We start from the raw sequence: 72,089 nt of genomic DNA on the forward strand, positions 1-72,089 counted from the left end.
GTCAATCACGTGAGTTCCAGAATATGAGATCCACTAAATGTAATTAAACCTGTCAGGTTCCAAAATAAAAATCCATATTTAACCCAATGAAATTATATGTAAGTAAGCCACTGTTTTAATACTTTATTATAAACCTAAATGTCCAACCATAATAGCCAACTTATGTAAATATGGTAACATCATTAGCTGAACTCTTAGGCAGACTTTTATTATTAAGTTATGAAAACTACTTAACATAAGAAAATATCTGTATGTTAAATAAAAAAAACACAAGTTACAATTACATATTTTGTGATTACAGCTATATGGTTAAAAAAAGACTAGTAGGGAATATGCCAAAATGGTAATAATCATTGAGTTCAGACGATAGAATTATGGATTCTATCCATAAATTTTCTTCTAGATTTTACAGTTTTTAAAAATTATGATGAAAATCATGGGGATGTAATGTACATAGTAATATTGTAATAACTATGTATAATGTCGGATTGGTACTAGGTTCATGAGTGATCGCTTCATAAATTATATAAATGTTTAATAACTATGTTGTACACCTGAAACTAATACAACGTATTTTGACTGCATTGAAAAAATAAAAAATTATTTTAAAAAAATTATGATGCTCTTTATAATGGAAAATATGTAATTAAAACAAACTATATTATTTGGCTGGCATGCTAATATTCACAACCATACAGTATTGGCCTAAAACAAACTTTTCAGAAGACATTAAAATATTGTATCTAATCATTCTCAGACTTAGATATTTCCAATTCTATTCTTATGCATTTTTTAAAAGCTTCAACAGAGAGTAGACAATTTAAAAGAGGTGACTGAGAATACTTCAAGAAACTGTGTCATCAAATTTTTAGGTCCTTATGTCACTAAATAACAGAAATTGAATAAGATCACAAAAAAACATTTGCACAAACAAGTATCATCACTCCAAAGCCCTGAGAGGCACTGTCCTCGCTCTCCTTGAAATTCTCCTGGGAAGATGATGGCTCAGCCTTCTCCAATAATTCTTGAGAAAATTCTCAAAACTTCTTTCATGAAGAAGAAAACTTCTCTTTACAAAAGTGTAAGTTGTAGTTGAAAAGGGCTTTGGACTCTCATATACCTCAGTTCAAATTCAAACAAGTTCCTCATCTATAAAATGAAGATAATATCACCTACACTATTAGATCATGATCAGAATTGTTTGGGGTAAAGCCTTTGAAATAATAGACAAAGAATATTATTTCCTTAGTTCTACCTTACCTCTTCTCTTAGTGTTTCTCAATAGTGTAGCATACCACCAGTGCATCAAAAACACTGGGCATTTGTCACAAAGGGTGATTCCACGATTCCCAGGAGGCACAGCTCCTAATTCTGCATTGTTATAAAATGTTTCAAGTGATCCTTACTCTAAAGTGTAAAGACCATTAAAATTAAGCTATCTTCATATATTTAACTACTTGGTACTCTTCAGACTGATAATTTTAAAATCTTCATTCCTCATAGATATATATTTTATAAACTTAAAGGTGGCCCTCAAGGCTAGAAAAGATCTTAGACTCTGTTTTAAGTTAAAAAAAAAAAAAAAGAAATTATTCGACCCATTCTTCTAAGAGTACATTTTTCTATGCATTAAGCATCTGTCTTCAGTTCTAAAGTCTCCCCAGTTTCTTCACATGTCCATTTAGGAATAACTAAAACCAGACTGTAATCACAAAGGCTGAAAAAGAAAAAAGTACTTACTAAATGGCTCCAAATTAACTTAAACTCATGTAAAATTAAAAGACAGTCAAGTAAAATTTATTTTAAGATAGCCAGTAGGAATAGCAGCTTTTTATGTCCAAGAATGAGAGAAATGTGTGCACCTTATGCCCGAGTCAAGAAATACCTATCATAGATTTCAATATCTAACTTTAATTTCTAATTAAATTTTAATTTCTAATTTTGGTATGCAATTCAAAATAAAAACCAAAAAACAAATACTTAAAACAGATGGAAATAATTTCCACATCTTTATAATAAACAATAACATTCTTTACATAAAAGTCAATTCTCAAAACTTTCAAACTTCAGAACACAAAAATAAATTTCCATTTACAGATTTCACCCTTCCGGTTTCAAAAGTGGTTATTTTAGAATAAGTATTCATCATGTAAAATTTAGTTCAAATAAATAACAATCATCCAATGCAAATACCAATTGAACACGGACACTTTATACATACGGCTTTTGTATCTCCCTTTTGCTCCTTTTCTAGATAAAAGCAGGACATTTTACATATTCTCACTAGAATTCTGACCAAGGACACTGGTCTTTTCAAGTAATTTTTAAAAATTAGATCAAGAGAAACTCCTGAGACACGGCAGGCTTCAGTGTGTTACAGGAGCCACCAACTATAAGCCTTGTTAGTTCACCCACTGAAGATGCACTAACTGCGCTGTTCATGCAAATGTAGTCAATTTCCTTTTCCAGATGAGCTACAAATACTCCAATGCCAGCCAAACTAGTCCCTTCCATTTAGGTCAGAACATTTTTCACACTTTCTAGCACAGTAATATCCTTTCCCAGGAGAAGCTAGTTCAAACACACTCATTAGCTTCTTTGGTTACAATGGCAATACAGTGTACAGAAGCTGTTAATAATGGTTCTCCCATGGTCAAGTCAAGATTGGAGAACATCCTATAGGTAACTATAATGTAATCTGTATTTTCTAAACTCCTTACTAATTACTACACAAAGTCCAGCTCTTTTTGAAGTGTTCTGCATAACAACGTAGTTATCTTCCCATAGAGCCACCCATAAACTTTCTGTAATGCAAGTGATACAGAAGGTCACTGAAAGTGATTCCTCCAGTCCCCTCCAGGGTAGGCTAGGTCTCTAAGGGGCACACAAAGGACAAGAACATGTCTAGTTGGTTCTTCACAATAACTTCATCTGGATGTAGCTTGTGGGGTAGATAATGGGCCAGGGTCATCTCCCAGGCATCAACGAGATATACTCCAATCCCTGAGAACATCTTCCGAAGGATGGTGTCCAGCTGAAAGTTGTACCAGTCACTGTTGAAAAGGCTCACCTCAGGCCCCAGTTCTTGGGCATTAGCTGTCCGGATGACTATCACAGTCTTAGGGCTTCGATCCAAGAGCTGGACCACTGCTCGGCGGATGTTCCTGAGCCGCCGGATATACACTTCCAAGGGGAAGGTGCTGAAATGAGACCACACTGCTATGGCAACCACTGTGTTCCTCCCTCCCACGATGCCATTCAGCTGATTCGCCACATAATGGAGCTCACTGCTAAAGACAGTCGTGAAGCGGATCGGTGGACCGTGGCAGCGGTATTTCAGCAGAATATTGTGCTTCTGGTCCACCGCAAGGAAGGGACCCACATTTTTGGGACTGCCCAAGTTAAATTCCACTAAATCTGGAACAAGGAAAATTCAAATTCATAAAAGTGTTTAAACCAAGCACACATATTTTCTTTACTCTTAGTGGCTTCAAAGAACAGATTTTAAAATAAAAGTACAAAAACAAAAAGGTACAATACAAATATAAAAGGAATACCTAGTTCTCACTGCACCTTGGTGCCCCCTTCTCCTCAATGGACTTTCATTCTAACATAATTATCATTTCAATCACTCCATAAACATCACAAGTAATAACACCAGCGACAGATTCTAAATCTATGTCTATACCTCAGAAGCAAAATAACCTGTTTTCCACAACTTATTAGGTTTAGAAATCTTTCTGTTTGCACTGATTGTTGAATATCTAAAAATTAACTTGGCATTTACGCATTATTCTTCTAACAGATAAATATTCTTTCTTTATGAACACATAATAGTAACCAAATACCTCTTTTTGCTATTGTGTAACCAAATACCTTTTTGCTATAAAGGAAAGAAAAGAGCAACTATTTCTTCTGACTTTCGATTTCACCCTATGCATGGAAAATCATGTTAATATCTTAAAGAACTTCTATCTCTGTCATAAGAATAACAAAGACAGCAGCAGAAGTTAGAATTCTGCAACCCCCCCCCCCCCCTTTATCTAAGTTGTGTTTCAAAGACCAGCTCCTCCGGGATCATCTGAAGATTCCAGGAATCACTGATTCCATTACTCCTAAAAACCTTTGTACAATTCATCAAGTAACATATGCTCCATGAGAAAAGAGGGCCTGTCTTTCCTAAATATTCCTATAAGTGCCTTACAGAAAACGAACTAAGTAACTTTTGGCAACCTAATTCAATTAACATTCCCTAAGACCTATTCAGGGCCAACTACTACAGTGCTGTAAGTCAGCAATGCTCAGATGGATAATTTGGTCCTTCTGAAGAAGTAGCACTAAAATATAACTGTCCTATGTTACTCCTGAGGGTTAAAGTAAAAGTCTCACTTTTTTTTCTGTGCAGTCCCAGGTTCATCTTCTAGATTTTCCTGCTTAATTCATTACTACTTAGCATTTATCCCCACTTAAATGGAATAAAAGCTCAATCTACCACTTTCTTTTGATTAACATCAAGCACTGACACAAAGTTTTATCAGGTGAAAATCTCTGCAAACGCTATGGTGGAAAATGATCAAGACACTGTAATCATTGCTATAAAAGGAAATAACCAAGCTACGTCATAAGAACTTAAGACTCAAGCAACCCTTGAAGGGACCTGCCTGGTCAGCATCAAATCATGCCTAGCATAGTGCCATACAAATTACTTCCTTTCTCTTGATGTTTAATTTATGCTTTATCAACCAGATCTCAGCTGTCTGAGTTCAACAAAAAAACAAGCAAAACAAAAATTGGAATTAACGTTTCACTTTTCGGGGTCATATCTATTTCCTCTTTTCCTTCTAAAAATTAAATGTAAAACTAAGTTGACGTAATAAATAAGAGAGAAAAAAGAAAAACATCACAAACAACTCATAATAAACTGAGAACGGTTTTATGAAAGTCTCTTCCCATATATAGCCATAAAAAACAGTTCCCACATAACTATTTATTAACTCTCTAAATTGTAAGCAAGGTCTTCAGAATCCATCCTTCCTCACCCCATCCACACCCCTGCCAGCAAGAGGAAAAAGCCCATTGTGAATAAAGTATGGAACTCCATTAAGTAGGGTTTATTCCAAATCTGGAGAGTAGCCCCAGAGTCCAGCAGTGAAACCAGGAAGCTAATACCACTGGAACTTACCCGGACAGGCTCCCTCAGTAAGAGCAGCTTCATCTCAGAGTCACCCAATAAAACGCCAATGAATAACACAAGGATGGCTTTGCTGCATGGATTTTTTAAAAAGGGCTCCAGTCTGTTTGGCTGCTTCTTTCCAGTTAAATCTCTTATATCAACTTGGAGTTGGATCAAAAAGAACTAAAAGAGAAGCAACTGGAAATGTCTACCTCTAGAATATTAGAAGTGAGAGACACCCATGAGGTGATATTGTCAAGCTGCCTCAATTCGCATGGAAAAATGAAGCCCTTTTGAAAAGCAAATGACTTGCCCAAGGTCACACAGCTGATCAATATATCACAACCTCACCACTGATCAGAAACTATCTCATGTCTCCCCAGGTTAGGATACCTCTTTAGCCCCACAGAGAAATAACTGCTTTTCATTTGATGCCTTTCTTCAGGCACCCAAGTGAGTCTGCTTATTTCAAAACTGATTTCGTGCATATGGGAAAGAGTTATAAGACAAAAAGCAAAGTACCAACCTGGAACAAATGTAGTTAGGTATTCAAACCATTGCCTGATTGTTGAGTCACCAAATAAATACACCACTTTTCTTTGTAAACAATCAGTAATATTGTCAGGGTCGTTAAACTGGCGCATCTTAAACTTTCTAGGCCTCCACTGATCTTTGTAATAATACCCAGAAGGAAAAGTTCCAGAGCCTTGAGATAGTTCTAGGTTGCTTATTTCTGAAAAGAAAAATGAAATTAAAACAAAAAGAAAGAGAGAAAGAAAAATTCTGAAATTCTCCTCCAACAAACTACACATGAAAAATGTTCCAAGAAACACAATTATGTCCCTATATTTGTTAGCCTGATGGCATATGGGAAACATTTCCTGCCATCACATCTCAAAGAAATCCCAGACTTTTCCCCTTTTACAGAAGGTTCTCCTTTGGACAAAAATGGGAAGATCTGAAATGGGCGTGAGGGTGTGGGTGGACAGAGGGGAGAAAGAGGACGCTGAGCATTCCCTCTGATTATGCATGTTTTTATCAAAGCCAAAAATAAAGGCAGACAAAAACCAAGGAAATGTGTAGAAATTAGCATTGTCCAGCATTATCTCAGAATAGGAGAAGAGTTTCTCATTCAAATGCCTGCCAGACAAGTAACAACTTAAACTCAGGTTTTACATATGCACAGAAATAGTCCACTGTTCCTCAGCCCATTATAAAGAAAGTTTTAAGCCATAGGTCCCAATCAAACATTTGAATTGAAAACCACTGCTTAATACAGAGAACCAATGACATACAGTCTAAAGAATCATTCCCCATGATACAGAAGGTTCAGAAAGTCTTTATGCACAATAAACAATATTAAAAATACATTAGCCCTGTGTAGTCACGGTTGTAGCCTAGCTTACACATGGTAACACAATAACAGGACCCTTTCAGAGGAAGAGTCAACATCCTTCTCCCTAACACCTCCCTTGGAAAATGTCACTGTAGAAACAACACACGTTACATGCTTCAAGACAAAGAGACAAAGATGGTTAATATTTCTTGCAAGTTTACTTCACACCAGACACTGTTTTGAGCATGTAAATGTATTATCTCACATGATATTCACAGTAACCCTTTAATATAGTCCTATTATTATCTCTACCTTTCAGACCAGTTAAGCAACATAACCTAAGCCCCAGAGCTGGTAAGTAGTGAAGCCAGGACCTGATCCAAGTAGGTGAGCCCCTAACCCATACTCTTAACCACTGTGCTTACCCTGCCTTTCAAAAAAAAGGTGTTTGTAGAGATCAGCCATTTCTTTTTGGCTTTCTCCCCAATAGCACACACTTATTCATTTCTAACACTTATTCAAATCCACAATCTTTAGAAAACCACCATTTTATATCATTTCCTTTACACCCCAAGGTTCGAACATTGATCATAACCCAGTAAATCTATAGTCTCACCTGTTAAACCACAATGCTTCAATAATTCAAAATCCAAATGCTTTTATAACTCAGAGATTTAAATTTGAGTCCCTATTTGTGACTATTTTCATCTAATTTGATTTTGTGATATTATCCATATTAATTCAAAATTATTTTGGTTTATTCTCAAGAAATATGACCTATTTGATAGATAATGCCTATTTAACCTTTTTTCTTAGGCATCTGCTAATTTGTTGCAGGTTCGGGGCCTAAATTGAAAAGTAATCAGCATTTCTAAAAGTTTTGTTTGGCAAATGTGATTATCAAAGAGAAAATGAAAGATAACGTAAAAGTTTTTGTTGCTACCAGAATTGAGGGCATCAAAATCGCCAATGTGCTGGAGAGGTCTGTGAATCATGTGCTGTGGACGTTTATGTATCAGAGTTGAATTCTCATTCAGAACAATCCATTTCAACACAGATGTTGGTAGAAGGGGTGGCTAAGAGACAATAACCACACATGCTTTGGACTGAATGCCACCCAGATATCTATAATTTCCTCACCCATATGTTGCCCTAAAATTCTTCAAACTATGGGATTCTAGATAAAAGATAAAATATGTCAAATATGTTAACAAAATATGTTAAGCACCTTGGTAGGTACTTAAATGTTTATTGAATGGATGAAAGGATGAATGAGTGAATGAGGAAAATGTAGGGATAAAGATAAATTAGACTTCTAGCTAAAGATTAACACCCCTTTACTGTCTTCATTCAAATATTTATTTGCCTTATTCAAAAACAATTTTTCAATATGTACCAAGTGTGGCTTTACCATGTTACCACAACTTGTCCAAAGTTCCCTCGGTTATATCAGCATGTCATGGCTGCACAGGCCAGACCGTTCCAGAGCAGACACCTGGGGCCCAAAGAGAACATTTACTAAAATGAGAATTAAAAGTGATTTTGAAGTTACAATTTTTACCAGGGTTAATTCAGTAGACTCAACTATTCTGTGTCGAATGCATCCTATAAAGTGCATGTCGCCCAGGAAACAATTGCCATTTTTATTCAAATGTTAATTATATAGACTACCAGAATTAAGCAATTCGATTACCAAACCTGACATTAATTCTTTAAACATACAGCACTAGAGAATATAACATATTTTTGAAGTAAAATACATGTACCTACATTGCCCTCTTATGGTCAAGTTGGGACAAAAACATTTCCTGACTAATATGACTTTAAGCAGTCTGAAGTTGTTTAGAAAGTCAGCATTTCTTAAAACACAAAATGTATTTCCACGTAAGATAACCGAGATATGAAAGCCTCTTCAATCAATAATATAATCCCTAATATATTATACGTGTGGACTAAAAATAATTAAAAAACAGTTCTACTCAATTTCATGGTTATCCTGAATATAGATGGTGAAGGAAGACATTTACATAAAGGTGTCTGTAAAGGCAAATATAAAGATCTTTATGCAAAATCAGAAGGGATCGTTGTGATTATTTGCAGGTCCATTGCTTCCCTAAACTGTCTTGGCGTCTCTTAAAGCCCACAGCTTACATTTTCCTCCAAAGGGCGTCATCCTATGTCATTCATTAGCCATTATGAGAGCCATTTGGGCCACAAATGGGACAAAGAGAAGCAGAGAGAGAAATTTCCCTAAGCTATCTAGAAAGAGCAGGAGAGGGATATAGTGTGAATTAAGGGTGGAGTATATGTGTGTGTGTGTACACGTGTGCATACGGCCTTCATTCTATGGCTTGGAATTACTCACAGAAGAACAGTAAAAGATAGCCAAAGAGGAGTGCATGGTTCATGAAGGGGAAGAGACACGAGACAGGAAAGAAGTGGAGTCAAGCAACACCCCAACCATGGAGCACAACAAGCACAGGAACGCCTGGGTGCCATCTCAAGGACATAAGGAAGGAGGGCAGTGTGTGTCAGTTTGTGCAGGCATGCCCAGTCAAGTGCTGGGCCAACGAGAAGGTTCTAGCTACATGGAATTTAATGGTTTGAATTTGAGGTTACCCTTGCATTCCTTCTTCAAAACCTTGGGAATTTGGGGGATTTTTTTCTTCATATTTTTGTCCCTTGAAAGCTAAGCATTTTATAGAGGAAAGCTTAAAAAATATATAGGTTAAAATACCTGTTAGATACAGAGAATGTTGAAAGGGAACTCAGAGAATAGCTAATCAACATATCTTTTACAGGTGAAAAACGCAAGTCACAGAGGCACTTAACAAAGTTTCTCAGAGTTATAGGGACAGGTAGTGGTAGAGGTGGTACGACTTACAAAAATATACATTCTGTTACTGATAGAGTTGTGGGAGTGGGCTTCCTTCCTCCAAATGGTGTAAGTTAGTTGGATTTTATATGTAGGATACAAGCCCTTTGATTTTCTAAGTTAATTGAACTTGCACCTTGGTTTCATTATCTATAAAGTAGGTTAGTTTCTAATTTAATGTAGAGGGTTACTGAAAATCCAATATTGTAATAGTGTGAAAGTATGTTTTTAATAATAAAGGGCTACACTGGAATGCTAGAAATATTCTCTGTGTTCTAAACATTCTACATCTTGATCTGGGTGATAATGTATTAGTTTTCTATTGTGTAATACATTGCCACAAAATAAGTGGTTTAAAAACAAGGGTCATTTATTACCCCACAGTTCCGTAGGTGTAGAATCTGGGGTGTGGCACAGCAGGGTTTTCTGCTCAGGTCTCATGGGCTGAAATCAGGATGTCTGGAGGCTGTGTTCCTTTCTGAAGTTTCCGTGTAAAATCTGCTCCCAAGTTCATTCGCGTTGGCCACATTCAGTTACTTGCAGTCATAAGGAACTTTCTTCTTTCCTTTATTTTCCTTGTGACTGAGTTTCTCATCTCCTTACTGGTTGTCAGCCAGGGACTGCCCTTCAGCTCCTAGAAGCTGCTTACATTACTTTTCACATGGTCTCCTTCATCTTTAAAGCTAGGAACCAAAAATCTCTCTCACCTGGAATCCTTCTTATACTCAAGCACCTTTCTTTCTTCAAGAAGAACCTGGCTCCTGATAAGGGCTTATCTGGTTAGGTCAGATCCACCCAGGATAATCTTTTTTTTTTTTTAAGTCAACTTTGTCATATAATTGAAGGGTAAGGATTAATAAGGGCATGGATCACTGGGAATCAACTCAGAATTTGGCCTACCACAGTTACAAAGAGATGTACAAATGTAAAACTCCATATGCTTCTGATCTGTGTACTCCATTACATATATTCTGATAATGAAAAACAGTAAAGAGTTATAGATGTAATATTTATTCTGCTGCTATTAGATCTAGTTCTATCCTAAACCCTCAGTAAACTCCCAGAAAGGTATGAGCTCCAGTTTAGCGGCTGATAAAGTCAGAAGCCATCAAGGTTCCTGAGCCATGAGGCTATGATAATCTGGGAACCACAGTACAGATGCTTAGGAAAATTCAACAGTAATGGTGACACTGGGAAAGCCTGTAAGAAACCAGATGCTTGCCCTTGATAAGGTAGTCTAATCAAATTAAAAGCTGTGTTGCTTTCAGGGATGACAGCTTAGGGAATATAGTCAATAATATTATTTATGTATGGTGCTAGGTTAAGTACTAGGCTTATCACTTTGTAAATTATATAAATGTCTAACCACTATGCTATACACATCAAATTAATATTGAATGTCAACTATAACTGAAAAAACTTGAAAACATAAAAATAAAATAATTTTTTAAAAAACTATGTTGCTTTGCGTTTGACTAGAATTATACTCATGCTTGGAGGTAGCTCTGGCAATCAAGCGATCCATCAGACTCTAAATATGCATCTTAGAATAAATTTGTCTTGTAGGAAAATCATTTAATACATAAATAACAAAATTTCATAGGGGGAAAAACCTCCCACAATATAAGATTCATAAGTGAAATAATAAAGGTGGAAAGACTATGAACTCTTCCGAGGCCAAGGCAAATAAAATACAAGATGGGCCTGAAGCAGTCAGGGGGATCATTTTATAAACTATATAAATGTCTAACCGGTGCACTGTATACTTGAAATTAATAAAATCAAAAAAATAAAAAGACGGGCCTGAAATATCTGTGGTGCCAGAAAGGAAGTACTCGAAAAACAAAAACGAAAACAAAAGCACGAGAGCACGTCAAAAGGGCAAAGAAGCCAAACTGGAAAAGTTCTCAATTGCCAAAACTGGAATGATTTGAACAAATTGAATTGGATTATAACCCAAAGAATGAAATTATTAATCATGAATCCATACTGATAAATAAATTAGGGAAAGAAGGAGCAACTCTTCTTTACAGAAAAATTCCAATTAACAAATGTCTTAAGAATGAGACATACAGTAAGTCACCATTAGACCACAGAAATAACTGCTATAGGCAAGCTCTACTGATGAACACTAAAATTAGTAGGTGAAAGTTTAAACAGAAATAGAAAGTTTATGTAGTCTCTGTATTAGTTTCCTGTGGCTGCTATAACAAATTACCATAAATTTAGTGGCTTAAAACAGCAAAAACTTATTCCCTTACAGTTCTGGAGGCCAGAAGTTCAAAATCAGTATCAGTGGGCCAAAACCAAGGTGTCAGCAGAGCCATGCTCTCTCTGGAGGATCTAGGGAAGAATTTGTTTCCTTGCCCTTTTCTAGAGCTGTATTCTTTAGCTCATGGCCCCTTTCTCCTTTTCTCCCCTTTTCAAGCCAGCAATATGACATCTTCAAATCTCTCTCCACTAACATCTTCACATCATCTTCTGTCTTCTACATGGAATCTCCTGCCTGCCTCTTAAAAGGACACTGTGATTGCATTTAAGGCCCACTCAAATAATCTGTAATATCTCTCATCTCGAAACCCTTAACTTAATCATATATGCAAAGTTTATTTTGCCATATAAGGCAACACTCCAAATTTGAGGGATTCAGATCTGGATATCTTGGGGAGGAGGATACATTATTCAGCCTACCACAGTCTCAAAGTATCTCCCCAGAATACTGATTAAATACAAAGAGAGAGATGATAAGTTCATGGAGGAGAACCCTGGCAGACACCACGTTAACCAAGGGATCAAGGTTAACATCATTAGCATATTGACATTATGTGCCCCCTTTAAAGGACACACATCATTTCTGTGCTATTCTTTCCAAAAACACATAATCTCATTCTAATCTTAAGAAAACATTGGACAAACCCAAATTTAAAGATATTCTTAAAGAACCATTTAACTAATACTCTTCATAAGTGTCAAGGTCATGGAAGATAATGAAAGATTGAGGAACAGTCACAGAGGGAAGACTAAGGAAAATATGGTGACTAAATGCAATGTGGGATCCTGCACTGGATTCTGGAACAGAAATAGAGCATTAGTGAAAAAACTGTTGAAATCCAAATAAACTAAATAGTTTAGTTAATAATATTGTACTGATGATAAATGTTCTGTACTTTAGGTGTTAGCATAAGGGGAAGTTGGATGAAGCCTATATGAGAACCTTGTATTACTTCTGCAACTCTTACTTAATTCTAAAATTATCTGAAAACAAACAAAAAAAAATTCGGAGAAGGAAGGAAGGAAAGGAGGGAGGAAGGGGAGGATATGAATCCTTCATTTAGAATCTTTGAGTGCTCCCTGCTGGTCACTACAGTGAACTTCAGTGAAGTTCAGCCAAGCAGGACTTCTTTGATGTTATAAAAGCAATTGCCCTTTTCTTTCCAATTATGTACAGAACCTGCTCAGAGCCAGTTTTCTCACAGCCAGGCTATTCTGCACCTACTGACTTATGGTTGCTTTCTTCCTCTAAAAATCCATCAAAAGCCTCACAAGTCAGTGAATCTGCCTTTCCTCTAAACACAAGAGTATATCACAAACCTGCAATCACTTCCTAGATGAAACTCAAGACTTGTTAGGTACAAGTAAACCATCTAAAGCTCCTCTCACGAATCATCCCCCTGTACTCCCAAAGACATTCACAAGGGGGGCAAGCCAGACAACTGGGGCTGTGGAAGAGGAGAACAGATGCGGTACTGGGACAGAGCTTCTTGAGGTATCGGACGTGAGAAAGTGTGAGGAATGCAGCACTACTGGGGGATATCATGTCTACTAACATCTTGGCCATGGGGTTGAGGCCTAGGCTGATAAAAGATAAGTTATTTCCATTAATTATGTTTCACATACATCCACTAAAATTAGTAACTCACTGAGTTCAAGTAAACCAAATACAGCTCTTCATTAGGAAAAGATTGGGATTTCTTGTGGCACATGATAATGAAGACCAGAGATACAGTCTGGCAGAGTTCTGCCTACATCCGGACAATGGACGAATTTTATTTAGCCCAGATAATACTTTAAAAATTTTGAATTGGATGTCATTGTTTTCAAATCTGGAAATATCACTTTAAAAATTAAGATTTCTGGGGTATTTTTTCATGGGAAAAAAAATCTATAATCTTGCTGAACTAGGTCTACATCTCTGCATGGCAACAATGCGGCACAGACTGGGGAAAGGCTGCCCCCTTTAGATGGACCTTGCTCTTCGATTCCTTCACCACTCACATAAGACATACATGTGGCTAGTGCCCACCCTGCGGAAGTCATGTGCATTATATACACAGTCCCTGTGGCTTTAGTGTTTACAATACCTTTCAATATTTTCAACTGTACCCAGAAGTAACCATGGCAAAAAGGGTTCTGTAACATCAGTGAAACTGCAAAGCTTCAACCCACTTAGCAAGAAAAAACAAATCATTGAGCTCACTCCTTTTTACCTTTTGTTCTCCTGGGAATCACGGTCACCCAATCAGGTCCACTGGAGTTGATTGGCATTTTGATATTGACATCACTTTAAGAGGAATAAAAAGAATACAAGTTTAGATTCAGGAACATTTATTTTCCAATATTTTCTTTATTTGCAAATAAAAATGGATGATTTCACAGAGCCTTATTAAGATGAAATATTCTTAAAGATGTTAATCAGTACAATTAATATTTAATTAACTAGATCACTTGAAATAAACAGGTTATATGAATATATAAACTGAGTAAGAATTAAATAGCTTCTTAATTTTTCACTGCTTAGCCTTTAAACCAAATTGTAAAATGACAAATTCTGATTTGAATCACTCTGCTGGACTCAGAGAATAGCTCACACTGATGAGAATGTCTATTTTATCACTACATAGCTTTCAGGCTACAAGTTTATTCACCATTAAGTCACATGTCAGATTCCTTAGGCCTTGTTCAGAACTGAGATGAGTCCTACTGGAGACACTTGTCCCCAGACATGTGCTTATGCAGTAATTTGTTCATTACTATAGCTCTTTAGTATTTGTTCCCATTATTAAAACATATACTCCTCAAAGACAAGGATTGTGTCTCATTCACCTTTTGTCTTCGGTACTTAGCACAGACCCTGGACTAGAGTCCATGCCTAGAAAATATCTGGTGGAAGGCTGCATAAAAAAAATGGGAAAGAGTTCAGGAGAAGAGTACTGAAAATTCGGTGTAACTATTCCAGAAACTGGGTCACAATAATTAGGCCTCTTACATTTAGACCAAAAACAAACAAACAAAAATAAAATGCTAACTTTTCAAACTCTTAATAGGGGAACTTGCAGTCGTTATTTTTTGTTTCACCAAAATTCAATTGACAAGAGATTGTTTCTTAAATAATTCTTAAACTTCTCTGTGTGCCAGGCATTCCTAGATGTCAAGGATATAACAGTAAATAAAATGCACGAGATCCCCTTCTTTATGAAAATGACAAAATGGGGGAGAAAGACAAAAGAACAAGTAAGAAAGCATAGGGGGCTATATTAGAGAATAACAGAATTTCATAGCTTAAAAAAAGTGACATTTAAGAGAGGACAGGACTTTTAAAAGAACACATAAAAACTGTTTTCATGAACTTAGAGCCTTAAGGTAAGGAAACAAAGAAAACTTCACCTCTGTAATTTTCCTGTAAAAATGTTTAACCTCAATCTAGTCATGTAGAAAGAATAAAGTGGCAAATCCAAATTAATGGGCATTCTACAAGAGTGACATCAAAATTCTCAAAAAGTTCTCAAAATTCATAAAAACAAAAGAAACTACAGACCTCTTCTGAATTAAAGAAGATCAAAGAGATGACTAAACACATTGTGTATGATCATAGATTAAATCAGTTAAAATAAAAAAGGAAGCTAGAGGAGGCATCTAAAAATGGCATAGATGATAGAGGCTTTGTTCATCCCTCCTGCAACCACATCAAAGTTGGGACAGAAACACAGAACAAACAGCAAACAAAGTCACCTGGGATCTAGATGAACAGAGCCCCAGGGAGAGAAATAATTAATCAACTTGCAACTGTAGAAGGTAGGAGGGGGCTAAGATGCAAGGCTGCTCAAGGGGCCATGTCCAACAGGACTTTTGCAGTGACAGACTTGTTCACTCTGAGCACCAGCGCCAGTAGGCTGCTTGGGGGACACCAGGGACCTACAGAGGGACATTGAGTTGTTAGAGCAAGGGCTGGAGGCAAGGCTCTCTTCCGGGCAGAAGTGCCGAAAGTATCCATTGTTCCTCGGTTGGGCCCTCCCCGCTCCCAGTATGAGGACTCCGCGTCGCCATAGCTGAGACATCATCAAACTGGATAATAGAGGTTGCTCTGCCCAGAGGATTCCCTGAAATTCAGCCTCCCCCGACTTGCAGCCCCATCCAAGCCACATTCAATTGTGTCCTCCATGAGTCCCGGTGCTCCTTTTGAGCCAACCCCCAAGACTCAGACTGGTGGCAGCAAGCCTCGGTTTCTGGCGTGGTCTCTTGGGGCAACTTTAAACACAGCTGGCCCCAGAAGGTGGCCCCAGAGGGACACCAGCTGAGGCTAAATTTGGCCTGCAGCTAAACCCCTCTCAGGACTGTGCCACTGGACACCTACTACACAAAGCCATGCTAATAAAACCGGGAGACTTAGGAACTTTGCTTAGTACATAGAAAGACACAGAAAGGCAGCCAAAATGAGAAGACAAAGCAGCAGAAACCATATGAGAGAACAAAACAGAGATCCAAAAATAATGGAGTTAAGCACTCTAGTAGATGCAGAGTTCAAAACACTGGTTATAAAGATGCTCAATGAACTTAGGGGAAGTGTAGATGAACTCAACGAGAACTTAAAGAGATAAAAAAAAAAAAAAACATAAAAATGGAAATGGAAATTATAAAAGGGAACCAGTCAAAAATGAAGAACACATTATATTATTATTAGAAGAAATCAACAGATTGGATAAAGAGGAGGCTCAAACCACCAATACAGAGGATGAGGAAGCCAAGGACACTCAATCAGGACGGCAAGAAAAAAGAAGTCAAGACTATAATTATTTAAGGAGCTTATGGGACACTATTAAAGGTTAAAACATCTGGGTCATAGGGGTACCAAAAGGGGAACAAGACATGAAGAGCTATTAGAAAAAATAATGATAGAAAACTTCCCTAACCTGGTGAAGGAAATAGACACACAATCCCGGGAAGCCTAGAGAGTCCCAAAAAACATGAACCCAAAGAGGCCCACGACAAGACATTATAATCAAAATGCCAAAGGTTAAATACTAAGAGAGAATCTTAAAAGCAGCAAGAGTAAAGCAGATAGTTACCTACAAGGGAGCACCCATAAGACTGGTAACTGATTTCTCAATAGAAATTTTGCAGGACAGAAGGGCTTAGCACAAAATATTCAAAGTGATGAAAACCTAGGATCTACAAACAAGAATTCTTTACCCCCAGCAAAGCTATCATTTAGAGTCACAGAACAGATAAAGAGCTTCTCAGACAAAAATAAGCTAAAGGATTTTATTAGCACCAAGCCAGTATGACAGGAATTGATGGAAGGACTTCTTTAAGAAGAAAAAACAAGATAGGATGGTTGAATGGATAAGAAAACAAGACCCCTACATATGTTGCCTATAAGACATTCACTTCAGATTAAAAGACACATACACACTAAAAGGAAGGGGATGGAAAAAGATATTGCCTTGATGGACCTAGAGGGTACTGTGCTGAATGAATTTAGACAGATAAAGACAAATATTACATGATTTCAGGTACATGTGGAATCTAAAGAACAAAACAACTAATAACAAAAAATAACAGAAACAAACTCATAGATACAAAGACTATTTTGAGGGCTACTAAATGAGTGGAAGGTTAGGGGGATGGTAAAAAGGACAAAGAGATTAAGAAGTACAAATGGATAGTTACAAATTAGACATGGAGATATAAAGTGTAGCATAAGGAAAATAGTTAATAATGTTGTAATAAATATGTAGGGGGAATAGGGGTACGAGATTTACTGGGGTAATCACTTTGTGAGTCATATAGGTCTCTAATCACTATGCTGTACAACTGAAACTAATACATTATTGTATGCCAACTACAATTGAAAAAAACTCATTGAATTTTATAGTGTAAATATGAGCAACTAATTGTCTATTATATTTCAATAAGGCCGGGAACAAAAAAAAAAAGGAAGCTACACAGGACATTATTGGGACAACTGGAGAAACTTGAATATGGACTGCATATTAAATAATAGTATTGTATCAAACATAAATGTTCCAAGTATGATAATTGTGTTATGGTTACATTTAGAGAAAGTCCATATTCCAAGAAGATGCATACTCATGGGGTTCAATGCCATGATGTCTACAATTTACTCTCAAATGGTCTGGGGGTGGGGGGAATTATAAACAGACACACATACAAACCCACATACAGACAGAATCACATTAACAATGGTAAATCCGAGTTAAAGATATATGGATGCTCATTGCTATTATTCTTGCAGTGTTACTAGAGATTTGAAGTTTTTTTAAAAAGTGTAAATCATGCTAAAGGAAAGTTTATGTGATAAGCTCATTCTCTCAAAAAAGTCTCTTCCCTTGTATTAAAAGAATCTTATAAGCAAAGTACTGTTTTTTTTCCCAAAACCAACACTTTTTTTGCCCTTAATAGTAAAAAACAAAAATCAAATCACTTTCTTTATCTGTCACTTAGGGACCCAAAGACCAAGGCTTCTTAATCCTTTCTGAATTAAGCATGAGCCACCAAGAAAAGAGGTAAAAATGGGTATCAGCTTAACATATTCAGACCATAGGCTCAAACCAGTATACTCAAAGATCCTTCAGATGATCAATTTCAATCTTTCTCTTCTTCTTTTCAGTTAGCCTGGTGCAAATTTTCAGAATTTTAATAGGATAAACAATGCAAAAATAAAATCAGTATTAGGAGTCTGTTAAATGTTTGGTTCCCAAAAACTAATGCCACCGCAAACACTGTTTTCCTAGCAAACTTCCAGATAAAGAGAATTTCTTAATGATTCCATTACAGAATGCCATCATCCAGGATATGCAAATAAGAGCAGGGACACACATCATTTTATCCTTCGAGATTCACAAGTGTTTTTTTTTCATTTTTGGTGATAGAATTTGGTGTTAGATATATTTTTAAATTTTACACTAATTTAACTCTGTCACCTTAATCTCGTTTTTTTCCTACTTGGAATCTGCAGAAATTACAAGCTTTGCTTCCTCCTCTGCTAGGCCACTAAATGAACTGACGACACAATCTGAAAGGGGGTAAACTAAACTAAGTCTTCATATACAGGCAAAAAGTGCAAGAAATGAAATAATCTGCTTATAGTCATCAATAAATAGAATGTCTGAGATTTAATCCAGGATTAAAAAAAAATAATAACTAATGCTAAAGCCCTTCTGTACTAAGCCCTACAAAAAACTAGGCAGTCTGAGCAAAAAAAGTGCAGTAAACATGTTGAGTAGTGCTCCCTCTGCTGGCCTTCTGAAAGCATGGCATGAGTCCCTCAAATGTGTACTTAAAACTGTTATGACCAGCAGGTGACTCCAAAAGTGGAAACCAGAGGGTTTTATTTTTATAGCTCATATGGCCCACATACCTTATGGTAGGAACTTCTCCCTGAACAAGTAATGAGTGGACATAAAACAAAATTCCTCAGAGTGCCCAGATGTACACAACAAAAATATCTCTCTACCAGGGAATGCTATAAAAGTATATATTTCATTTAAAAATAAGAGATATTTTTTTTATATTCTTTCAAATATTTGTACTTTACCATGTAACTTTTTAAAGTTTTTATTTCTTGGAAATGTTATTTTACTTCAGAACTATATGGACTGATTAAAAAACTAGAGATTTTAATTCATAATGATCCCATGATTCCATTCATGCATGGAATCACTGCATGAATGGAATGCAGTACATTTGTACCATGCTTTAGTACATATATTGATCGTTTTGATGAAAAAATTTTATACTTACATTCGAAAATACAAAACTGTTAACTTAATTTGCTGTGGTATTCCTGGCTTCCCATGCTTATCATTCAATCAACCCAGCAATGTTGCCATATTCACAGTCTTTTTTCTATCAATAAATGTTTATATGATTTTAACAATAATCTCATTTGAAATTTTTTTTTTTTTTAGTTTATTATGTAAAGCTAAAACACTGCCCTGACTACAAGACGTCTAGCAGCCCGGTTCTTGGACAACTTTTTATCTCTTCTGTGAATAAGTGATCTTGCTTATACAGCTATAAATGTGCTATGCAGTTCTGAAGTAAAACAAAGATATGTAGGTTAAAACAAAAAATTCAAGGGTAAAGGGTCTTTAATTTGAACTGGAATGAGCACTAAGCTTCACTTTTAAAACACAAGTCACAAAATAAATCTGTATTTTCTTATTCACCACCTCTCCTGAATTGGGCCAAATTCAGAGAGAAATAAGCAGCACATAACCAAAACAAGAAAGTCTCCAAAAGGGGACAATATCTCCTAAATGGGACAAAGACAGCGGACAGGGACTCTTAAATTACCCTCTAGAGCAAGGAGCACGTACCTCTGGAAGAAAGCACTCTCTGCAGCAGTCAGGAGTCCTTTCAGGTACCCGCCTTTAAAATGATTGATTCTGCTGCTGCACGGGAGCTTCTTTGGTTTGAAGCAGAACCAGGGTTCCCCGGTGTAGAGGTCTGTAAAGTTACACAGGGGCATACTCCTAGGAAGACACACATTGCACTCAGTAGTTTCAGAAATTTTTCCTGAACGAAAGAGACTCTTGAAATAGACTCTGTCTGGTTTCTCTTTCTGTAGGTGCTGAAGAACTCTGATCCCCTCACTGGGGTGGACCAGAGTTATGGACACTTTGACTTTGCCTGGCCAGAGCAAAGTGAAAAAGACCTTGTAAAACCCATTCTGGTAGTCCACCACTCTGCCCACGGCTCCTGCCCGCAGCTTTGGGGAGTAGATTCTGGCCTGCAGGTAGTCTCCACCATACTTCTTGGGCTTTCTTTGAAAATCCTGTATATGAACCAGCACCTCTAGCTGGCTTCCCACTTTGAAGAAGGCTGCAGAGTTCAAGATGACAAAGTAGCTGGAAGAAGGGTCACTGCTCTTCAAAAAGGGAACTGGGCCCACATCAGGCACCTGCCACTGTGAGGCAGCCAGTAAGGAGTCCTCCTCCATGCGTTCCCGGCTGGACAGTCTCTGGTGCTCATAGCCACAGTAAGGATTTCGGCTAATTCCTGTCACCTGGGAGGAAACAAACTGTCCACTACTGTCAACGAACGTGGCTGAAACAGTTTCATGGTCCAGGTACTGAAAGGAAAAACACAAAAACAGAAACCACAGCTAAAAGAAATCTCCTTATATTCAACCAAATAAATTTCTGCTTCAGTTTAAATTTCAATAAAACTGTTTGGGATAACATTGTTTCAAAAACTAGAGCTCACTAGTTTTACAGGGCTATCTTACTGTAGCAGTGAAATCAAGACAAGGAATAGTCATAGCGGATCACACTTGGGAGTTTTACCTCCAGGAGCTCAATCAGGTTCCCACAGTAAATACTAGACAAAGGAAATCATTCTGAAATGTATCAGAGAACTGTGTTCTTCTTAACAAGGTCTGACCTCAAGAGAAACTATTTTATCAGAGGCTAACCTATTAGAGTTTTATCAGAGCCTAACCAAACTGGAGTAAGAGACATATGTTATTAACCATCCTATCCTAACCACTGTGTCCAACTTAAGGGGCTGAGAGAGGACTAAGAAGCACTTTGAAGTTCACAGTCCAGGAACACCAGCTCACTAACGGACTGAGACAGTCATTGGACTATAAAATGCTTTGCCACCCCCACATCTCACCACACCACTAAAAGCCTATTTATCAGAGTTTCTTTTACCCAGTCAGTTCATCATGTCCATCCAGCTTTCAACAAAAAATTACAAGACACACTCAAAGGCAAAAAACACAATTTGAAAACACACATCAAGCATCAGAACCAGCTTCAGATATAGCAAGGATGCTGGAATAATCAGATCAGGAAATTTAAAACTGTGATTAATGTGCTAAAGCACATTATGGAAAAAGCAGATAAAACACAAAAACAGATGGGCAATGTAAGGAAATAGAAATTCCAAGAAAAAAATCAAAAAGAAATGCCAAACAGAGCAAAGAGGAGTTTTAGGGTAGGGAAAATACTCTGCATGATATTAAAATGATGGATAGATGTCAATATCATTTGTCCAAACCCAAAGAATGTACAACACTAAGAGTGAACTGTAAGGTAAATTATGGACCTTGGGTGATTATGATGTACGAATGTAGGTTCATCCTTGGTTAAAAAAAAAAAAAAAAAAAGTGCCTTTCTGGTAAATGATCATGATAATTGGGGAGGCCACAAACCTGGGGGGAAAGGGAGTCTTTGGAAATCTCTGTAATCCTTCTGTAGTGTAAACCCTGAAAGTTGGTTTTCCTTTTTTTTGTAATGCAAGTGCCTGATTTCAACTTTGATTGCCCACATCAAAGATGGCTCGCTGAAAAGAGCACATTGCCAGCTACACAACTAGATTAAGAGCCAGGCTGTACCCTTCCTCCCCAGGCTCCTTTGTTTCAGGGATCTTTGATTTAGATAACTGACCATTTGGGCCCCTTGCTTTTCTCTTCCTCTGCTTTAAATATCTAGTCTTATATTTTAAATTCGCTAATAAAGAGCGAACCCATGAAACCCAAACCTCCATCCTTGACTCCAATAAAAGCAGAACGCCAGGCCCACAGCTACCCCTCTTTTTCTATCTGTGACCTCACTGTGTGGCCCCAGGTATGTAGTGTACCCTTTAGGACCTATGAGGCCCTTGTTCTTTTTTCATAGTTTCCTGATGGTTACTGCTGAGTGCATCTTGCAAGTATAAGAACCACAAGGGCCAGTCCAGACACAACACTGGATATCAACAGACTGAAACTGAGACTGGCACAAAACACTTCTTCCCAATTTTGTTGCATATATAAAACTTCTCTTAAAATAATTAAGTCTTTAAAATAAAATTAAAAGACATTCCAGACATCAGAGACTGTAAAAAATAAAAAGAAAGAAAGAATGCCTTTGAAGGGCTCATTAGTAGACTGGACACAGCTGAGGAATCTCTACACTTGAGGATATATCAATAGAAATTTCCAAACTAAAAAGCAAAGAGAAAAAAGAATGGAAAAACAGGTATAGAATATTTAAGAGCTGTGGCACAAATCCCAAACACACATGGAAATTGGGTACATAATCTTTTCAGTACCTAACCCAGGAGACTGTATCTTATATTATGCCATGATATATGCAAGGGGGGAAAAAAACAATAACAACAAAGCAAAACCAAAAAGTACTCTCCTCAGTAGCTAATATTACCTGTTACAATCCACTTAAAGAAGGCCCCAGACTCTCCATCTATGCCAAACCCCTTATATTTTTATCCTATACGAGATAAAAAATAATCCCATATAATGTAAAAATGATCCCAAAACACAAAGATTTTTAGTGATCCTTTTAGAATCCGATGAAATTCAAATTATAATAGTAATTTCAATAAAGCTGTAAAAAAAAATTACACTAGTAATATCTTGAATACCATTTTTTTTTTGTTTGTAATACAGGTCTAATAACGAGAAGAATGGAATTCTTTGGAAGGGAATAACATCACAGTCGGTGTTCCCTTTCTATTGCTAATGCTCATCTTTATAAACCACTCTTGGTTCTTGGGCTGTACCTAAACAGGTGTTGGGTCAGATTTTACACTAACATGCAGACATTGTCAGCTGAAAAAATTTCATTAAGAGCCTTCCTTTTAAAGGAGTACATGGTATTATTTTTCCATTAAAAAGGGTAAGAGAAGAATAACAAAAAATCACTTTGAAAATTTTTAACAGAGTTGATGTCAGCATCATGATATTAGCATCACGACACTCCTTTATGTCCCCCTTTGTAAAAACTAATTAAGCAACCATCCAAACCAAAGTGCCTCTGAGGGAGTTGTGGGATCCAGCACCATATCCCAAGAGACCTTGGAGGAGTCTTGCCCACATGTGCATCTGGTAATAGGCAGATACACCTCAGTAAGCTGCAGAGCCACTGGAGCCAGTAAACTTGCCCCAACCCCTCTGAGCTGAAGCTGGGGAAAACCTAGATAGTGCTGACCTGAGCAGACACCTTCAGAAAGAAGAGAAATTGTAGAATTCCCGCCTTCCTAAAAGGAGACAATAGCATGCAATGAAGAGGGGAAAATGAGTCTGGGTGCAATGAAGAAATTAAGAGGAACTTTTGCCAGCACCGCCCCTCCCCACAACATGGCACAGCATGGGCTGAACTATCCTGCAGCATCTTATCCCAAGAGGGAAAAGAGGAGCGGTGAGTTAGTGCCCATTTACCCTCACTGGGGCAGATGCTGCTGGAGAAACCCATTTCTCTCCAGCAGCACCCAGAGTACTAAGGTGGGATCTCTATGATTGCTGGGAGGGGGGAGGCTGTGGGAGAAAGGCAGATAAGAACATCAAAAAGCATGAAAGGGATACAGTTCTTGCTAAGCTCAGGATTTTGGAAGTACATCCAAGCCTATGGGAGAACCTCGCTGACAACCTTTCCACCCAGTCCACAGAAACCCCCAACACTCTGAGTGGCAAACCCATACCTAGCCCCACTCTGTGACCAGCTTCTTGTGTGTGCTGCCAAGTGAGGTGACACGTGCGAGTCTGGTAAATTGAGAGCTACCAGAAAAACAGACCAGTATCTGTGGGCAAGGGAGAAACCACAAGCTTGAACTATAGTGCCATCTTCTAGAAAACAAAAGAAGTTAACAGCAACTAACCTGGTGGGTTATAAGAATCAGAGAAGGCCTAAAAGCTTAAGAATTGTGTCACAAGAAGAAGCAAGAAGTGTGGAGCAGGTTTATTTATACAGGGGCAGAGAAAACCCCAGATACATCAGGATCAACGATCAGTTTACCCCACCTGAAGGCAATTACCAAGATCTGAGGAGCTGCCTGCTTCTTCAAGCATAAAAGAAGCAATGCAAATCTACAGAGAATGTGAACAAAAAAAAATGTCGTCACCAAAAGATAGCAATAGTCCTCCAATAACCAGGCTCAAAGGCACATAATTTATCAATCTAGCTGATAAAAAATTCAAAATATCTATCTGAGGAAACTCAAGCATATATAAGAAATCACAGACAATTCAACAAAATACATGAACAAAATGAGAAATTTACAGAGGAAGAAATCATGAAAAAGAAGCAAACAAATTCTGAAGCTGAAGAAGTCAATGAATAAAATGAAAGATGCAATAAAGAACACCTATATCAGAGTAGATCAAATGGAAGACAGAATAAGTGAACTAGAGACAGAAACTTTGAAATAACCCAACCAAAGGAGAACAGAATGAAAAAGAATATAGAAAGTCTCTTATCTATGGAATGCTAGCGAATGTATAAAGATTAGAACAATTGAAGTTTGAGAAGAAGGAGACAGGGAGAAGTGAGGAGAAAGTTTACTTCTTTAATAATTTTAAGAAATTTAATGATTTCTTTAATAAGGTGTTGAAAGAAAAAAATTGCCAGCCAAGAATACTCTATCCAGTAATGATACCTTTCAGATATAAAGGAGAAATAAGAACTTTCCCAAACAAAAGCTGTGGGAATTCATCACCACTAGCCCTGCCTTGCAAGAAATGCTAAAAGGAGTTCTTCATATTGAAATGAAAAGATGCTAATAATATGACATAAAAACATATGAAAGTATACAACACACTAGTAAAAAGACACAGTCAGATTTAGAAAACCCTAATTCTATAATAGGATGGCTTGTTAACCACTTAACTACAGCATAAAAGTTAAAGGAAAAAAGTTTTCAAAATAACTAAATCTACTATAATTTGATAACTACACAATATAAAAAGAGGTAACTCATGATATCAAAAATATAAAAGGGAAAGAGTAAAAGGGTGGAGCTTTGTATGTGATTGAAGTTACCAGCTTAAAATGGACTGCTTCATCTATGATATGTAGGCCTCATGGTAACCACAAAGCAAAAGCACACACTCATAAAAGAGGAAGAAAGAAAAACAGCATACCACATGGGAAATTACCAATTAACAAAGGAAGGGAGAAACAGAGGGAAAAAGAAATAATGAAAATACAAAACAACCAGTAAGCAATTAATAAGATGACATTATTATTAAGTCCCACATGTCAATAAATACTCTAAATTTAAGTGGACTGAATTTACCAATAAAAAGGCACAGATTGGCTAGATGGATAAAAAAAAAAAAATCAAGACCCAAACACTGCACCCTACAACAGACTCAATTCAGATTTACAGACACACACAGGCTCTACTAAAGGTATGGAAAGATATTTCTGTTGGAAACCAACAGAAAGCAGGTGTAGCTATACAGGTATCAGACAAAATAGACTTTAGGCCAAAAACAGTAACAAGAGACAAAGAAGCTCATTATATCTGTTTATCAGGAACACATAACAATTATAAATCTATACCTACCCAACATTGGAACACCTAAATATATTAAGTAAATACTAAAAGAACTGAAGAGAGAAATAGACAATACAATAATAGGGGACTTCACTACCCCACCTTCAGCAATGAACAGATCATCCAAACAAAAAAAATCAAAAAGGAAACACCGGACTTGAACCATACATTAGATCAAATGACCTAACAGATGTTTAAGGGATATAAATTCATTCCAATCACAACAGCAAAATACATATTCCTCTCAAGTGCACACAGAACATTTTCCACATCAGATCATATGATGGGCCATAAAACAAGTCTTAGATTTAAGAAGACTGAAATTATACCACATATCTTTTCCAACCACAATGGTGAAAAACTAGACATTAACACAAGAGGAAAGCTGGGAAATCTACAAATATATGGAATTAACACATTCCTGAACAATCAATGGGTCAAAGAAAAATCCAAAAATTATCTCAAAACAAATGAACATGGAACCACAATATACTAAAACCTATGGGGAAACCTACTGCTAAAGCAGTTCTAAAAGGGAAATTCATAGCAATAAATACACATATTATATAAATAGAAAGATCTCAAACAACTCACTTTACACCTCAAAGAACCAGAAAAAGATGAACAAACTACGACCAAAGTTCACAGAAGGAAAGAAATAGCAAAGATCACAATGGAAATAATAAGAGCCCATGAAAACAATGGAAAGGATCAATGAAACAGAGCTGGTTTTTGAACAAAACTGGCAGACCTATAGCTAATCTAAGAAAAAAGAAGATTCAAATAAAATCAGAAATGAAAGAGGAACATTACAACTGAACTACAGATATACACAGGATAATAAAAGATAGTATAAACAATTATATTCCAACAAATTGAATAACCTAAAATAAATGAATAAATTCCTAGAAACATATACCCTACCAAGACTGAACCAGGATGAAACAGAAAAGCTGAAAATTCAAATGAGTAAGGAGATTAAATCAGTAATCAAAAAACCTCCCAACATAAAAATACCCAGGACCAAATGGCTTCACTGGAGAATTCTGGAAAACAGTTAAAGAAAAATTACCACCAAACCTTCTCAAACTCTTCCAAATTATTGAAGAGGAGTGAACCCTCCCCAACTCATTTTATGAGGCCAGTATTACCTTGATAATGAAAGCTAGACAAGGACAGTACAAGAAAACTAAACTGTAGGCCAATATCCCTGATGAATATAGATGCAAAAGTTTCCAACAAGATATCAGCAAACAGAATTCGACAATATGTTAAAAGCATTTTACAATATGACCAAGTGGGATTTATCCCTGGGATGCAAGAATGGTTTGACATACACAAAATAATAAATGTGATATACCACATTAACAGAATGAGAGATAATAAAAACATGATCATCTCAATAGATGCAGAAAAAATTGACAAAATATAATATCCTTCCATGATAAAACCCCTCGACAAATTAGGTTTAGAAGGAACATACCTCAACATAATAAAGGCCATATACAACAAACCCACAGCTAATATACTTAATGATAAAAGATTGAAAGCTTTTATTCTATAATCAGGAACAAGACAAGGGTGCCTACTTTCACCACTCTTATTCATCACTGTACTACTGGAAGTATAAGCCAGAGCATTTAGGAAAGACAAAGAAATAAAAGGCATCCAACTCAGAAAGGAAGAAGTAAAATTGTCATTATTTGCAGATGATATTATCTTACATATAGAAAATCCTGAAGACTCAAAAAACTGTTGGAATTAATCAACAAATTCAGTAAAAATATAGAATATAAAATTAATATACAGAAATCAGTTGCATTTCTATTCACTAACAATGAAACACCTGAAAAGAAATAAAGAAAACTATCCCATTCACAACACTATCAAAAAACAATAAAATAATTTAGAATAAATTTAACTGAGGAACTGAAAAATCTGTACAATGAAAACTACAAGACTTTGATGAAATTAATTGAAAAACAAATGAAAAGATATCCCATGTTCATGAACTGGAAGAATTAATATTGTTAAAATGTCTATATTACCCAAAGCCATATATAGATTCAAAGCAATTCCTATCGAAATTCCAACAGCATTTTTGGAAGACTCAAATAAAACCAGAAATGAAAATAAAACATTACAATTGCAGAAATATACAGGATAAAAAAAGAGTCCTAAAATTTGTATGGAACCATAAAAAATCCCGAACGGCAAAAGCAATCCCTGAGAAAGAAGAACAAAGCTGAAGGCATCATACAGCTTGATTTCGAACTACACTACAAAGCTGTAATAATCAAAACAGTATGATACTGGCATAAACAAACACATAAGCCAGTGGAATAGAATTGAGAGCCCAGAAATAAACCCTCACATATACAGTTAACTAATATTTGACATAGGAACCATGAATACTCAGTGGAGAAAGCACAGTCTCTTCAAAAATAGTGTTGGGAAAACTGGATAACCACATGCAGACAAATAAAATTGGACCCCTATTTACACCACTCACAAAAATGAACTCTAAATGGATTAAAGACAAACACAAGATCTGCTATCTCAAAATCCTAGAAGCAGCACCTTCACATTGGTCTTGGCAATGATTTTGTTAATATGACACCAAAAGCACAAGTAACAGAAGCACAATCGATACTTAGGACTGCATCAAACTAAAAAGCTTCCACAATGTCAAAGAAACTTTTAACAAAATGAAAAGGAAACCTACTGAATGGGAGAAAATATTTGCAAACCATGTATCAGATAAGGAGTTAATATCCAAAATATATAAAGAATTCATACAACTCAATAACTATATCATTCAACCATGAGAAAGAAGAAAAGCCTGCTGTATGTGACAACATGGATAGACCTTGAGGACATTATGCTCAGTGAGAAGAATTAGACAGAAAGACAAATTGTATGATGTCACTTACATGAGGAATCTGAAGAAGATAACTTTGTAAAAACAGGCTAGGAGATGGGGGAATTGGGGAAATGTTGTTTAAGGGTACACACTTGCGACTACTAGATAAGTCCTGGAGGTTTGATGCACAGCATAGTGATCACACTCAAGAATACTCCATTATAAACTTCAAAGTTTTTGATAAAAGATCTTAATTGTGATAATCGTGTGATATAACAGAGGTGTTACCTAACTATGGTGGTGATCATACTATTATATATAAATGTACCAAAACAACACACTGTGCACCCTAAACTCACACATTATATGTCCATTACATCTTGATTCAAAAAAGTGAATTTTCTCTTACCTTTTAGGAAATATTCCAGCATCCCTCTCCTTTTTAGCTATTATGAGGATATGACAAACCATTAAGGACCAAACCATATGCAATGTACTCACAACATACCCTCTTCCTTCCTTCCTTGTTACTCCCTTCCTCTCCCATTCTCATGCTTGCTCCTTGGAGAGCCACACCAACTATTCGAGACCAACTGATTGGCTCATGCAGCCCAATCCAAGAATCACTGGACACTTGGTGCTAAGCCACCTGAATTTTACTCACAAATGGAAAATAATGCAAAAAGCTCAATTTGCTCAATTTTTCTAAATAACAACCCTATTCCAGGTCAGTGATAAGGGCGACCTCATGACCTGTCATCTTTTTATATTTGGAGCCAAGAGGAAACACCAACGGCCACTCCCGGAGTCACTGTAAGATGTGGACTAGAGTATGCATTATGGTTGCCTATCCTGCATCTGTTTCACTCCTTGTCTGCTGAAAAACAGCACTGCTGTTTGCTGCACTGTCAGCTCAAGGATGGGCCTGACCAATCAAGAGATAATCCCAAATGACTGATTCAAGAATGGGCATGTGACCCAATTCTGACTATGAAAAACTAAAAGAGGTTGCTGAGGTTTCTTATAGACGCATGCAGCTAAATCCAGAGACCACTAGTACTCTCCTAACAGCTATCTGAATTTTACTTGCAAATGAAAAGATGCAAGTAATCTTTTGAGAAGGGCTTTAAGGGAACAAACTGTCTCTTAAGCTGAATACGTACAAGGAAGCAACCACCTCTTGTTATAGTAGCATCTTGCAATTCAACCATAAAAGGGATAAAAGCCGTAGATAAAAGCTAACACACAAAGGGACACAGCTGAGAGACTTAACAGAGCCTGAGCTGTGCCCAACCTACCTCCTGACTGCTATTCAAATGAATAATATTCCTTAATATTAAAACCAGCTTGAATCAGGTTTCTTTACTTGTAGCCAAAAGCCTTAATACACTGGTACTGTTTTCATAATTAGAAATATAGGTATATATTTAAAATATCAATGAATAAGAGGGAAAAGAAAAACAAATACGTACGAGCCATGCTCAATGAGAGCTTATCAGAGAGATACCAGACAACAATTCTCCCTACAACCTTTTGCTGGATATTGGTACATACACCTCCTTCTCATATTATGTGACTTTTTAATTAAAATTGAGTCTGCTTTTTAGAAAATGCTCAGATACTCTAATCACAAGAACAGTATAGTCAGAATTAGAAGCATAGAATGGAAAGGGGATTAACGGAGGGGAGACCACCAAGTTTCAGAGCCTTTTCTACTCTTCTCCACCAAGCTTTTTAATCAATCATCATCATAGTAATAAACTGAACAGTTTAAAAGTCATGGCAACAGTCTCATCTTGAACAAGATGACCTCTTTAAACAAGGGAAATGTTTTACCACTATCCACTAAAAAAGCTATTTATTATTTTCAGTATCAGAATTGTCTTAATCATTTATTACGGCCATCTCCCTTCTCCATTACTGTTCAGTTTGTGTTTGTGCAGATAATTAGAACTGTTAGCTGACATTTAGCCCAGAAGTTTCCCAGAACTAAAGTAGGACTGTTAGGGAATTTGCTAATATTCCTTCCTGACTATAACATTAATGATGTGGGATGATGTCCTACCTCTCAGATCTTTCCTTCTGCCTTTTCCTACCTCCTCACCTATCCTAGACCTACACAACTATCTTGTTTCTCTACTCTTACACTCACGCTGTTGCATGCAGTAAAAGAAAAATACACACTCACAAAAACCAATGAATGTGAGTACCATGTACACTTATGGTCTTGAAATTTATTGCTCCTGTCATCTTGCAGGGTCAGCTCCAACTCCGCACCCCATTCTTTCAAGCCCCTACACATAAATCTCCTGGATCCATCCTCCTTCCACCTCTACCTCCAGGCAAGAACTCCTCAGTGTTCTACCCTCCAGCACCAAATGTATCTACGCTGCCAACCATCATGACATCTTTCTTCTTAGGTCAGAGGAGGGCGCATGACTCCTCCTACACAATTAATATTAAAATGATAACAAACACTCACGATGCTCCCTTTGTGCTCTAGACCCCATCTTCTCCTTCTCTCTTTGGTCCATTAATCCTTCTCCTCCCCGGCTTCTCCATTATCTCCTTCCCCTCAAAATCAAGTCTCAAACTTTCACTTCCAGCCGATAGAGAAACAATGAGATTTACCCTTCTACTTGAAATAACTTAAAAAAAAAAAAAAAGCCAAAATATATACACGTTTTCCAGACATTGGACATCAGACAACAAAAGACATGATGGCTGAAAGACACGCAATAAAGGAAGTAGTTCTGTAATTGTCCTTTGCTCATATCCTTGAGATCATATCCAAGCTGCAGCATGGGGAGTGGAACCCAGGTGGAGCCTGGTGGAGCTGAGAGTCTTAAAAGACCAAGCTGATGAGAATCCACAGGAAAGAGGAACAGGAGGAGAGGGCTGCAGAGAACTCAGGAGATCTACAGAGGGTCCCATTTGAGTATTCAGCAGAGTACTTAAGAGCACACGTGTGTAATGAAACTACTAGTGGCTGGGGAAAGAATTACCTGAAAGCATGAAAGAGAACAGCAACCTGAGCTCCCACAGGGCTGGTATGTTTGGGGGACACATATGTTCACTCCACAGCAAAACCGAATAAGCAAAGGAATACCATAATTAAGTTGGACCTGTAACCTGAGAAGTACCACAAGCCAACAGAACTAAAAAGACAGTATCTTTTTATATAGAAACTCTTCCATCTGTGTTGGTGATATGAGTTCATGCAGAGAGTGGCAGAGGTGGGGGAAGCGGAATATTAAGTACCTTCACACTACCAGGCACCAGTGAGCACTCAGTTAGACACGATCTCTGCCCTTGAGTGCCATACCATAGTCTTCAAAATAGACTCATCAGTCAACTTCCTCCCTAAAATACTCCAGCTTTTTGCCAAGAATCAGCTAAAAGGTCCCCTCCTTGAAAAGGCTTTCTTTCATCACTCTAAAGCTACTCCAGAGTGACCCACTTTCCTTTCTTTATGGTACTTTTCACAATTTCTAATTATCATCTGTTATTATTATATGATTGTGGTTACTTATTACTATTATTTTCTCCCATGCACATTTAGAATATGAGCTCTGTACATGAAGAAATAATACCTGTGTCTTCACCACTGTACCATTGATGACTAGCACAGTACATAACCATTGTAAGCACTCAAATGCTTATTGAATTAATGAAAACAAGGTCTATGACCGTAAGTTTCCTGATGATATAAACTAGTTAGCCCCCAATCCCTTAGCTATGAAGGAGTAAACTAAGTACTCACCTCTACCTGAGTAACATTGATGACCAGCACCACCACCATCAACAGTGCAAGCAGACAGCAGAAAAGTCGTAGTCTGAAGAAAGTGATCCACATTATCTGGCTGTGTCTTGATCACCCATGGCTGACACCATGCTACCTTTACTCCTCAAAACTCCATGTCTTTATTTTTCTGACCTGCAGATGAGCTTTCAGTTTAATCTGCTTCTTTTCTGCTCATATCCTTAAGAGTTTTTCATATAAAGGAGAGCCTGAGGTTGAGTTGTGAGGCACATGTTTCCTCAAAGGACTCCTTCGCAGAGGGGAGATGAGAAAACAGATTACCAATTGTAACAGTCTAGGATGGGGTAACAGGAAAGACACCACGTTTTCTCTTTGTAACCTTATTGAAAGCCCAAAGTCATGGGGAGAAAGCAAAGAGCCAGAGCACAGTAACATCTATTCTACACCCAAGCAATTTACTCAAACCCAACCTTAGGCTTGTGTAAATAGTGATATTGGTCCTACTATCTATTTAGGTTTTAACTCTTAAGAGAGCAGTGAAGAATGTCTTCAAACTATTAGAAATTGCAAAGTCAAAGTAACTTTAATTTCTACAAAGGTCTAAGTAAATAAAATCACTTCCCTTCCTTGAAGTTCAAATTATATAACATTATTAGAGTAATTATATTTAAAGAGCATTAAGAGGAAACCTTGTGATTTTATGAGGAGTTCTGGCATACTGTGCAAACCAAGCTGACATCCTCTGAAAAACAGAGTGCCATCCTTCTGAATGGCAGAAGACAGGAAATACCCATTAGGTCTCTAGCTCACCCACCACATATGTGGTCTTGATGCTCCCTCACCTGAGTAACAAGACACAGGAGGAGAGACACCTGTCCTGAAGATTTGGGAGAGGAAAGTTAAGCTTGAGGAGCTACAGGACGCCCAAATCCTCATCACATCTGCTAGAGGCAGAGGACTTCACAGTCTGTCACTCCAAGCTGTTCTCTCACATAATGAATTAAAAATGTTCTCCCCAGTTGCTTTTTTAATAAAAGTAAACAGAGAAAGTGCTAGTATTTTATTCCCAGCAAGGCTTTCCACGGAGGGCAAGATGAAATGAAGGTGACAAGGGTGTACAGTCATGGTGCAAAGGATCTCAGAATAATTCAACTGCACTAACACTCCCTGCAACTTTGGGTTGGACCTGACAAGCCCCCTATTCTCTTGCTCATCTACTCCCCATTTAACCTATCCCCACACCATGACAACCCTTCCTCACCTTCATAAAGGAGACAAGGCTCCACTATTGCAACATACTCTCCCATCCTCAAAATTCCCACAGCATTTACTATTGTCACTACTCAGCTGATCTCTGTATTTGTCTGCCCAATTATAAAAATTATATTTTTTAAAAAAAAGAAAACATATCAGAGATGATAACTTAATGATAACAATGAATCACACTTTTTTGATTCCCTCACAGTACTTAATTCTGTAGATGATATACGTTGATTCCACGCAACAAATAATTATGGAGGCCTAACTCTGTACCGAACACTGTACTAAATGCCAGAAATTCCCCTAGAAAAGCTCACACTCTTGTTAGGCAAGCAGTAGTTCCCCTCCTAAATTAAAGGGAAATAAGTCTCCCATTCCTGTCTACCTTCACAGGGATGCCGGGTACCGTGAAAAACAGCACTTAACCATTTCATGGCTGCCCAACACTGCCCCTCTCCAACACCCAAGCACTCATCCACCCTCGAGTGCCTGTAAATTATAGGAAGGAAATGGCTGTGAAACAAAAGAAATAATTCCATCACCAGGGCCCCAACTGCTCTTCAAAGAGTTGGCCATAAGAATCAGGTTTCCCTGATGGCCAGAGAGGCAAAACCCCAGAGATAAGGCTCTGTGGGGGTTCAGCTACACCACGGAAGGCATGGCCTATTTACTGTGTGAACATCATCAGTTTAAAGGATGTCAGTGTGGTTCAGAGCCAGTGAGTAGCAGCACAGCAGCAGTTAAGGGTACAGAAGGAGTGCAAAAGCAGGAGACCCTGAAGCTAAAGGAACTATAGGGCTATAGGCAACAATGAAAATATGCAAGAAGCCCCTCATGGCCAAGGACTTCTATTGAAAATTGTATGGAGGGTCATGCCAGGAAAAGACCTGACTTCCTACTACAAGGAAGTAGTGCATTAAGATTTGAGAGACCGTTTGTATATCTAAATAGATGTAGCCTGAGGAGCACCAGACAGACCTCTCTTTGAAAAGACATATACTAAAATGTTGATAGTTGTCACCTCTGGGCAGTTTTCATTTTCCTCCTTCATCTTTATTTTTATGTCCTAATTTTTCACCAGGAAAGAAAAATCACAAATATAAAGAATAAAGGTGGTTTTTAACAGTAATAATTAAAGAGAAAACATAGGAGAAACAAGGCATTAAATCAGATATGGGGAAACAATTCAATTTAAAATGAAAGACTTCAAAGTGAAAGAAGAAATAGGTAATAGGTTTCCATTATTTTCCTACAAATATTAAACCTAGGCATTATAACAAGAAGGCTACTTCCAGAGAGAGGGAAAATATCCTTTAGTATCTCAAATTGCCTTAGAATGGAGTAAGAACAATAGTGCCCGATGGGAATGACTCTAGAAACAATTCTAGATCAACAACAAAAAAAGATTAAATATATAATTTAATTTAATTTACCTTTTTTGAAAATTTCCAGTCCCCAAGGAGAGATGCTTATTAGATCCAAGAAATTAGAGTTTCATCTAAGTTTCCCTCCAGTGTAAAGTCCTAAACTCAAGTAATCGTGATTGCAACCCTTATTCTTTTCTTGCCACATTCAATGCACATGTTGATGTTTTTTTCATTTTTATACCACTCTTCTTGCTGCAACAGAGGCAAGGTTACAGGTTAAAGATACTGAAAATGAAGTAAAGGAAAACATATCTGATATCAAGGCTACAATTTTATAGCAAAGAGGTGTAACAGACTTCAGTACCACAAAGTGAGAGCAGTGGGGATAGTAACATTTCCTTTCCTACCAATAAAAAATGGTAACTGATCATTTATATACATAAACTTAAACATACCAAGTCACTCTCAGATCTGAGCTGAAGGTCAAAACTTTATAAATAGCAATACAGCTGTAAAAAATATAAGCCAAAGACATAAGCTTCACATGTTATTTTTTGTAAAGGCTGGAATAATCATGTAGTTCAATGATTCATCCTACCACTACAGAAAACAAGAGACATCTAGGCAGATCTAAAAATTATGATTACTCCAATTTAAACTTGAGCAGTCTTATTTTCAAATCTTTCTGAAGTGTCAGTCTACCACTTACTCATGCTTCATATTTATGTTCAAAGGACAAGCAAAAAGTAAAATGCACGGTTTTTTGCCGAATTTTGATTAAGACTACTTACCAGCCAATCTAACTTTTTTATGGCCTGTGGCAATAAAGACTGCCATTAGGTACCTGACTTCCTATGCATTATCTCACAAGAGAATTACAAGGTGATTGCTCACATCACTTGGAATTACAATTGTTATAACACAAATGAAATACTTAAGTTCAGTACTAAACAGGAAATTAGGCAGCAATCCCGCCCTCTGGGGAGCTAATGTTCTTAGACAATCATTTCACAAAGAATATTTTTCAGTTTCTGGGACAGTCCCCATCCTAAATACTCTGACTTGCTATACACATAAATATATTTTACTTATCAGAGCATGTATTCTGGAATTGTAATTCAGAATACATGGACCCTTTTGTAAAAGAGTACAAATTTACATAGAATATACCCAAACTTAAATATTTATATCTGAACTTTTCAAAGGGTGCTGAGTAAGACCTTGAAACTTAATTGAACAGGGCCTAAAAAGAGAAATAGACTCATCCCAGACAGTAACAATGATGGGTCAACCAAATAAGGTCAACTGTTGGACAAAGATAAAGCAGGGACATCTGCAGGACTTGCTTCCCCAGATCCCATTTCTCCTTCATGCACCCCTACCTCACATACCCAAAGTGCTGACTCATCTGGGCCTTTTCTTGTTTTTCTTCCAAAGCAGGGGCCCATGCTTTCATGGTGGGTGGGGAGAAGTAGACAAGTAAATATATCAGTTAAATAAGTCATAGAGTAGTAAGTGCTATAAGAAAAAATAGAGCATGCTGAGAGATGATGGCCTTCAACCTTGCATGCCCATTAATACCATCATGAAAGCTTTTAAAAATACCTGTACCTGGACTACATTTGACCAACTGAATCAGACAGAATCTGTGGGAGTAGTGCCCCAAAAACAGCTTTTTAAAATGGTCTCCAGATGATTATAATGTACAGCCAGGTAGGAGAACCATTAGAAAGGGTGGCCAGAGAGTGTTATTTATATAAGTTGGTCAGGGATGGCCTTTCTGAAATGATGTTTGAATTGTAACTGACACTGTCCTCTCGGGACAACCCAATTACGGGGCAAAAGGGACTGCCAACCCCCCTTTAGTTATCTATCCTTTTGTTTCCCTCCTCAGTAACACACAACAGCACTTTATCAGGCCCAGAGAAATCCTGAGGATAATAGACATGGAGAGAAGATACTAAACAGTCAAAGGAAAACAGAACCCAAACACTGTGGAGGAAGTGTGCTACGCCTCCACTGCGGAATCAGACAAACAGGGTCTGGGAGTCCCGCCAGCTTCAAGCATACTCTAATGTTCCAAATGATAATTAACCACAGTGAGAAGTGGGGAGAGCCATCAGGGCAGTGTGGTTCTTTATCTTTAGGAAATTTGACTACTCCTTTAGAGTAAATAATGAAAAGCAAGGAAAATTTTAGACAAGCAATTACACACCTTTTTAAAAAAATACTGCCTGAGACTCCCTCTTACCACCACTCCAGTGGCCTTTGATCAAGGAGAGATTGGCAACAGGCCAGCGTCTTTCCATCGCACCTTGTAAAGTCACTCGTTTCTCCCCGTACGACCTGAATCTGATGTCAGTAAGGCCAGATCGGTCCAGTGTGAGAGCACTGCCAGCCAAGAGACAGTTGTGCCCAGAGCAATGATGAGACGGAAGTTAGAGCTGAAGGAGTAGGCGTCGCCAAGTTCCCCCAGCACTGGGTCAAGGAGGGTGTCACGGGGAGGGATCTTCAGCGGCTGTCAGGGAGTCTGGCTCCGCCAAGCTAAGGCTGCACCTGCCCACGCTGCAGCAAGTGGAGAAAACTGAGGGAGATGCTCGCGCCCGGCCCCGCCCTCTACCTGCGGGGACCTGCCACGGCTGGGCTGGGCGACTCGGATCCGCTGCGGCAGCCAAGGGCTCCATCTCTGCCCCCGCCATGGGCCCGAGCCTCTCCTTCCAGGCGCCAATGCCCCCGGCCGCGTCCCCCGCGGACGCACCTTCTCGGCACCAAGGCCGGGGACGGGGAGTCAGGGGCCGGCGCGCGCGGAAGGGCTTCGAAGCCGAGAGGGGCGCGCGAGGCTGGGGAATTGGTACTCGGGCGGCAGCAGCCCGGTCCCGCATCCAACCTGCAAGTCCGTACTCACCTCCGGATCTGGCCTGCCGCCGTGCGTTCTCCCGCGGCTAGCCGCACGCCCTGGGCAGTCGCTGCTGCGCCAGGCCTCCCGGCCTCTGCTTCCTGGACCCACTGTGTCTCCTAAGCCCCGACCCCCAGCTACGATTCGTCGAGCTTCGGGAGGGGCGGGCCGAAGGCGCTGACTGACAGCTGCAGGGGCTGAGCGTTGAAGACCGAGCACAGAGCCGAGCACCGAAGTGAGTGCCCTGCGCGCTCAGCGCCGCGGGGATCCTGTGGCCCCAACTCTAGGCCCTCTCGGGACCCAGTGCCTATCGCTTTCGGACATCGGGGTTTCCCAAGGGAGCATCCGATTCAAGGCCAAACTGGAGATGCACGTACTTGGGCCGTCTTTCCTTGTACCAGAGAAACACTATTTGCCAAGTACGAGTACGGAGACAACTGGTCTCTTGACTCTTTCCTTGCTTGCAATTAGTCGACTTATTTAATTCGCCCTTGAAGTGGCCCTATTCCTTTGACTCTTATGTCCTGAGGCTTAATAATTAAAGGAGCAGGCATACAGAGGGTAAAGGCAGAAAGAGGCAAGTGAGTCACAATGCTGTTATCTGGGCAAAACCAGCTTGAATCAGAGAAAAAAATCTACATTAGAGAAATGAAATTTCTGTGCAATTACATTTGCATTTAGGAATAAATGAGATGACAAATGAAAAGTGCCTAGCACGTGTCCCAGATCTCGTCCTCTTGAATTTCCTATCTCAGCATGGCACAGCATGACAAATTTGTAAATGTTGCATATAGGATAACCTAACTTGAAGAGCTGGGGAAAAAATGAGAACATAAGGTTTGTAGGTCATGATATAAAACCCAAGGAACCTGTCATTTCTGACTTGTCGAAAAAAAATGGTTTAGATGCTAATGTTACTAAACTTTATTTCTTTCAGCAATACAACGTGTGGATCTTAAGGTTATGTAAGTAAAAGCAAATTAAACCTGTTTCTGATGCAATTAACTTGGAGGACATTCACCAGCTAGTCTAGCACTGTCTCTGGCAGCAGAAGCTTGGGGCACAAGCACTGCTGAGCGCTTGTCAGTTCCTGATATAGTTCCTTTGCTTTCCTCCCTTGGAGAGAAGTGACTGAAATTTGGTCCCCCAAAACCGTCAAACTGTTGTTCAAAATAAGTGACTGCTGTCACATTAGGTACCAACCACCTTATTCCAAAAACCGTGAACCACGAGAGGATTCTGCCAAGGGTAGGAGACTGGAAGTATTTTGGTGCCTGTATTAGTCTGCTTAGGTTGCCATAATAAAATACCATAGACACAGTGGCTTAAATGACAGAAATCTATTTACCTCAGTTCTGGGGGCTAGAAATCACAGATCAAGGTGCCAGCTGATTCAGTTTCTGGTGAGGAAATGAGAACTCTCTGGTGTCTCTTCCTCCTCTTAGAAAGACACCGGTCTCATCAGAATAGGGCCCAACGCTATGACCTCGTTTCACCTTAATCATCTCGTGCTGGGAAAGTCTCTTACATGAAGTCTTTCATGCACACATCCTTGGCCTGGAACACTTACCAAGAGATAAGAGTCCTCACAGCTAGCCCTTGCCTTGTGTGGGAACATCTTTCCCTGTTTCTAACTCAATGAGCATTACTTTGTTCTGCTTAAGAGACACCAGAGAGCTCCCTTGCCATTTCCACCATGTGAGTACACAGTGAGAAAGAAGATGGCCATCAGTGAATCAGGAAGGTAGCTCTCACCACTGAATCTGCTGGTGTCTTGATCTTGGATTTCCCAGTCTCCAGAACTGGAAATCGATTTCTGTTTATAAGCCACCCAATCTGTGATACTGTTATAGCAGCTCAAATAGACTGACATACTACACAGTCAGAACAGTTTCCTAAATTTACTTAGGTCAGTAGTCCCCAACCTTTTTGACACTAGGAACCAGTACTCCTATGAGAATCTAATACCTGATAATCTGAGATGGAGCTGAAGCAGTGGTGCTAGCGCTGGGGAGCGGCTGCAAATACAGATGAAGCTTCAACAGTTTGCCACTTACCTCCTACTGTGCAGCCCAGTTCCGAACAGCCCACTGACCGGTACCGGTCTGTGGTCTGGGTCTTGGGGATCCCTGACTTAGGTCATCTCCTCTTTAGTGAGTTTATGCCAAACATTTGTAATACAGTTAGATTCATTTATCATGGTCCACATTCCATCTTTAGATCCCTTGACATCCCAGTTATGATTTGGGGGTGGGGAAGGGGCATTAAATTTGTGTAAAGCTTCAGTCTTTGCATACTATTCTATGGGTTTTGACAATTATACAGGATTTTGTGTACCCACAATGACAGCACTATAAAGCACTAGACCCTTCCTCAACTCCTGGCAACCACTCATCTGTTTTCTCTCCCTATAGTGTTGCCTTTTCCAGGAAGTCATATAAATGTAATCATATAATATGTACTTCTAAGATTTTGATTATAAGATTATCAGTTTGGAAACCATTGCTCTTGCTAATTCAGATACTATCTGAAACAAGGACCAACATCCATTTGACGACCAAATTGGGACTTAGCTTAATATAGTACATTTTAAAAGTCCATATCATCTCAGCTCTGCATGTTAGATTACCTAAATTTGGAAGAATCTTGTTTGAGGTACAAAAATATTTTTTTTTTTACTTTCAAAGACAAATGAAAAAGTACAAGAAAAGCTTTGTTATTCTACTGACTTGCTTTCATTCCCTTTCTGGAGCATGCACTTCCATTCCCACTGGTTTGAGTTGTTTGTTTTCAGATCAGTTTATGCCACATATATTATTGTAATTTTATAATATAATTATCTATTACATGAAACTTTGAAATCAAGTGTAAAAAGAGGACGTAGTCTTGGAAAACAATGTTGAGTGCTTTGAAAAGACTCAAAGTGAATTGCTTAAAAGAGTAAAACAAAAAACTGCTGTCGAGTAAGGTATAGACAAGAAAACGATCAAAGATCAGAGAAAGAAATTATAAAAACCTAAAAGCATTATGCATTCAGATGGTTTTACAACTGCTTTTCTCACTCCATTTTAGAGACACTAAAAATTGAAATGGTACAGTACAGGTAGAATTTATACATAAAAGCCACAGAACTCCAGAGCATCTCTACTCAAAGAAAACAACAAAGCTGAAAGACTTACATACCTATTTTCAAGACCGCATGTAAAGCTATAGTAAACAAGATAGTGTAGTGTTGAGATATAAACAAATCAATAGAATAGAGTAGAATTCAGAAATGAACACATACATATTTGGCCAACTGATTTTTGACAAAAATGCCAAAGCAGTTAAATGGGGAAAGGCCAATCTTTTCAGCAACTGGTACTGGAACTGTATAATCATATGCAAAAATAAACCTCAAACCATACAAAAATTAACTCAAAATGGACCATAGCCCTCAATGTAAGAGCTAAAGCAGTAACATTTCTAGAAGAAAACAGGTGAACATATTAGTGGCCTTAGGTACAGCAAAGATTTATTGAATATACTACAAAAAAAGCATGAACTATTAAAAATATCAACACATCAGACTTTATCAAAACTTAAAGCTGTTTCTTTTCAAAAAATATAATTTTGAACATGAAAAGGTAACCCACAGAGTGGGGAAAATATTTAATATCTGCTAAAGGATTGTTATATAGACAATGTAAATAACTCTTCAACTCAAAATGAGACCAGCAGACCAATTTTTTATATGGGTAAGTTTTTGGAAAACCACCAAACTTTGAGACATTTATCTAAGGAAATATACAGATGGCAAATAAAGTAAAAAATGCCCAACATCAACAGTCATTAGGGAAATGTAGATTAAAACCATTTGAATGGCTAAAATTTAAAAGATTGACCATAACAAATATTTGGTGAGGATGTGGGAAAAAATGGAACCATCCTACACTAATAATGGGAATGCAAAATGGTACAACCAATTTGGAAGATAAAATTGGTTTGACAGAGTCTTAAAAAGTTAGATATATACCTACTCTGTGACCCAGCCATTCCACTCCTTGGTAGTTACCAAAGAGAAATTAAGTATATGTCTACACAAAGACTTATACACAAATGTTCACAGCAGTTAATTTCTAATAGCCGAAAACAGAAAAACCATGTCACCCCTCCCCCAGGCCAACCAAGCATGCTCCTGGGCTACATTTCTCCACTGGGAAAAACAGAACCCCAGGTACATAACCATCTCCCCCAAGATTACAGGATGCTTTCCAGAATGCCAACTGAGGTTTCATCTCATAGGGATCACTAGGGGAATCTTCAGAGCTCAACCACTGAGTTCTGATAGAGATGGAGAAGAGGAGCAGGGCTTAGAGCAACCAGCTCTCAGATTTTGGCAGAATAAATCCCTGCTTGCAATAATATCTGAGGGATCCCTGCCAGTAGATCTGCCCATTTGCAGATCTGAGCCAGTGGCCCTGTCTGGACAGGGAGCTCAGTTGCCAGCTATGCCTGATTTGGGTCCTAAGGCTACAGCGCTGGCTATGGAGCCCATTTTACCATCCCACCAGAGCAGGGAAAACAAATTCACAGCCCCACCCAACTTCTAAGCATAGCCTCAGATCCCAACAACCCAGAAAGCCTGATCAGAAAACCCAGGCAGCTATGAAGCCCAGTCTCCAGTATCAACAAAATTCTGATGACGTTTTTTACAGAAAAAAAAAATCCTAAAATTCATACAAAACCACAAAAGACTCTGAATATACAATGCTTAAAACGAAGAAAAAAAGTGACAAGCACCACACTTCCTGATTTCAAACTATTTTACAAAGCTGTAGTAATCAAAATACTATGTACTGGCACATAGATCGATGGAACAGAATCAAGAACCCAGAAATAAATGCATATATACATAATCTGCTAATATTGGACAAGAGAGCCAGGAATACTCAATGTAGATGGTCTTTTCAATAAATGGTGTTAAGAAAACTGGATATTCACATGCCAAAGAATGAAAATTGACCCATCATAAAAATTAACTCAAAATGGATTAGAGACTTAAACATAAGACCTAATACCATAAAAATCCTTGAAAGTAGCCAATAGGTCTTAAGCATTTTTGACACACACATAAAATTGTAACTGTGTGAGATGATAAACATGTCAACTACTAACTTTACTGTGGTAAACATTTTACAATAAATACAATATATCAAACCATCATGATTTACACCTTCAATTTACACAATGTTATATGTCAATTATTTCTCAATATAACTGGAAAAATTTTTTAATAAAATTGAAAAAAATAAAAGGGGCAACAAAAATGGCATAGATAATAGAGGCCCTGTTCATCCCTCTGGCAACCAACTCAAAGTTGTGACGGAAACAAGGAGCAGCAGCAATGAAAAGTTACCTGGGATCTTGATGAACAAGCTATACGAATAGGGAGAAATTCAAGAAAGCACCCTGCAAAGGCAGAAGGTAGGATGGAGAGAGGATGCGGGGTGACCTGATCTCCAGCAGCTGAGTGAGACAGAAGCTGCGGCTGTAGCAGAGCAGAAGCCTCTTAAAGGAGCTGCGTCCGCGAGCGGAGTTTCGCAGTGACCAACCTGCTTGCTCTGAGCACCAGTGCCGATTTGGCTGTGTACTGAGGGCACCAGAGACTTCCGGGGGAACACTGAGTTGTCAGAGTGAGGGCCAGAGATGAGGATCTCTCCTCAGCAGAAGTGCTGGCGGTATCCCTTGTTCCCTGTTGAGCTATCCCCCCTCCCAGTGCAAGGACACAGCACCTCCATTACTGTGAAGTCTTCAGACTGGATGACAGAACTCACTCTGCCCAGAGGATTCCCTGAAAACCCGCCTTCCCCAACTCGCAGCCCCACCCAAGCCACACTCAGGTTTATCCTCAACAGGTCAGGTGCTCCTTGTTGAGAAGTGCCTAAACTCAACTGGAAGCAGCTGTTCTCAGTTTCTGGTGTGGCCTTTTGAGGCAACTATAAATAAGCACAGCATCTGTGGATTGCTTGCTGAATCTTAACAGGTGGCCCCAGAGGGGCATGGCCTTGGGCTAAGTTTGACCTGCAGCTGAGCCCCTTTCAGAACTGTGCCACTGGACACCTACTTTGCAAATCCACACTAATAAGACCGGGAGACTTAGGAACTTTGCTTAGTACATCAAAACAGACACAGAAAGGCAGCCAAAATGGGAAAATAAAAAAGCAGAAACCATATGAGAGAACAGAACAGAGATCCAGAGATAATGGAGTCAAGCAATTTAACAGATGCAGAGTTCAAAATGCTGGTTATAAACATGGTCAATGAACTTTTAGTTAAATTTAGTAAGAACTTCAACAAAGAGATAAAAAACATAAAAATGGAAATGGAAATTATAAAAGGGAACCAGTCTGAAATGAAGAACACATTATCTGAGGTGAGAAATAAATTAAATGGAATAAACAAAGGAATAAACAGAGTGAATAAAAAAAAGGATAAAATGCCCTATCTAGAGGATGAGAAAGCCAAGGACACTCAATCAAAATGGCAAGAGATAAGATGCCAAGATTATAAAAATATTTAAGGAGCATATGGGACACTATTAAGGGTTGAAATATCTGTCTGATTGGCATAACTGAAGAAAATCAAGATGTTGAACAGCTGTTCGAAGAAATAATGGTGGAAAACTTTTCTAACTTGGTGAAGGAAATGGACATACAACCCCAGGAAACTCAAAGAATTCCAAAAGTCAGGGATCCAAAGAGGCCCACACCAAGACACATGATAATTAAAATGCCAAAGGTTAAATACAAAGAAAGAATGTTAAAAGCAGCACGAGAAAAACAGATAGTTACTCACTAAGGAAAACCCATAAGACTGGCAGCTGATTTCTCAAAAGAAATTATGCAGGACAGAAGGGCTTGGCAAAAAATATTCAACAGGATGAAGACCCAGGATCTACAACCAAGAATACTTTATCCAGCAAAGCTATCGTTTAGAGTTGAAGGACAGATAAAGAGCTTTCCAGACAAAAATAAGCTTAAGGAATTTATCATCACCAAGCCAGTATTACAGGAAAAGTTAGAGGGAATTCTTTAAGAAGAAAAAATATGCATCAAAAACAGGAATAAAGAATAGTAATAACTACATTCCTATCAGCAACTACCTCAAATGGAAAAGAATTAAGTGCTCCAACCAAAAGACAGAGTGGCTGAATGGATAAGAAAACAAGAACCCTACATATGCTGCCTATAAGAGACTAACTTCAGATCAAAAGACACACAGAGACTAAAAAGAAGGAAATGGAAAAATATATTGCCTTGATGGACCTAGAGGGTATTGTGCTGAATAAAACAGGTCAGATAGAGAAAGATAAATATGGCATGATTTTGCATACATGTGGAATCTAAAGAACAAAATAACAAAAGCGAAAATAAACTCATAGATACAGAGAATATTTTGAGGGCTGCTAGGTGGGAACAAGGTTGGGAGAAAAAAGGCAAAGGGATTAAGAGGTACAAACGGATAGTTGCTGAATAGATGTGGAGATGTAGAGGGTAGCATGGGGAAGATGATTAATAATGTAATAAATATGTAATGGGGAAGAGGGGTACTAGATTTAACAGGATAATTGTTTTGTGAGTTATGTGGCTCTCTGATCACTAGGCTGTACAATTGAAACTGGTATATTACTGTATGCCAACTATAATTGAAAAAAACTTATTGTATTTTACAATGTAAATACAAGCAACTGTCTATTATTTCAATAAAGCTAGGAAAAAAGTAAGACACGATAAACATGAGTTGTATGAGGCTGCTGCCAGTGCAACACAACATACTGTTTTATAGCAAACTTTTTGTTTTATGAATAGAAAGAGTAGACTCTAAAATAACAATAAAAACATAGTAAATATGCAAACCCGTAATGGTCATTTATTATCAAGTATTATGTACTACACATAATTGTATGACTTTATATATACTCTATATACTTTTACATGACTGGCAACACAGTAGGTTTATACAATCATCATCACAAACATGTAAGTAATGCCTTTACAACAGTTTATTTACCAGGCAATAGGAATTTTTCAGCTCCTTTATAATCTTATGGGACCCTTTGTATATGTGGTCCATCATTGACTGAAATGTCATTATGCAATGTGTGATTGCATCAGAATTTATCAAATTGTACACTTTACAGGGGGATGCAGTTCACAATACATCAGTTATATTTCAATAAAAAAATAAGTTTAAGGTATATATATAATTTGTGATTCCCTATTCTAACTAATTTTTTGATTAATCAACTCTACTACATTAGTCTGCTCAGGCTGCCGTAACAAAATACCACTGATTGAGTGGCTTAAACAACAGAAATTTATTTTCTCTTATTTCTGGAAGTCCAAGATCAAGATGCCAGCATAGCTGGTTTCTGGTGAAAACACTTCCTGGCTTGCAGATGGCTGCCTTCTCACTGTGTCCTCAAATGGCCTTTCTTCTGGGTGTGCATGAAGAAAAAAATCTCGTGTGTCTTTCTCTTACAGAGATACCAGACATACTGGGTTAGGGTCCCACTCATATGACCTCATGTAACCTTAATTACCTCCTTCGAGTCCTTATTTTCAAATACAGTCATATTGGGGGTTAGAGCTTCCACATATGAATTTGGCAGGGAATACAATCCAGTCCATAACACCAATCAACTACAGAGGTCCTAACTGTGTCAAATCCTAGGGTTTCTGCTCTACTTACTCACTCACCGCTAACACTTTCACCACCTACTGTTCCAACAGCTTCCAACAGTGTCACCTGTGCTCTCTGAGGGATATCTGTTCTTCTCTACCCAGAGAATTCCAGTGAGTAACCTGAAAGTAATTAAATCCATACCAAATAAAACCAAATTAGCATTCCTTCCATTTCATATTTGTTTTCATAAGGCTAGGGATGTTTTATTGTAGTCATTTATACAACGAGACTTCTAGCTGTAGTTTGTTCTGCATTTTAACTACCCATTAACTATAAGTACAATGAATAACAACCATTACTACTAGTTATTATAAATAGATAATCACTGGAACGAATTGTACAAACTTTTTATTTAGAATTAGATACTCAAATACAAAGTAAATAAGTACAATATAAAATATGAAAGACTTCATAAAACAGACCATAACCAGTAGATTTGAATCATCTACTATTTCTATAACAAAAGTTTTAAAAATCTAAAAATAGCCCAAAATCAATTATTTTTAAATTCTTGTCAACATTAAAATTACAAAACATTCAAATAACTTTAATTAGAAAAGAACAAAGCCACTGCATAATGATTCCTACTAGTGAACCACTAAAATCAATTAGGGAATTAAAATTTAGTATGATTTCTATTCATTCACAAACGGAAAGCGCCTCATTTTAAAAAGACAACTATTTGTTTCTCTCCATACTGTGAGGACTACTTTGTTTACTTGACTTTTAATTTTAATATGGCACAGTAGGTTTGATCAGTAAGAGCAGTATCACTAAAAACATTTAGAACGTTCCTACAGATCCTTTCTGCTTTACTTCATGAATGAAGGGGGTCAGATGTTTAAAAAATAAAACATAATAATATAATAAATATCCTTTAATAAAGTACATGGCAAAATAAAAATATACATTAAACAATTAACTCTTTTTAATTTCATTTATGAATAGGGAATTATTAGACTCATTTTATATTTCATTTTTTTACTATATCTTAATTCTCCAGGAAAAAAGATTTTACATTATTGTTATAAATCCAATTCTAAGAATTTACACCAAAAAAAGTAGCAAAGAAGACACTATAATTTCTTAAGCCAATATGGTTTCTGAAAATACTTATAAAAGGTGGAGCTAGACTTGTCTTAACTAGATAACAAAAAAATACACTATTAAGGTGTTCATATATTTAAAATAATCCAAAACAAAAGAAAAATCCACACTCTAGAATGGTACCCACATTATTCAAGAATAAAATTATTTGCATATATACAAACACTGTGTGCTTAAACAGTTTCCTAAAACGTCTTTTATAATTAAACTTATAAAACCAAACTATATTGTATATGTACCATCTGTCATGATTAAAGCTTTCTGCATACCAGGAGAGTTAAAACTTTAACTTAATCTCTTGTTCTGTAAAACTAAAGATGAAATACAATCAAACTCAGCATTCCACTAGAAAATTTTATATATCTCAGTCACTTGTTATACTTGTCATCAAATAAATGAACTCTCAGATGAAGTCATCCTTTTAAATGTTTAATTTCTACTATTGTTCTTTTAATCAAATCACATTTCTTAGAGAAAATTCACGCAGGGTTCTGAAGGGTTCTGAATCAATTCATTGTTGTTAACAAGCAACTTTGCCTCGAGTAGTAGAGTTCTAGCTCCCTTTGAAGTTTTCCTTCTCTTTAAAAGACAATGAAAAATGTGGGACACTTTCTTATTGACTCACTAAATGTAAAGATTAATAGAGAGTGTATAATTTTGGAATACAATAACTTTTAAGTTTTCAGTTTATTTACTCCACTATTTTGGAATACAATAACTTTTTTGGAATACAATAACTTTTAAGTTTTTGGTTTACTTACTCCTAACTGGCTAAAACATCAGACAAGTTATTTAATTTCTCTGTGCCTCAGTTTCATCTTCAAAACAAAGATATTAGAATAGATCATCTTTAAGTTTCCTTCTAATTCTCATATGGTTTATTCTGTACTTCTGCAGGAATATCTGACATATTGAATTTTCCATAAATCAAGAGAACTGATATGAACTAAAATAACACAGCTGAACTAAAAAATACAAAGACTGTGTTGAAGCTCAACTTCTCAAACCTAACTAGACTCATTTGACCTTTAGCCGCACCAATCAACAGCCCATAGAGTTAAAACCAAATATCTTAGTTACATAAATTATTTTAAATTATATTGTAAACCTATTAAAATATATTAAGTCTATGACAGTTTTCCTACATTCTAATTTACATTATTTTCATTCTATCTACATTCAAAATAATTTGTACAGTTAAGGTAGCCAGGGGGCTACTAAATATTTTTGCGCTTCAAAAGACTAGTAAAGTTAAATAGAATGAAGAGCAGAATATTAATCATTATCATATTCTGCCAATTGTAAAATAAAAGTACGTTGAATACTATTTATAGACTAGAAAAACAAGGCAAAGATAACAAAGGAAATCTTGCTGACAAATGCTCATGTTCAAATAAATTTAGTTGTGTTTTGCCATTTCTTAAAAAAAAGAGAAGAGGGAGATGATGTCAGCAGAAATCTAGTTAGGTAATACTGAAGCATGACATTTCAGGAGCTTTTATGGAAAACTGATGTACCATAAAGCAGCACTTTTGGCACTAGTGCTATACAAATTAGTTTTTCTTTGTCTAACTATGGGCAGGAAATGAGGCACTTAACTGTAAAATAGAAAAATAGGGTATATTTAAGAAGAGATTCAAAATTATTCATAAAGATAATTAGCATTATTCAAAAAGGTAAAAATTCTATTTTTATATAACATGCATTCAACATTACACATGCTTCACTAGGGAAAATACTATTTCCTTTTCAAGAGATTCTAGATTTCTGAGAATAAAATCCAAGTCCTCTTAACCTGAGTGCTACATATTTATAAACCAGGAAAAATACATCTTACCCATACTGGAGAAATGTTTGTAATTATCAACAGAGTATTAACATATGACCCCTGACTTTATTCTTGAAGGATCAGAACTTATTTTATATAACTTCAAAGAAGGGGACCTAGTGACTGTAACAGAATAATGAATAGGTATTTAGCACCTAAAATTAAAGAACACTTAAGTATTGCCATTGTTTGAACTAGTTGAATGTCCATAAACTGGGGGAAATCAGAGATGTGTTGTTCAATGACATCAGAATGTTTTCAAAGATTAAAATATCAAGCTTCCAAAAATTATCCTTCATTTGCAAATACATCAGTCTATAACATTCAAAAGCAATATTATCATTTCTTCCTGGAGTTAGAGATATATTTTTTAATAAGTAAAGATAGTGAGGTTTATTTTTTCTTAACCACCATTAAATTGTCTTCTAAATGTGGCACTTTTTTTCAAATATTTATATAGAAAGTAATTCTTTTAAAAAAAAAAAAGTCATTGATATTCTACCACTAGTATTATTTTACATGTTCTTCATTATGAGGCAGAGGTCAAAAGTGAAGTAAATGACCACAACCTTCTGAAATACATGAGCAAAAATATCTGGGAGAAATATTGTGTTGTCTCTTTAAATAAGTTTGATTTAATTATGCATGGAACATTTTGCTTCCTATGTTAAAGCTGATAGATGACATAAAGTTCTCCATGAGATAATTTAATTAACCCCAGTGAAAAGTCCTATAATTTTACCTTCTCTCCCTATTTGCTTACAAGAAGGCTTTCTTTGACTCATAAGGGAAGAAAAAAGTCTTAAAAACACATGTTCTTCCTCCAAGGAGGCTGGCAAATTTCAATAGTTCTCAAGCCTCGTGTTTGTCATTTATATTCACTTTAACGAATTGCTTTCCTCACTACACAATTAATTTCCTCAGAGTCAAAATTCTTTTATTTATATCTTTAAGGTAAATTTTTCTATCTTCCTTAAGATATTTTAGTTTATTTTTCAAAGGAAATACAGAAAAAAATGAGAACACTGTCGATGGAGTTCAGTTAAGAAATAAAGTGCATATAGCTTTCAAAATAAATACTGTTTGATACATTACAGCTAAGTATAAAGCTAACAAAATTAAAATGAAGACTCAGCTCACTGTCTATGGAAACTATGAGACAAGAATACAAATTCAATATAAATAGTAACAAAACTGGGGGAAATATTCCCATTCCCCTTCAAAAAAAAAAAAAAAAAAAAAGGAGGGCAACTGAAAATATTAAGATTTTGGCTTCCCAAGCAACCAGACATGCTACACAATAATACCAACAGGCAATATCTGAAATGTAGAATCACATTCTGACTGCTGCCCTTGAACTTCTGCATTTAATTTACAATTCTCTGGTGTCTGGTTAACTTCATCTTGCAAAATAGGAGATACATCATGAATATCATCTACAGCAGCACTGTCAGACAAGGCATCTAACTTTTCAGGGGAACGAGCTATGTAAAGCATACTATCTCCTGTCCCTTCAGCAAAATTTGTCCTCTCATCTGCTTCTTCTAGCTGTTGAACTGAAGTTAAATATTGTTCAAGCAGACTATTATCCTGTTCATTGTTTGAGCTTTCCCTACTCCATTCACCACGTTCTTCACTAACATCCCCTACATCTGACTTTTTCCCATATTTGATTGTATCAATGGAATTCCCCATTATGGAACTTTCACTGCCTTCAGTGGAACTTTTTTCAAAATCCAAAGAATTCTGCAAACAGTGAATTTGTTCTGTTAGGGAGGAATGAAAACCAGAGTCTGGAAATTCTGGTAAGGATTTCTCTTGAGGAGCCTCATCAGGAGCAATGAACCAATCAGAATCTTGATCAGAAGAGGGCTCCTGACTTTGGGTGAATAATGGAGGTTCAGATGGCACCAGAGCACTTGATATAGGAGGAACATCAGTACGCCAGGAATTGAGACGCTGGTCCACTGTCTGTTGCCAAGCTTGCAGAGATCTTACCTATAAACCAAAGGATGTCATCTCATTATAAAGTAAAAATTAATGCCTGTTTTACAAATGTCCTTTGAGCTTTTTTCCCAACACAAATGAAGTTAGTAATGGCAGATGGCAAAACTGGAGTTAGAAAGAGCCTGACTTCCCTTATCCTTTCTATAACACCCCCCAGCCTAAACCAGAGTGGTATACGTCCTTGGTAACAAAAGGCCCTCACCAGGAGAGCAGGCACGGGCCAAAGCAATTCTCAATTCTACTGGAAAAACAATCAAAAGTACAACAGCACATTTTTAGTTGACTAAGGGGTCAATAATGTACTCAATATACACTGACATCTATATAATAAGACAGATTATAGATTACTAATATAAGCGGACTCTCTAAAATAAAAGTCTCATTTTAGATATTCATTTGGGATGAGAGTTTTAAATATTATCTAACAATATAGCATATATAACTCTAAAATGCCTAAAAATACCCATGCTGCCAGTGGGTAGAAACTTGAAAAACAATTTTCTATAAAGTTCACATTATTAAACAAAATACTCAACATTATAATACATTAACCTCTTGTAAAACATTTAAAGGGTAAAATCATTCATATTACCAAAAGATTTCTCATTAAATAAGAATTTCGGAATTAAAAAAATAATAAAAATAAAATAATATCAAGTGGAACCCTAAGTTCTGCAGTCTGTTGTTGTTCACTGAACAATACTATTTTGGAGATCTTTCTATGTCAGTCCATACTATTCCCTTATTCTTTTTAACTGTTCCATAGAATTCCATAATATTTTTATTCTATGATTTATTTAACCACTCCCCCACTATTAGCAATTATAAAACCTTAAAAATTAATATTTTTTTAATTTTGTAGGAAAATCATATTATAACAAATCCTTTTATTAAAAATATTTCTAAGGATTTATCAAGTAATATTTGATGAGATTCAACAGTAAAACCAATTATCTGAACTGTCCCTAAAGTATGCTATTATTCTCTCCCGAGAAGTCATGTGTACTTTTTAGCACATGTGTATTATAGCCATCATACACCGTTATAGTCATCTTTCATTCAAATATCCCCCAAAAATAAAACAAGATAGCTACATAAAACTTCAAATTGGGTTTTTTTATATCTATTAATTGGAAAGTGATAAAAACATCCTTCAATTTAGTCACCTTCCTTCATCTTTATATTTATCTTTCTGGTCAAAATTATGAAAATATATTTCTTCAGATTAAATAAAATGCAACAAAGTTCACCATCCTAGTCAGACTTAGTGGCAAAGAACACAAACTACATCCTTAACCTTGAGAAATGGAACTTAATATGCCTGACTACTCTATAATAATCTCATTAAATCTGGAATTTTCCTTTGTTAACATATTACGTAAATCAGCAGGAGGGAATTTACCTGGTTCCAAAGGAATCTGACAGCCTCTTCTTGTACAAAATTTTTAATACGTTCATCATCTCTTTCTTTTCTTAACCTACAATAATTAAAAACCCGTTACTGACACAAGGAAGGATGCTTTGACTTGCACTTCTTGTTACAACTAATAAACACTGCACTATAGAAAAATTAATAAACTAATAATAATCCTTTCCACTTTAGAATATCTAAACTGAAATGCTGATGAAAATCATATGACCTTTAGTTTTAAACAATGACTCAGTGAAGAAGCCAAATGAGATGTGACTGAAATTCAGATTATATTGGTTCTATAAAGTATTGCCAGTGATGATGAAAAATAAAATATTAAATGGCTCTTTATCTGGCCTCAATTTTCCAGCCAAACACACCAAAGGGGCAGGAGCTGCAGAAAGGAATGGTTATTCAAAGTTTCTAAAACAGTTAAAATTAGGATCATAGGTAGAAACACTCTCTTCTAAGGCACTCTTAGAACTGATCTCATTAAACTTCAGCCCATTTGCACCAGTCCCTGACATACTCCTTGTTATCAACAGACTCCCCTTCCCCACCCATCACTTCCCCTCATTTACTAAAGTCCTACTCTGGGCTTACTGCTGACCTCTCTATACTTAGGTCTATCGCAAACCTATGGCTCCCTTAGTTGTCCATTATCTCCCAAGTTGTCACCACCATTTTGTTCTGAATCTGCAAACCAATTCCCCACTTTCTCTAGGCCCCCAAGCCTTTCTCCTGTGCCATCTGGGACACCTGAATTGTAATCAGCAAATGCCCTTATGTATTCAGCAACTAATGTGAACTTTTCCTTGTCCAAATCAGACTTACTTATGAGAGAACTGTAGCCCTCTCAAGTAGAAACTACTTTTTCACTGATCCATTATTTCTGCATATCTCAACATCCACATGGTTGCTCTATCCAAAAATCCACCATACACCACTCATTCTCACTATCTCACTCTGAACCCAGTCATTTTGACTATGTCATTTTCAAAAATGATTTCAAGCACCCACACAAACCACTACTTCCTATGCTCCCAGTGCACCTGCTCTTGTACCCCAATGCAATAATCTAGACATCCCCATCTTCATCTAGACCTCCAAACCAATGATCCCTTCCTTATCTCTTTCCATTTTACCTCATTTAAATTCCAAGATCCATCATTATGATCATCCCCTCCCAAATATCTTCAACTCCCTTGCCCTCCTTCCCTCTATCCCCTACCATATTCACCTAGAAAAAACTCATTCCTGGCTGAACCAAATTAACCACGTCCAAATCCAAATAGAACAGCTGGGAAATACTGATGAAAATCATACGACCTGACCTACTGTTCCACACTTTAAAGTTTCCTCATACTGTCCAGCAATCCTCCCCCATTCCCTTATATAATCACTTTTAAGTTGAATATCTCACACCTCGCATATCTCTCCTTTAACCTCCCTCACCCTTACCCTCACTTCTCTTTTTCAAATGCTGGCATTTTATACATTATTGAAAAAGGAAAAGCATCCATCAGACAGGACTTCCCACCCCACTATCAAACCTATCACCTTACCTGCTTCTGCTCGTACCTCAGGCCACTCCCTCTACTTGTACACTGGGTCCCTTCCTCTCTTACATTCTCAAGAACTTCAGTCTTACACTTCTCTCTTTCCTCTGCACGTTTTTCCCTCTTTATTGAATCATGTCCATCAACAAAAAAATATGCTCTATATCTCTCATCTTTAAAAAAGAATATTAAGTCCAGATTCCCCTCCAGCAACCAACTACTCTTTTCTTCCTCATAGCAACACATCCCAAAAGACTTGGCTACACTAGCTCTTCACTTCTCATTCACTATTCAACCCATTCCAAACTGCCTTCATCCCACTACACCACTGAAGGTGCTCTCGGGAAGATCACTGGGCAGGAAAGTGTTAACCTGGCAGGATTGGGGTGTTCAAACCCTAACTATTCCAAAGAAAGAACTGGCCTTGAACAGCTCCTGGAAGATAACTACTAAACCCTTTGAATATCCAGCCTGATAAGAGAGCATCTGTATATGTGTGGCCTTGGGCCAAACCATGAGTTTATGCTTAACAATGTGCTTTCTGATGAATAATTGTTTTGTTCACCTGGGGCCTTGGGTCACACTGTATCAGTCTGACCTCAGGTGGGAACTAAAGTTTGAGTTGTTAAGGTCAATCACACAGATACTAAATGCCTATGTGAGTGACCTCCAATAAAAACCCTGCATGTCTAGGCTCCAGTGAACTTCTCTGGTTGGCAATACTTGATATGCGTTGTCATACATTGCTGCTAGGAAAATCAACCCCTATCTGTACAATTCCACCATAAAAGGACAACTAGAAGCTTGTGCCTGGTCTACCCTGGACTCTGACCCATGTGCCTTTTTCTATGCTATTTTAATGTGTATCCTTTCACTATAGTAAACCATAATCACAAACGGAATAGTTTTGAGTCCTTTTAGCAAATTCTGTGTCCTTTTAGCAAATCATCAAAGCTGAGGAGAGTCTTGGGGGCCCCGAACATAGCCACCAATAACCCCCAGCTTATAAATCTAATGTATAGTTTTCTGTCCTCCCTACAGCTCCTCTCTTCTCTCCAGAAATATTTCCCTGTTGGAGCTGGGACACACTCTCCTAGTTTTCCTACCACTCTAGCTGTCCCTTCTCAGTCTCTTTTACTGCCTCCTCCTCTCTCACCTGATAAAATAGTAATAAATAGTGCTAGTTGCAATACGAGGACTCAAAATAAACTTACAAAGTACTAATTTTCCTGGGTTGGCAGTCAGTAAGTCATGCAAGTCACGGAATTAAGATAATTCCTACTATTGCCTCAGAATTTTAGCCCCTTTTATTATTTTTTTTTAATTAAATTTATTGGGCTAACATTGGTTAATAATATTACATAAGTGTCAGGTGTACAATTCCATAATACTTCATCCGTATATTGCATTGTGTGCTCACCACCCAAAGTCTAGTCTCTTTACATCACCATACATTTGGTCCCCTTTACCCTCTTCATCCTCCCCTCCCGCCCTATCTCCTCAGGTAAGGACTCATATGTTCTCTGTGCCTATGAGTATATCTGTTTTGTTTGATTGTTGCTTTGTTTTATATCCCACAAGTGAAACAATATGGTTTTTGTCCTTTCCCATCTGACTTATTTCATTTAGCATAATACTCTCAAGATAATCCCATGTTGCTGCAAATGAGAATATTTCATCTTTTTTTATGGAATTTTAGCCCCTTTTAAATCCCTGCTATTTTAATTCTTACGTCACCTACTGGGTTCTATATAAACCTCATCTTCTCATTTTATACTTAATTCAGTTTTTCTATATTTTCTGTACCTTTCTAAGTTTATAGATGCCTGTAAGGCACGTATTCATTCACCATTTATTGCTATATTGTATCTATGTAGCAACTGCTGTATTTGATAGAGATGGAGATGTATATGACAGTCTCTACCCTCAAAATGCTTTTGGTCCATTGCAGAAGACAAACAAACAAAGAGTGGTGACATGGTATGAAAAGTGTTCTGACACCCCTAAACCAACAAAACAGGACTTTTGACCCACCTCCTTACTTCATCAGTTAGGCAGACAATGTGCTCCTGCATTCTGCGCAGCCGAATTTCATAACGCACATCTTTAGCTTGAGGATTGTAGTTCCTGACACAAAAGCCCCGCCAACAGGCCTGAAGTTTGGTGGCTGCTTCATTCAGTTTCTGGAGGACAATTTCATCTTGTCCCAAAGGAACAGATTTCTGGCTTAAAACCCTGCAGGAAAGTTTCTCTGAAGCTGTCGGAGACATAGTTTCTTTACTGACTGGCTGTGTATGGAAGACATTGTGTCCAACTGACTCAGGAAAAGAGGTAAGACTGTGGGTGTCCCCTTTCAAGACAGCACTGGTTACTGTCAGCTCAGGACAAGGTAAGAGCCCATCTTTCTCATTTACCTCTGTATTGACTGCACTTTTCATCATTTGAACAGAATACTCATTTGCAGTCCAAAAAGATTTTTCCTCTTCCTTATCCACGTCCCGGTTCTCCGGTCCTTTCACAGACTCATTTGCATCACCATCATCTTCTAGGCCTAAGGTAATGCCTTGTAGCCTTAGCTCAACTGTAGGTGATACTGGGGAGAGTCCTGATGCAACTGGCATGAAAGTAGACTCTGAAGAGAGAAGACTACAGTTTAACTTGTCCTCATCTGTCTGTATGTCTTCCAGGTGCAGGTCATTTCGAGAATATCTTGTAGTCTGTACAGAGGCTGGAAAGTTATTCTTAACAGCATATAACTGATCATCATTACTGCTTATCCCAACCCAAGAATTGACTTGGATGACAGGTTCTAGAAGAATCAACAGAGTATCATTTAAACCACTAAAGATCTAAAAACATTATTTTTTAATTTAAGCTTTATTGAGGTATAATTAACATATAAAATTAGAAGATATTTAAAGCATATATTGTGGTGATTTGATATATAGACATATGGTGAAAGGAGTCCTGACATCTAGTAAATTAACACATCCATCATCTCACATATTTATCTTTCTTTTTTTTTTTTGGTGAGTAAAGAGATATTTTTAGTTACATCTTTTTAATGAAATCTAATCCCTCAAATGAAATGCAATAAAATGTCTTCAGTGGTTCCTTCAATATGCCTAAAACATCAAATATTTTTAAGAAAATAAATTCTTGCAATAATCATAAGAATAATTAAAGCATCGGGTCAACATAGAAATTAGCAGTCCCCTGAATTTTAAAAAAATTTAAATATAATAGTTATACATACACACACATATACAGGTGGGATGTGTGTGTGTGTGTGTGTACGTGTGTGTGTGTACATGTGTGTGTATATGTGTGTTCCAAAAGATCACTTAAGTTAACTAGTAAAAATAACGAAAATATGCACTTTTTTGTTTTATGATATCCAAAAGATCAAACAACTTGGAGAAAAAGGGTCAGAGATCAATTAATTTCTTACCACTTTCCTGGCCTATCTGGCAATCTTGATCAGGGCTTGAATGCTCAGGTACAAGCGATGCCCTTGTTTCAACAGGAGGAAGAGAAGACAACTCTTCATTTTGACTTTGGTTCATCAACTGCCTCTGGTGAAACCTAAAAATTAATAACAGCTGATGTGATTTAATACAAACCAAAAAAAGAAGGCTTTTCTGCTTCTTAGGTTACATTGTCAGAAAGGCAGAAGTATATAAGTTTTCAAACTAGATAACTTTTAATCATCACCAAATTACAAAGCCTTATTTGAGTGCACTGTATAGAAAAGGTAAGAAACTTATTTTAAAAATCACATAGACACCCTCAAACGTATACACTCACAAATTCAAAGGCAGGATCTCTGATAAAAGAAGTGACTACTAAAAGCTTTTAGCTATACTCTAATATATAGCTATACTTCTTAATGTTAGTATTTAAAAACTCATATAAAACATCTACATTAAAAGGACAAATACTTTTTTAAATCCCATTCTCCCATACTACTTGGCTTTCCCCACTGAAGAAATGATTAGCAAAGCAGTTGCTGTGGACCTAACTGGACTGCACTGCATGGTTAAGTTCCCCTACAGGGGACTGCTGCAGTGACAAGGAGCCAAATGCCCAGAAATGTAGGATGCAGCTCTTGCCTCTGTCCTATTAATCCCACAAGAAAGACTCAGAAGTATTTTCACTTATGAATTCATCAGCTGTTATAAGCAAATGGGCTTACTTCTGCTTGCTCAGAATCTTCTCTAGTTTCGCATCCTCTGCAGTTTGAAGACCCAGTTTAGAAGTAAGAGGACAAACTGTAGCAAGATACTGGACAAGCTGGATGTGCTGACCAGGCCGATATGCTCTCCCTTTGCCTTGACTATAGAGCCATTCTGCTTTCAAACTGGAATTGCAGGACATAAAGGAGATAGAAACAGATAGAGAAGATATATTTTTAAGCAACAATGATCTCCCTTTTCAATTTACCTTTATAGCATCATTGTATGATTTTCAAAAATAAAATTTAAGTTTTTAAAAATCTATCCTTCTGATTCACTCCCGTTACTCTTTTAAAGTTTTAAACATTCTTTTTCTTATTTAGGGGCACTTTCACAGAGTTGCACTAAGGGTTCCAAATATTTTCAAATTATTTTCAAAGAAGCAATGAGTGTTCTCTCCATTTGCTATCAAAATAAATTACCTAAATACATCACAAGTCTGATAACGATATTGTAGTTATTTCTTTAGGAGTTGTTATCTTTTAGAGATGTTACTGAAATATTCACAGATGAAATTATATGTAGTATGAGATTTGCTTCAAAATAATACAAGAAAATGGGGAGTGGGTGAAGTTATAGACGTTTAAACAAAGTTGGCCATGAGTTGATATCTGCTGAAGCTAGATTCATGGGAGGTCATTATACTGTTTACTGTTACATATATGTTTGATTTTTTTTTTTCAATTTAACATGCCATTGCTTCAATTTTATCATTCTTAAGTCTGCACCTCATCTTGAAGTTGAGATTGAATCATTTTAGTAATACTTTGTTTTTATACCATTAGCTAAGCATTGCATATAGTCTGAAAATCACTTCTACTCCACAACCATTTTCCTGGCCCTTCATATTAAAGTATCCACATCATACAAACTGTACAGTCCAAAATTGTCAAGCCGCCCAAAGTGGATTATAGGCTGAAAAGAAAATGGTCCTTTTGATAACTGATTAAAGCACGCAAAAGAGTCATGGTGCAATAAAATATAACAAGTTTAGTTTGTGATTTGCCAGTGTCACAAGAAAGGAAAAACTGTTTTTCTAACAATGAGATACAAGGTATGTTAAGCTGATTAACCAAAGTCATGTAATTCTAATATTAGTCTAACAATAAAAAATTTAATTCTATTTAATAAAAATAATAGTATTTCTTCATGGATACATTCCTGTGAAATAAAGATCATTCAGAATCTTCATGAAAGCTGTTCTTAGATTCCTAAGTTCTCTGGCCAAGCAAATGGCTTGCTGAAAAATTCTCCCCCACAAAAAAGGTCCACAGTAAAGGACAATCACCAATTTTAATATAGCCAGCAAGCAACATTTCCATGTTAAAGAACGTTTGTAGTTTGGGAGGAAGAAGTGAAGTAAGAGGTCATAGAAGGCTCAGGCTTGAATATTCCACAATTTAAGTGTGTGAGGAAAACTATAAACTGTGGAGCATTAACTACTGTAAGATGTTTTTCTGCCTTTGCTTTAAAACAAAACACAACTCCCTGCCAATTCAAAGAAAAACAAAATTAAAATTCATTTAGCTCTAACATTTATTTCGAATCACTAGAATGATTCTTCCCTTGAAATAGAATGAATAGTTTACATAATAGAATTAGCAACTACTAAGAAATAAAATTTAAAACAATCCACTCTTTCCCCTAAAAAAAAAAAAAAAAAAAGAGCAGGGGAGGAGTATTAGATGAAGTGATATCTGGTATTTGCTTTTAAAATACTCCAGCAAATAAGTGTAGGATAGATGAAACAAGATGGCAAAATGTTAATAATTATTGAAGCTGCATGGTAGGTATTTTGGTATTCATATGTTACTCTACTTATGTATATATTTTTCATGTCCTTTCAAAAAAGAAACATCTCCAAAGTTCTGCTCCATAACTAAATTCTGATTCCTAAGTAAGCAATAGAGGTATAGTCTGGTCCTGTAGATAGTAAAGCAGAGATCAAAACAAATTCAGAAAGAACTCCAAATACTGAAGTGCTACACAGAAGTGCTGGTCTTTCCACAGATTTGCTTCTAAGAAAGTACTCTGCCAAAGCACCATGGAGGTGGGTGACTGCTCAAAGTTGCCCTTTCAATGACATACACACTCAAGATCTGGCTACCCGAAGTCAAAGAACCCAGGATACTTTCATAGGGAGAAAAACTTTAACCTGAGCATTCTTAGCAAATAAGTTAGGCTGAGTAGATACGAAACCTGGAAATTTCTTCCTGTCTTTCAGGGCAATTTCCAAGGCTGATCAGGAAATGTTTTGAATACTGCTCAGACTACCCATTAATTTTTAAGAAAATAGCTCTCCCTTAGAATTATTCCTCCCTCCTGAACAGAATACTTCGAGTTGTTTAAAAACCTGGGAACACCGTTTAGATTACACAGTTGTCTTAGACATCAACTGCAGCAGCATTTTCCTCACTAGTATGGCATCGACAACAACCTAGGTTCCTTAGTTTGAATATAACTATTTACCCATTCTTCTGTGGATTGACATTTGGGTTGTTTCCCAAATGTTCCAAATAGCTCCCAAATGTTTGGGGTTATTATGAATAAGGCTACTACGAACAAAATTGTACATGTCTTTTGTTAGACATAAACACCTATTTCTGTAGGGATATACCAGAAGTCAAATTGCTGGCTCATACAGTATTTATCTGTATGCTTAGTTTCAGTAAATACTGCCAGTTTTTCAAAGTGGTTATACCATTTACACTCCTAACAATGTATGAGAGTTCCAACTGCTCCATATACTCACCAAAACTTAGTATTATCTGTACTCTGGTGGGAGATGGTTAATTTAAAGACTCCAAAATAACGAGGAAAAAATAATCTTTTCGAATTATCAAAAAGTCAAGACAGTGGTTATCCCTAGTGGGGAGGGAAGTTTGATAGGAGTAGGGCAAAGGAGATCTCTGGAGTGCTAATTATGTTCTATTCTTATTTTCAGTGGTGACTATATTTGTATTTTTAAATATTATTTTTTAACTATACCCGAATTATATGATACTGTGCAATTTTTTTAAACCTGGGGGAGGGAGAAAAGAATCTGAGAAAGGATTGTTATTGTGTTACCTTCCTACCTCTTCCTTCCTCCCAGACTTTAGCAGAGGACACTCCACAGAAGGGGAGGCAACCCCAAATGAAAGCCCACTGTTCCCTATCACCTGAAGTCTATGAAACGAAACATTTGAAAAACATTATAGAGAAAGTTAAAAGAAAATACAAGTTCACATTAAAGTCATTTGGATTAAAACCATTTCCACAGTGTAGAAACACAGCCTTTGCATTATTATTCATCTATTCAACAAATGTTTTGTTTTTACACTTGCTATAGTTTCTACAAAACTCTTCATTCCCTAGTCCCTATCCTTAATAATGACGATTATCATTTATTAAGTGCCTAGTATATGACCAGTATTATGCTATATACATTATCCTTGACCCTGACAGCATCCTTAAAAGCCAGGTAGTATTACTCACCTTTTACAGAGAAAACTAAGGCTCAGAGAAGCCAAGGAACTTGCCTAGGCCACACAGCTAATGGGTAGCAGGTCTTCTCAGGTCTTTCTTTATACCAAACACTTATCTCTGCCCATCTCACCATGCTGCCTCCCATATATGAAAATGTTGCCAGTCCTACTCCCATAAGAAATCCAAGAACATATTTCTCTTAAAGAAAGATCCAGAGAAGATAATCCAAGCAAATCTAAATTCTAGCTTTAGAACTATCAACAGTTTGAAACAAAATAAGGTTTCTGGATACATAGCAACACCAACTGCAGGAAAAAGGAAAAGCCAAACTTTTTGTTGGCAAACTAATATATTGATATATTAGTTTCTGACATATTGTCTTCCGCCCTATACTAGCACCATTACATAGCTCCTGGTCACCATTCCTTACTGCTCCATGTCAGCAACTAAATGAAAGAGCAGGGAGAAGGAAGAAAAAACCATGTCAGTAATCTACCATTCATCCTCTCATCAGGAAACTCCTCAAGTGACTACTACTAGTCTCTAGTACAAAGGACAAAAACGGTGAGGAAGAATGCATATGTTGAGCCCGTGAATGCATGTATGTATACACTGAGAGGAAGAAATGAAATGAGGCATAGGGATGAAATCAAATTCATCTCAATTCTCACTATGCCCTCTAACTCCACCCTCTCTCATCCACATTCTAGTTCCTAACCTCCCCTGCAGCTGTGATACCAGTGATCATGTGTCAGTGTCCGGAAGACATGCAGGGGGGCCCAATTCCAACCTGCAAACCATCAATGATCTAGAGATGGGGTGTCCCCACTTCTGCTGTTTCACATGTAGGAAAAGGAAAGGACCAATCAGCATGTCTGCTATCAGCTCCAAATTAGAACTCTGTATGCATTTTCCCATAGTCATTGATATAAAGGGTAGCTGGGTCCTAAGACTCCCCTTACAAATAAGATGAGTTACAAGCTTTTGTGGGATTGATCTAAGACCCAATACAGCATCTATAATATAGTTTCTATATAGAAATGCTCCAAGTCCCAAAGAATCAATTAACATAGAGCTTTAGAAATCAAATTATTGTATGTTGGACACTAAAAGACACTCACCAGCCCTAACCTCTGGGGATGATATTTCTTATCCTTTTTTAGAAAAGATAAAAAATCCTAAATGAGCAGCATGTAGTCTATTATAGGATTGCACTAACAATCTTAGTTTCTAAATGCACATTTTAAGAAATATTCAGTTTAACCTGTAGTAAGCTAGAAATGGTCTTTGCAGTAACTTGCATGATAAATGTGGTGTTAAAGGATGATGTTCACCTTTCCTTCTGAGAAATCACGTATCCATCTAGGACTCTGAGGTTTAAGCACCAGCTGACGATGTACGGCCGATAGTCAAACCCTGGAATGGAAGGTGTTGCCATCACACAAGGATTGTTCATGATCGACAACTGTTCCAATTCAGTTAAGGATGCCAAAAAAGAAATCTGGAACAAAGGATATCTTTGTTGAACAAAATGGACTGTCCAGTGTCAAGCACAAGGCTTCTGCTGATTACACACATCTTTGGCAATTTCAGAATGTAACAATTTCCCTCTTGTTCTGAAAAGCAACAATTAACAATCATATTTATCCACTGACTTCTAAAATTCCTACCATATGGCCACCTGTCCTTGCTGCAGAGTCCCTTAGAAAGTATCAACACTGCTTCCTAGCAGAGAGAACCCTATTTTGAAAACATAACAGCAGTCAGAGAAAGGTGCACAGTATGCCTTATTAACCCCTTTAATGTAGATGTCTCTCAACCATCAATCTTACTTCCAAATGGAATAATTACAGCATTACATATGAAATAAGCCTTAATGACCCACTGAAATTAAGAAAAGAGAAAAACAATGCTCTAGACCTAAATTTTTCATGTTATGGCAGTTTCTTCCAACATAGTCACAGTCTAAAAGTAGCTCACAACTTGCTCCTGTGTTTCTCCTCCTTTCTCATAACTTTCCAGCTTCCTGGATCCCACAGATTACCCTCAAATTTTACCTCATTTAAGTCCCGAATTTCATTTTCTGCCAAAGAAAGTATAGCAAGACCTCTGGGTAGATAAGCAGGTGCCATTCTAAGAGAGGTGATGATGTTTCCATGTAAAAGCAGAGTCTTAAAAGTAAAAACAGAATTACAAATAAAAAGATTACAAATAAATTGGTCTATTTTGACAAAAGCAAAATGGTATGTATGAAAATAAAGGGATCTATTTTATTACATTTCCCATAGCACACAAATCAAAGACTGCTAATGCTAGAAAGGTCCTAAGAGGTCTTCTGGTCCAACTCTCTCTTTTCTTGGCCACATTCTAAAGCCTAAGAGTTTAAAGACTTGTGCAAGAACACATGCTTGTTGCAGCAACTAGCATTTTGTGAGATTTAGTTTATTAAAACTTGAGCAATTTCCAACATACTTGTTCATTTCCTTTTAAAACATTAAAATAGAGGGAGCATTTGAGATCTTGCTCCCTGGCATACATCTTCAATTTGGCTCATATAAACTCTTATAAAATTTCTCAAATAAATAAATTAAATTAAACATCAAAATAGAGGGTGAGAAAAGTGAAAAACACTCATTAAAACAATCATGTATAAAGCAAATTTCCCGAAAGAGAGAACTTACAACCCATAATTTGCAACTATATTCTCTTGGAAACTAAAAGTTTGAGGAAGGTAGACTGTGCTACTTGCTGATTCGAATTAAGTCAGCAACAATGAAGAATAAACCAAAAACTCTGAACACTCAGGATTGTAATAAGATAATCATACCTCCATTTCAGGGGGAAAAAATGTTCAATAATCTTTAGTTCCTTTGAATTCTCTTAGTATCTGGTTAAATCAAACAGTTTAGAATACCTGCTGCATTTTCTGCCAAAGATGTGGGAAAAATTGAGCTAATAATACTGCTTCTAAAGCTTAATGAGTTTATCTGATGATAATAATAGACAATGAAGTAAAAATATAGAAAATGCCTACATGTTTTTTTGAAGCTATAATTTCAACTTTTATTTGACTGCATGATACTATTCCCCTCCATAAAAAGTCCTATATACTATAGGTTTACTTTTTAAATTAAAGTTAATGTAGATAATTCAACACCTATTATTTAGTAACACCTGTTACTAAAAAAACAGCAATCCTGAGTGTCAAAAAAAGACTCAAATTCAGGAATGATTACTCTCAGCCTCACCAACATGTCATGTACTATGTAACTAAAACTGCCAGCATCTCTGGTTTGGCATGACCCTTCATGTTTGAAGGATGGTAAATAATCCTCATCTTAACTATAATGACCAGTTTTAGTTAAAATAAGTCTGTTATAGGTATCAGAAGTTTCATACTTAATTTCTGGTACTCTAATAAAATTTTTATCATAATGAACAAAATCTGTTCTTCATACACAGCAGGCTAATTTTAAGCCAATCAGACCACTCTTTCTTGATATTTTAGTATAAAATTTCAGAAATGACATAGTCAGAAAACATGCTTACCTTCAGTGATACCAATTTAGACAGATCACCTATCTGTGGTATGTTATTGTCTGATAAATCAAGGTGCTGTAGAGCTGTGCAGCAAATGATTTGTTCCATGGCCTACCACAAGAAAATAATCATATTAATTCATGCACACACAATTAAAAAAAAAAAAGAACTCTTCCCTAGTTTCTCGCAGCTGATTCTCCTGCCTCCTCTCCTTATTACTGGATGCACAGGAGGAGGGCTTAGCAAGACAAAGAAGAAGCAGTGCTAACAGAATTTGGTAAATTGTTATGTAGCAAGCTTCCACATTCATTATCAAAGAGTAGAGGATCATATCATCCCAAATATTTAAAACTGAAGAAAATGACAGAAAACAGTTGATATAGCATAGACTTACAAGTTAAAAGTGGAACCAAACTGCCTGAGTTCAAATCCTGGCTCTGTAACTTCCTGGCTGTGTGACCTCAGCAAGTTACTTAACTCCTCTGTACTTTAGTTTCCTCATCTATAAAATGGGCATAATGACTATACCTACTTCAAAGGCTGTCATGAGATTGAATGAATAAATACAGTTAAGGTGCTTAGAAGAGTACCCAGCATAACTTAACTGCTCAGTACAAGTCAGCTATTAATATCATTTAATCCAGTCCCTTCGTCTAGCATATTAAAAAATAAGACACAGAGATATTTATTAACTTACACAAAATTATAGAGCTACTAAGTGGTAGAAGCAGGACTAGAATCCAAGATCTCTTGCCTTTTAAAACAGTATATTCTCCACTATGCCATTAAAACTTACTTACAGGTAAATGCAGCATGATATAGTCTCCTTTCTAACATTTAATCCTACTTGATCTACTTTTCTAAGTATAATATAGAATCTTTGTTCATATTTAAAAGAATATTATACTGCATTATATGTTTCAAAATGAGTTTTTTTCAGTTTATGTTAACTAAAATTATCCCTGCAGAGTGGGAATAGGTACTTTTACTTTTTAATCTACTCGTTTCTATAATGTTTGAATTTCTTTTTTATAGCGAATACTTCTGTAAATTAAAAAAAAAAAAACCTAATTATTTAAAAAAAAAAAGGAAACACTTCACCTTGAGATTATTTCCTGCCAAATTCAGCCACTCCAAATGTACTAGTTCCTTTAGCCCTTCCACATAGCCGATGCTATTATGAGGCAGATTTAACACCCGGAGTTGGGTCAATTTGGCCACACCCATCATGCGCACCAACCGATTATTAGCTACTGACAACTGTGGAAAGGAAACATATCATTATTCTTAGGAATAAAACATATATACTACTTTTACACTAGGTGCTTAAAAAGATTTGTTTATATGACGAAACATTCCCAAATATATAAACCCAATTTGTACTTTTCACATATATTGTCTATTCTATGGAGTAACTGTTAGTTTGTTATTGCTGTTGTTGTTATTTGTAAGCAATGGAAAATACACATTACACTGAGCAACCAGACTTCCTCCAAATACTAAAGGGAAAACATTTTTAACACAGCAACTACTTGAGAATATAAGCTCCACAATAATTGGAGTCCTTACGCTGTCTCAGGCAAAATTTAGAACAGTGCCAGACACCTAAGAGGTGCCCAATAGATATTTGCCGAATAAAGTTATATTAAACAATATTTTCCCAACATAAAATGTTTCCTGTTTAACAAATGCTTTTTCTAATCTACTCTAAATACAGCACATTATGTGTTCATCAAAAGTGTCATGTAAAATTTTAAGGAAACATTTACTACTTTCCAGGCCTGCAAAGTTGCTTTTTGTTGGGTTATTTTAGTGTTTTATTACATATAATAATAAACTGGTCCTATATAACATTTCTGCAGATAGCAATACCTACCTGTATTAATCGTCTGCATTTCTCAAGATTTTCCAATTTAATGATCTGATTTTTATCCAGAATCAAAGTATGAATATTAGCTTCACAGGGTAAGTTTGGACTTAATTTCTGTAGCCCCTGCCCTGACCAATTAACCACTGTTCCTTGAAAAGAGAAGGGAAATTGTTAGAAAACACAAATATATAACAACTGAGCATAGGAATGGAATTATACTCATAAAATCTCTATACATTTAGTTAGAAAGCATTAAAGCATAACAAATATCAAGATTTGAAAACTAAAGCAATCAAGTTCTAAATGAATACAGATTGAAATTCCTCAGAAATATCAAATTACATCAAGATTTGTGATATTCAACAACAACAAAAAATCCAATTAAAAAATGGACAAAAGACCTGAGACAGATACTTCTCCAAAGAGGAACTACAAATGGCTAAAAGACATATGAAAAGATGCTCAAGGTCGCTAATTATCAGAGAAATGCAAATTAAAACTACATGAGATATCACCTCACACCTGTGTCAGAATGGCCATCATCAATAAATCAAAAAACAGCAAGTGTTGGTAAGGATGTGGAGAAAAGGGAACCTTATACACTGTTGGTGCGAATGCAAATGGGTACAGCTGGTATGGAAAACAGTACGGAGGTTCCTCAAAAAATTTTAAATGGATATAACTTTTGACCCAGCAATTGCACTTCTGGGTATTTATCCAAAGAAAACCAAAACAATAATTCGTAAAGATCTGTGCACTCCAATATTCATGGCAGCACAATTTACAATAGCCAAGATATGGAAGTAACCTAAATGCCCATCAACAGATGATTGGATAAAGAAATTATGGTTCATATATACAATAGAATATTACTCGGCCATTAAAAAAATGAAATCCTGCCATTTGAAATTACATGGAAGGACCTAGAGGTTATTATGCAGGGTGAAATAAGTCAGACAGAAAGATAAATACCATATGATTTCAATTATATGCAGTATCTAAGAAACAAAAAGAACAAAATAATCAAAAATAGACTCACAAATATAGTGAACAATTTGGTGACGGACAGAGGGGAGGAGGGTTGGGAGGCTGGGAGAATGGGGTGAAGGGTTAAAGAAGTACAAATTAGTAGTTGATAGTTGGGCACTGGGAGCATGGCAAAGAGAATGCAGTTAGCATTAATAAGATGGCTAAGTGGAGGGCGGAGGGAGGGAGCAATTGGGGGGATTGTTTTATGAACATTATAGATGTTTAACCAATGTACTGTTTACTTGAAACTAATTTAAATAAATAAATTTATTTTAAAAAGGATGTGATATTCTACTTATTTCTTGTAGTAATACTTTTGAATTTCTTGTTGTAATACTAGAAATTCTTCACATTTAAATGTGAACTATTAGTTCCACATTTTATGCCTAATGATACTATCTTTTTAGGTGGAACTAATCTTTCAAAAAAGATCGTTAACCTGCTTACAACCTAACTACTAGTCTATCCTAAAGTGTCCAAATTACTTTGAAAAGTAAACTATAGTTGAGTAAACTGATATACAAAATGAGAATAATACACCTAATTCATTAATGTGGGGATGAAAAAAGAAACCATATGAACAGCACTTAGCCCCATCCTTAGCACAGAGCACTCAATAAAGTAATTTAGTATAACAGTCGTTCAAATCCTGGCCCCATGAGTTAAACACCGTGGTATCTTAGGCAAAATATTGATCTCTTTGGGCTCTGTAAGATGGGGATGATAATAATAACTAGCTTATAATGTTGTTCTACAGAAAAAAAATTAGATATAAAAAAAGCACTCAGAATATCGTCTGGCTAATATAAAATGTTTTCTGTAAATGTTAACTGCTATTACTGTCAGTAAGTTGCCATGTTGGGCTGGAGAATATAGTTTAATAGGAGGTATAAGAAGGAGGCGGGGCCAGAAAAACTGCCAATTTCAACTTTACGCCCAGATTAAAATTATTGCAGGAAATAATTATCCTAAAGGGTTTCAACGTTTTTCCATTGTTAATGGCCAATTTCAACTTTACGCCCAGATTAAAATTATTGCAGGAAATAATTATCCTAAAGGGTTTCAACGTTTTTCCATTGTTAATGGCGTCGAGCGTTTGATGGTTCATAGGATACTTCGAGAATGTGTTGAAAATTGTGTACTGTCCCAGGAAAATGTACAGCCTTTGTACACTCCAAAGGGTCGACAGCTCTTTCTTTGTTCGATTTTCACCCCCACAGCTCAAGAATGTAATGAGCCCCTGATCTAAGAAGTGGAGACAGGCCTGGACCCTCAGAACCTGCCCCCGACCCAGACGGCTGCTACCCAGCCTCAGAGCTGTAACCAAAACAAAGGAGCTTGGGTCACGCCTGGCGACTCCCGGCTGCAGAAGCACCCACGCCCCGCGCTCCACTGGACAGCGACCAAACCCGATCCCAGGATCCAGTCTGCAGAACCAGGAGTGGAAAACTGAGGACTCTGAATCACCCTCAGATCTTATTACAGCCACCGGAGACTTTATGAAAGGGTTCAACGTCAGTCTAGGGAGTTTCCTTAACGTTGTAGGAGCCTAGGGGAAAGGGCACACGTGAAGCGAAAACGGGAGATCCTGAAACAACCTAGAAAAGTCACCACAGTCCGTAACCCACCACCCAGGTAGCCTCAGGAGCGCGGGAGCCAGGGTACCCGGCCATGCGAAGGCTCCTGGGGGCTGTAGTCCCCTGGCCAGCCCTCGCCGCGACCCAAAGAGCTAGGCAGAGCCTGATGACTACAACTCCCAGAGGACAGTGCGACTCCGCGACGCCCACAGAGCCCCATCAAAGGAACTGGTTCAGAGCTGCAGCCCTAAACCCAGGATTCTTCTCTCCACCAGGTGACTATTTAATTCAGTTCCATGGAGTAACATTGGGACTTAAGAGTGGGGACCGCCATACCTTCTCCAGAAGGCAAAACCGCGTCGACGCGCGCCATCGCCATACTTCCCGCTTGCCAGTAATACCAAGCAACCGTTCTCCAGCTGCTCCGTGGAGCTCGTAGTTGGGAGGAGGTGCCCGGAAACTACAGCTCCCAGGATGCATGGCATCCTCACGGCCCAATTGGCTGCCTCCGCCTACCGATGTAAAACCTGGGTTAGAATCTGAGCCGCGTTGAGTTTAGGAGCCCTGTTCAACTCCCTCATTTGACAGATAGCTGTTTTGTTAGATCATTTCACTCCCTTTTCTAGATGTTCGCGGTATTTGACACTTACTATCGGAGTAATTATAAGATCGCTACTTAATGCAGACCGAACTTGAGAGCTCACTGCCTGAAGTCTTTGCGGGGGTTGCCCCTTTTGACAGTTCTGAAAAAGTTGAAAATTTTCAACTCTGCTCTAGGAATGGTTTGAGCGATCTTGTTGAGGTAGTCAAAATGAATACATTTATTTGTAAATTCAGTTAAAGCATGCTGGGATAGAAGCTTTTATATGGTAGTTTTAAGTGATTCTTAAGTATTTAACAGAACTTTAGAACTGGAAGTATATTTGATAAGTATGAACCTAGAATTTTTCCAGGGAGTATATAAAAGAAGTTTACAATATAGTCTCCAAACTAAAGAATTACACTGCCTAACTGGAGGGGAGTTGGCTCATGCTTTTGATATAATTATTACATGCTAACTAGTGTGATTATAACTATAAATGTTGAAAAAAATGGAAACTACAATCTTCAGAGACAACATGAAAGAGGAAATAGAGCTAAAGATTCAAAGATGGGTCAACTCTAAACAGCTCAGAAGTAGAAGATGAAAACATATTAGCACAGGCTGCAGGTGAGGGTAAGTAGTAATGAAGCTGTGCTCACAAAAAGAGAGAAAATAACCTGATAGTGCCACAGACTGTACAAAGGGAATTTCAAATTTCTACTACCCACAACTCCATCTCTTCTCACAACCTTTTTTCTGAACTTTCCTCTCTGAAACAGCAGTGTCCAAAATTTTTGATAATTTCTATTTGAGAAAATCCAGTAATTCATGCTTTTAGATTTCCAGGCACTTGGTTCTGTGAGCTTTCCCTCCTTTCTGTGTTCTCCTCCTAATCTGACTATACGTGCTTAACTTTTTTTTTACTCTATGTCCCACTCTTTTAGTCTAAAGACAAGTTTCCTAATTCTGAAGAGGGAATTAAGACTAGGAATTTTTTTTTTCTTCTAATCAAGAGACCCCTTTTTAGAAAG

General features: G+C 37.2%; 2 protein-coding genes across 10 annotated transcripts; both read right to left on the reverse strand.

Moving 5' to 3' along the window:
* Nucleotides 1–1,977: 1,977 nt before the first annotated feature.
* NXPE3 (neurexophilin and PC-esterase domain family member 3) lies at nucleotides 1,978–38,240 on the reverse strand. Of its 7 annotated transcripts, none has more exons than XM_036218776.1 (8): nucleotides 38,127–38,206; nucleotides 37,437–37,786; nucleotides 35,288–35,473; nucleotides 32,595–32,883; nucleotides 20,004–20,758; nucleotides 13,872–13,945; nucleotides 5,700–5,906; nucleotides 1,981–3,417 (listed from the first exon to the last, which is right to left on the reverse strand). In XM_036218776.1, the coding sequence occupies exons 4-8, from the start codon at nucleotides 32,685–32,687 to the stop codon at nucleotides 2,867–2,869; spliced, it is 1,680 nt and encodes a 559-aa protein (XP_036074669.1). In that variant the 5' UTR covers nucleotides 32,688–32,883; nucleotides 35,288–35,473; nucleotides 37,437–37,786; nucleotides 38,127–38,206; the 3' UTR covers nucleotides 1,981–2,866. The 7 variants fall into 7 exon arrangements, with proteins under 7 accessions (XP_016010279.2, XP_036074669.1, XP_036074670.1 ...); XM_036218777.1 differs by having other exon boundaries at nucleotides 37,437–37,612; nucleotides 38,127–38,198; XM_016154793.2 differs by lacking the exon at nucleotides 37,437–37,786 and having other exon boundaries at nucleotides 1,978–3,417; nucleotides 38,127–38,240.
* Nucleotides 38,241–47,177: 8,937 nt separating this feature from the next.
* CEP97 (centrosomal protein 97) lies at nucleotides 47,178–70,928 on the reverse strand. 3 transcript variants are annotated; one of them, XM_036219437.1, is made up of 11 exons: nucleotides 70,812–70,928; nucleotides 67,876–68,012; nucleotides 67,101–67,259; nucleotides 66,009–66,110; nucleotides 64,517–64,630; nucleotides 63,794–63,960; nucleotides 58,952–59,116; nucleotides 58,208–58,341; nucleotides 56,791–57,565; nucleotides 53,189–53,264; nucleotides 47,178–51,777 (listed from the first exon to the last, which is right to left on the reverse strand). In XM_036219437.1, exons 1-11 carry the CDS (start codon nucleotides 70,852–70,854, stop codon nucleotides 51,073–51,075), a joined length of 2,577 nt encoding a protein of 858 aa, XP_036075330.1. In that variant the 5' UTR covers nucleotides 70,855–70,928; the 3' UTR covers nucleotides 47,178–51,072. The 3 variants fall into 3 exon arrangements, with proteins under 3 accessions (XP_036075330.1, XP_016010274.2, XP_016010273.2); XM_016154788.2 differs by having other exon boundaries at nucleotides 56,791–57,388; nucleotides 67,876–68,018; XM_016154787.2 differs by having other exon boundaries at nucleotides 67,876–68,018.
* Between the last annotated feature and the right edge of the window lie 1,161 nt (nucleotides 70,929–72,089).

The sequence above is a fragment of the Rousettus aegyptiacus genome, unplaced genomic scaffold (genome assembly GCF_014176215.1).
Source record: "Rousettus aegyptiacus isolate mRouAeg1 unplaced genomic scaffold, mRouAeg1.p scaffold_m13_p_4, whole genome shotgun sequence".
Lineage (NCBI taxonomy): Eukaryota > Metazoa > Chordata > Mammalia > Chiroptera > Pteropodidae > Rousettus > Rousettus aegyptiacus.

Bases quoted from the DNA above. Each gene is read 5' to 3' on its own strand.
- CEP97 (XM_016154787.2), bottom strand. From the start codon at position 70,854: ATGGCGATGGCGCGCGTCGACGCGGTTTTGCCTTCTGGAGAAG. The intron at 59,117-63,793 runs GTGAACATCATC...CTGCAATTCCAG, and splicing joins GTGATTTCTCAGAAGGAAAG to TTTGAAAGCAGAATGGCTCT. The intron at 53,265-56,790 runs GTGGGTCAAAAG...TAATTATTGTAG, and splicing joins CTAACTGATGAAGTAAGGAG to GTTAAGAAAAGAAAGAGATG.
- NXPE3 (XM_016154793.2), bottom strand. From the start codon at position 32,687: ATGTGGATCACTTTCTTCAGACTACGACTTTTCTGCTGTCTGCTTGCA. The intron at 20,759-32,594 runs GTGAGTACTTAG...TTTTCCTTTCAG, and splicing joins TCAATGTTACTCAGGTAGAG to TACCTGGACCATGAAACTGT. The intron at 5,907-13,871 runs GTAAAAAGGAGT...TTTTCTTTTCAG, and splicing joins GATTCCCAGGAGAACAAAAG to AAATAAGCAACCTAGAACTA.